General features: G+C 40.9%; 1 long non-coding RNA gene across 1 annotated transcript; it reads right to left on the minus strand.

The window, feature by feature from the left end:
• Positions 1-8,388: 8,388 nt before the first annotated feature.
• LOC106738849 (uncharacterized) lies at positions 8,389-29,758 on the minus strand. Its single transcript, XR_001372018.3, has 3 exons — positions 28,156-29,758; positions 9,424-9,530; positions 8,389-8,464 (listed from the first exon to the last, which is right to left on the minus strand). It is a non-coding gene; the product is annotated as an uncharacterized LOC106738849 (long non-coding RNA).
• Between the last annotated feature and the right edge of the window lie 42,331 nt (positions 29,759-72,089).

Consider the following 72,089-nt stretch of genomic DNA (forward strand, 5'->3'; position numbering starts at 1 on the left):
TGTCCTGCCCACTGCCTCAGATGGAACACAAGAGGAACTAGTGGCTAGGGGAAGGGGAAGCTATGGAGGCTCCCATGGACTGCAAAACCCTGATGGAGAGCTCCCTGTAGGGTGCTGAGCTGCACTCCCACTCAGACACAAGGTGATGCTGTTCTGCTTTTACTTCCCACCAATACCTATATCCAGCATCATTCTGATGATGGATCTTCAATCAAACTCATGGTGTCTTAGTTTTTTGTTTTTTTTACACACAGCTCAATTTTAACAGACTTTATGGACAAGTGTTTTTAGCCTTTTGTTATGGACTGTCCATAAAATTTACATCTCAGAGCTCCTACTTCATACCCCACAAGGGTATGTCCAAAAATTTTCAGAGATATGGGAACCCTGTGATTCACTTTAATATAATGACTAAGGGGCTCCCCAGGAAGCCTGTGGATTCTCTAAAGCATCAGAATTAACTTTCAACATACATTTCAATGACCTTGTGAGGTTTGCTCTGTATTGGAGACTCTGGAATCCCAGATAGTGGAGCTCCAGACCACAGTACAAAGGCTGTGTGCCATTAGGGATGGCAAACAGGAGATTGACTCCTACTGCCAGGCCCTTCACCCCAAGAAAGAAGAGGGAAGACCTAGATCTCCTGCCAGGACAAGAGAACCCAAGAGGCATTCCCATACTGTCCAGCCAGGGGGTTGGACAAAGGTTGTCTGTGGCCACAAGGCTCACTGCACCAGGGTCACCACCCCCCTAGATCTCTGCAACAGGTACGAACCCCTTGCAGTACCAATAGAGCCTGCAGAGCAGTGAGGAAGAAATGAGACCAGCTATCATCCCTAACACAAAATGCAGAGTGGTTGTTGTAGGAGACTCCCTCGTAAGGGGGACAGAGGGAGCAATCTGTAGCCCCAACCCCTTAACCTGGGAGGTCTGCTGCCTCCCTGGAGTCCATATCTGGGATGTGGCTGAGAGAATCCCAAAACGTATCTGTCTCTCCGACCACTACCCCATCCTCCTTATCCATGTGGGTACAAATGACATGGCTCGGAGCAATCCCAGCTGGGTCATGAATGATTACAGGGCTCTGGGAGTGGGGCTCAGGGGGTTGGGGGCACAGGTGTTTTTTTTCCCCTCAGTTCTTCCAGTTACAGGTCATGGGGTGAGGAGAAAGAGACGAACTGAGGCAGTAAACAGAAGACTGCAATGTTAGTGCCATCATGAAGGCTTCGGTTTCTATGACCACAGTTCACACTTTGGAGAGAGAGGCAGTGGTCTGTTGGGAAGAGACAGCCTCCACCTCATTCCACTGAGGAAGAAGCTCTTCTCAGCCCTGCTCAACCAGGCTTAAAACTAAACTCGCCACAGGGGGATAGGCAGATAACCACCAGAGCAAGCTCACCAAGCATCAACTGCAAAATCAGCAATTTAGGATGCTCAAGAGAATCCGCTCCTACCCCAGCCCAGGAACAGAGCTTCTCCATAAGTACAAGGAAGGCTAGGGCCTCCAACGGCATACTTACTTGCCTGTACACTAATGCTAGGAGTTTGGGGAATAAACAGGAGGAGCTGATCCTTCTGCTAAACAAAAATGACTATGATCTCATAGGGATAACAGAGACCTGGTGGGACTCCTCCTATGACTGGACTATGGGTATAAATGGCTATACCTTGTACAGGAAAGACCATGCTGAAAAAAAGGGATGGGGGTGTAACTCTCTATGTAAAGGGGAGCTACATGTCCCTATAAGCTGAGATTGGCACCTAAAGAGGATGACTGAAGATCCTTTGGGTTAGAATATGAAGGGAATATGATGAAGGGGATACAGTGGTAGGAATCTACTATGGACCTCCAAATAAGAAACAAGACCTTGACCAAGAATTCACCAGAGAACTGGCCTAGGCTGCATGCTCTCAGTGCATGGTTGTCATGGGACACTTCAACTACCCAGACATCTCATGGGAAGAGCACGTGACCAAATCCTATCAGTCTCAAAGCTTCCTTACATGCATGGATGAGCTCTACCTGTCTCAAGAACTTTATGGGCTGACAAGAGGTAAGGCACTGCTGGACCTGGTATTGGTCAAAGGGGGTGATCTAATCAGCAACCTAAGAATTGAAGGGAAACTAGGTGACAGTGACCATGAGTTGACCACTTTCACTATCCATTGCAAAGCTGACGAGTCAGCCAGCAATACAGTAATTCTCAACTTCAGGAAAACTGACTTTCATAAACTCAGAAGGCTTGTTCTTGAGGCCCTGAGAGGCCATGATTTCACAGGGAGGGGAGTTCATGATGAGTGGTTGCTCCTTAAGGAAGCTATCTTAGAAGCACAAGAGGAGTCCATCCCAACCCGTAGGAAAGGTGGTAAAAGGGCTCAACAACCCCCTTGGCTCAACAGGAACTCATGGACCTCCTACATCTAAAAAGAGAGGCTTATAAAGGATGGAAGACAGGAAATACCACTAAGGATGATTATTCTGCACTGGTCTGCACCTGCAGGGAGTGAACTAAGAAAGCCAAGGCTGCAATCGAACTCCAACAGGCTATACAAATCAAGGACAATAAAAAGTCCTTGTACAGATATGTGGGGAGTTGAAAGAAAAACAAGGGCAACATTGGACCCCTGCTAAACCAGCTGGGTCAACTGACTACTGACACCCAGTAATGATTACTTTGCATGGGTTTTTCACCAGCCCAAAGGGACCACCCTACCAAACATGATGCAGGATGACCAGGGTAAGGATGAATATGTGCCCACCATTGTTGCGGATCTTATGAGGGACATCTTGAGAGGCTGGACCCCCACAAATCAGCTAGCCCTGATAGATTGCACCCAAGAGTGCTAAAGGAACTGGCAGATATCATAGCGCAGCCACTGGCAGGGATATTCGAGAACTCATGGTGCTTGGGTGAAAAGCTGAAGATTGGAAGAGGGCCAATATGGTGCCTATCTTCAAGAAAGGGAGGAAGGAAGACCTGGGAAACTACAGGCCAATCAGTTTGACCTCAATCCTTGGGAAGATCTTGGAAAAAATTATCAAAGAAACCATTCTTGACAGATGAACAGAAGGTAACATTCACACCTGTGGATAACTAGCACGGGTTTGTTGCAGGTAGGTTTTGCCTGACCAACCTCATTTCCTTCTATGACCAGGTGACATATCACCTGGACAAAAGGGAAGAGGCTGATATCATATATTTGGACTTTAAAAAAGCCTTGGACCTGGTGTCCCATGATGTCCTCATGGAAAAATTGAGCAACTGCAGCCTCAACTACTCCACAGTCAGATGGCTGGGGAACTGGCTCTGAGGTCGGACCCAGAAAGTGGTAGTTGACGGAACTGAATGAGCATGGCATTTGGTGACTAGTTGTGTCCCCTAAGACTCCATTCTTGGACCTGTACTTTTTAATGTCTTCATAAATGATGTGGACACTGGTGTCAGAAGTGGACTGGCTAAGTTCGCTGACAGCACCAAACTTTGGGCAAGAGCATCCACACTTGAGGATAGGCTGGTCATCCAGGTCAACCTTGATAGACTTGCAAGGTGGGCAGATGAAAACCTGATAGCATTCAATACAGAGAAATGCAAAGTGCTCCACCTCGGGGAAAAAAACATCCTCATCACACTTATAGGCTCGGCAAGACTACACTCGCTAGCAGCACTGCCAAAAGAGACTTGCAGGTCATGATTGACCACAAGATGAACATGGCCCACCAATGCAATACCACAGCTGGCAAAGCAAACAAAACTCTAGCTTGCATCTACCGATGCATCTTGAGCAAGACCCAGGATGTCATCCTCCCACTGATTTCAGCCTTGGTGAAGCCACAGCTGGAATACTGCATCCAATTCTGGGCTGCACAATTCAGGAAGTATGTGGAGAAGCTCGAAAGAGTCCAGATGAGAGCCACGTGCATGATCAGAGGGCAGGAGAACAGGCCTTATGAAGAGAGGCTAAGAGCTATGGGACTCTTCATCCTAGAGAAGTGCAGGCCCAGGGGGGACCTGGTGGCAGCCTATAAGTACATAAGGGGTGTGCATCAGGATCTGGGGGAATGCCTGTTCACCAGAGCACCCCAAGGGATGACAAGATCCAACAGTCACAAACTCTTGCAAGACTGTTTCAGGCTGGACATCAGGAAAGAATTCTTTACTGTCTGAGCCCCCAAGCCCTCTCCCCCACTAAGGTGGTGCAAGCACCTACTCTGGACACTTTTAAGAAACATTTGGATGCTTATCTTGCTGGGATCCCATGAAATCTATGAAAACCTTCCTTCACTACCTGCTTACAAACCTTCCCCTGTAATTTCCACCCCCCCCCCCAAATGTAATTCATGAAAATATGCCTATTTAAAAAACATCTTATCATACTTATGTTAGCTTATTTTTTATTATTTCAAAATTATTTAATTGTATTTTATAATGTGACATCCCTGACATGGGATATAGTTTCTGCTGATGTCATAGTCATAAAATACAAGGTTGGTTTGTTAACTGGTAGTGAAAATGTAATGTTGTGCTTTGGACTAAGATCTGTATAGAACAAAATGACTGAGGGAGCTCAGCACCTAATAATTTTACATATCTGGACCTGTAAGTGCAATTGCTGCTAGGAAGTAAAGGATGTTGCTACTTTATAAAGTTTTCTGTGTAGTATCTAGATAGACAGACAGGCAGATTTTGCTAATGAAAATTAGTAACTTTCTAAAGGTTTTAATGCCAACAATTCTGTGTTATTGCTAAGCTTGATTTGAATTAACTGAAGTAGCAGCACACAATCATTTTCATTTGACACTATAGTCGTAAGAAATACAAAACAGTTTAGAAAAGCAGGCATTGTTCCCTATAGAATACTCAGGCACATTACACATGCATGCGCTTGAAAAGTGCCTGGCACTGCAACGCACAATGTTGTATAAGCGGTGAAATGCATGTCAGTGCTGAGAAAATGGCAGCAGCGTACTTTTGAATCAACACATTTCCAACTTCCAAGGTGCTTTAGTTCAATAGCATCACTGCTATTTTCTGCATCCTGATGAGTATTTTGCCGCTTATGCAACTGTACATGGCGTAGTTCAGTTCACCTCAGCTCATGTGCGGAGCAGACTTTATTAATCAAGTCTGGTCTGAAGCGGCAGATCTCTGGTGTGTCACTGGAAAAAAGTATGTGTATAAATGCCCTGATTTCAAAGCACAGGGTAATGAAAGGGAAGTTCAATAAGACAGGACAAAAGTCTTTAAGAAAATACAAAACATTATGGAAGTGTTTGGGTAGTAGTGAGTAACTGGCAGTTAGGCAGCTAGCAGTGGGCAGTGAAAGGTGAAAGGACAGACAGGCAGAGAGAAAAAGATGATTGCTTCACATTAAAAGAGCATAAAACATTTGACAGAGAGAGACAGACTTGATGAAAATTATTTAAGGTCACTTCCCACTGGGACTGAGTGACTTAAGATACTCAACAGAATTAGTAAATGAAAACTTGGTTTTAGCTACTTCTTGATAGTGAACCAGAATATCGGACAATTGGAAATGTGATTTGCTAGAAGTCTGCTTCCTTTCTGTTTAGTGGGAGGTAGTTAGCCATGTTGTCCTGTCTTAATGCAGAAGGAAGAGCAGGGTGGCATATTAGACTCTAACCTTAGAGACTTCAGAAAGACACAAGCTATGAATGGATCTGGAGAGAGCAGTGGCACTAAATAGCATAGAGTAGAATAATTATTTATAAAAATAAAATTACTTTATTCCTTTCTATGTAGTGTCCATAGTCCCTGCAAGTCCATTCTTAGTACCTGACGAAGTGACTGTCACCTATGAAACCTTATGCCTTTCTGACTGAGTGCCAGGTTGCTCCGCCTTCTTTCTGTTCGTATAGGGAAATGAGGCTGTGTCTAATAAAGAAAAATCAAAGTGGAAATTAGAAAAGTAACTTTAATATTCTGGTCTGTGACTCAGCCTCACTGAGCATGTTCTCCCACCTGCTCCTCTATAACTCCATGGTACCTGTGGGGCAGTTCAGTTTTGCCAGACCTGTACTTGTCTCCAGTAATAAACATTCATTCATTTGATATGCCAATGATTTCACCCTTCCAGCTACTCATATTAAAGGACCATGATACCTTTTAAAATGGATTTAAAAATCTGGAGGAATTGACTTCTGGTCTGGCAGTCAGGGATAAGAAAATATTGCCAGCAATGACTAGTATTGATCGACTGTTTTTCTGAGCATCTGATACTGGCTACAGTAAAAGATGGGCTACAGGCCTAAATCAACCTTTGCTTAGATGATCCAGTAGGCAGTTCCTATGTTTCCATATTTTATAACAATATAAAATGAGCACTGTATTACAGACCAAGTACTACCTCCATTTTATGTTCATTAAAATGATTGGTCTAGTAATTAGATAACATTTGCTAGACACTGGCTGTATGCAGTATTGTAATAGAATCTAGTGGTAGAGCTGCATTTTCTAAAATACATTTTTGATTTAGGTATGTAATAAATCAGTAACTTAGAAAAATCATACAGTTCAAGATGTCAAAAGTAATATGAGCCCACATACTTACCAGTAGAATCTAGCTTGTAACATCTCAATTAAAGTTACTAAAAAATTTCCCATTTATTGCCCTGGACATTACATCAGACTCTTAGAATTTAACAATTTGGTTTACGGACTAGAGGAGGAATATTAATATAATCCAATGCAGTACATGAAATTGCATATAACTTCTTGGACTTAAAGATAGTAGATATGATCCAATTACAGTTACCAGAAAACCGATCTGTTTGTTTTATGCAAACCATAGAGACTCACATATTTCATTCTGGGCATCTCCTTATTGACCAAAATGGCAGCATTTTGGGGGATTTCCCCATTGGCCAAAATGGTAACTATCATATAAACTTGGCTAGCTATGATAATAAAAACCTAGTGATTATTTTCAAGTGAATTACCTTATTGTACATACTTCTAATTGCTACAATAGATTATTTTTATTTCTACAATATTATAGTATCAGAATAGAAAATAGCTACCTGCTGTATTTAAAGAAGTAGGCACATTCATATTTGTTCTTGTCTCTGGAAATAGTACAATACTTTGGGGTGGAGCTTCAGCAAAAGAGGCCATTAGCTTAATGTTAAGTAATCCCAAATAACCACAGGAGTTCCTTGATTTTATTGGTTATCAGGATTCAGGCCACCCGCAAATTTTCTTAAGTAAATCTTGTGAAGGCGAAGTAGTTATAGAAGAAATAAAATAATTAAAAATAGTCAGTGTTTTCTTTTCCCACTAGGCAATACCATGCAACTCAAAACAGTAATGTAACTGTAGTACCTATATGTACTATGTAGTACTATGCAGTACATAGTAACTGTAAACATGTTATTCTCCAACCCCCCCCAAAAAGTGGTGATCTCCTTCTAAAAGATAATTTAATTTATTCTTAATGGTTTGAATCACTCCTGGGGGTCAAAGGCATCTTTTACATCAATTTGCAAAAGCAAATTAATGTTTTGAAAGAAATGTAAAAGTCAAGTTGCTTGGGAGTACATTAAATTATATGCTAGTTAATGGTGTTAGAGAGGCGGTTTAAAAATAAATTGCCCATAATACCTTTCAATAAAGGAACTAAATGCATTTTTGTTCCCTGCTAAAAGCAGATGCCTATTTGGCACTGTTTGGAATCCCATTTGCCATGTATATTTTGATTAATACTATGCTAGGTAATCTGCACTACGTGGTCTAGGTTCAGTAACCTCACTGTAAAATAATGAGCCTTCAAGAATAAAAAATATGTTCACTATAAAGTTGCATATTCTGAGAAGCGCTGAACATATTCAAATGAAATGAAAAAAATGAGGCTCTCACCCAGTAAATTTGCTCAAAAGTGAAACTTACATTTCTCAATTTGTATTTAGCTGTCAGTCTGTGCTCTGAATACTGGACAAGCCATCAACCTTTTGAATATGTTTTCTATAAATACCTTTTCTTCTCTGATTCAGCTGCCATTGAACTATGAGGAAGTCATAGTCTTAAGGGAACTTACAGCAACTGGGCTGCAGCCAGTAGCAGTGAGTTCACTCACTAAGCAGTGTCTTCAGAAAAAGGCCCAGCACTCATATTTTATAAAATATGTAACATGATTTACCCAAGGTTGTCAAAAGAGATGAATTTCAGCCAAATGCAGGGTAATAAATAGTAATATGTGCTGCATATAGTTGACTTATAACCCTTGGCATTTTGAAACAAAATTCTTTTGAGGAATTCATTTTATACGCCATAAACTTTCCTATTGTTTTTCCTGTTTTCACTGTCTTTGTCATGAGATTTCTTATGAAAAGTATTACTGGAAACTGTAAATGAAGCAATATTTTTAATACTTACACAGGGCTTTACTTCCATGGTGTTCTTGAAATAAGAAAGTTAGTAGTGTAGAAAAATGATCTGTTTCATTAAACCTGAAAGTAGAAAAAAGAGCAATAAGGAAATATGCATGTGATCTTCTTTTTTTTATTTAATGATTATAAAAGTTGACAGGTTGGGTTTTTTTCATAATGCACTAGTATTGTTTTGAGGCATTGAATGATTTAATTTCTTCTTTTTACCAATTTAGACCTAAAATGTTAAAATGTACCAATGTGAAAGATGCCAATGTTATTCAGGGAAACATTTTTTTAAAGCAAATATAGTCAATATTTTCCAGTGTATACTGACTTAAAATCTTCCGGTATATCTGGAATTACAAATTTTGAACAACCATAAAATTAATGTTCTTTGCTGCCTTCCTATATTCTAGAACAGGCGGTCAAACATATGGCCTACAAGCTAAATTTAGCCAGAGGAACCTATCTATCCAGCCTGCTGGGCTACTGGCAAGCTACTGTAATCTGGGGACATGGCCTGCCACAGAATGTGGGGTCCTCCAGCCCTGCTGGCCATGATCATCATTGGCCAACTTGGCTTAGCACCATAGCTACCCCTGGACTCCCACCACTGCCAGATACCTCATACTCCTGCTGACCTGTCCTGAACCGCTCACCACTCCCGGACCCACCACTCCCATCACCACCTCTGAACCTGTTGCCACTGCTGTCACAATTGCCACTGCCACAGTGGCCATGGTGGCTGCTTTTATGCTCCAAGCTGGATCTAGCCTACAAAGAGGTCTATGGTCTGGATATGGACCAGAGTCACTAGTAAGTTGGATACGCCTTCTCTAGAATTTAGGATGCCAAGGCCCTATTGGTATTCTACAGAAACAGTAATGGGTTGTCATAATGTACTAGATACTTACAGTTCCTAAGAAATGGCTACAGACATTCTAGAAAATATATTTCCTTTAAAATGGTCTTAAATTTTTAGATAACTTTCCAGGATGGTCCAACAATGCTAATATTATACTGTCTTCGATCCTCACCTACTGAAACAGAGAAAAGAACAACGCTTATCCTCTCCAAAGAGAATGTATCTGTGATACAGGCTGGCCAGTGCTTAAGGTAATAGGCTCATCTTTCTTCATATAGTCTACAAGCAGAAGAAATTAAAAGGAAAATAGTTTTGCATATTAATGACATGGAAATATACATGAACATAGACCATTCACTGGGTCACAAACTTAATAACGTTAGCATTGCAGTCACACACCCTGAGGTAGTTTGTACTATTATAGGTTACCTTTAAAAATGTTATTTCAAGACTAAAACTACAGCACACCTCAAACAGGGAAATGATACAAGGGAAGAACTGATATCTCCGTTGCTACACACAACATATTTTATCACATGTCTTTCTTACTTTAGCCTTCACAAATCGAGTTGCACAGGGGCTTGAAATTGAAAAGTCAACAGACATACTGGCTAGGGGCAGACATTACACATAAACCGGTATAAGTAATCAGAAACTGGTTTAAACCTGTAACAGAAGAGATGTTCAGTGCACATAAACCAGTTTGAGAATGTCTGAGACCAGTTTGAGATAAACCTGTAGTATCAGAATGTAGTATCAGACTTAACTGATTTGGCTCAAAACAGTTTCTGTAATATCTGTCCGAGAACCCCTTGCTGGTTTAAGATAAACCAGACACCCCCAGTGTCCTAGCATGCTCTCTGGGCTGGGCGGGGCTCTCTGCTCCATAGCAGGGCTGGCCCCTCCCCTCTGCTCCTTGGCTGCAGCTCCAGCACAGACTGTGGGCTGCTCACCCCCTCCCCCTCACCACTCCCTGCGAAGCAGGAATTCCCCCCTCTCCCCTCTGCCTTGTGGAGAGGCATCTGTGTATTAGCTAGCAGAGCACATGCTGGCTACAGTCCATGCTGAGTCAATAGGTAGAATCAACAAGTAGCTGGTAATGTCCCTCTGTTGTTCTATCAATTACCTGCTTTCCTAATCACAGCGTCCTGCCAAGGGCTGCTCTAGCACCCCCCAGCTTCTAGCCCAAGCCATTGCAGGCATGTTCCTGCATTTCTGGGATGTCTGTCTGGTTACACAACTGATTTAGCCTAGCCAGGTTAGACTAACCTGCAAAGATTGAATCAATTCAGGTTCAGGCTTTTTGAATGTCTGTCCCTAGCCACTAAGTCCAGTGGTAAAACTAGTTGGCTCAATATGGCTGATGTGCCAGCAACATATCCTGTGGTAAGTGATTTGCCTACTATACATTTTTTGCAAAAGATTCCCTTTACAAGCAGGAGAAATTACATTTTCCCATGCTCGATCTTGCCCTTTGCCTTTGTCAAAGATTAATGTTTTTCTCCTTTGCTTTTCTGAAGCACAAATCAATGTGATTGCATTTTTGCTTTCTTGTTTATTCACTAGCTTTACCAAATGTCATTATAGGTACAAGAAGTTGATTTCCTAATGAACCTATGCAATTTCTATTGAGTAGACGGTAGTAGAGTATATAACACTATATATCCATATATATGTTATGTATATATATCCATATGCATGCTATAGCATCCAAATCTCTCTGTTGCACCTGAGATTATTTCTTTCTGCATACCATCCTGCTTCAGATCACATCTTCAGGAAATTTTGTACTGGCTATCATTCCTTGCGATGGCCATCTTTCTTTGGATAGGATATTCCATTACTCTATTTACCCAAATCTGCTGTCCTTCAATTCTGCAAATTTTTTATATGATCACAGAAATAGGAAAGACTATTTTCATTTGATACATAAGAAATATGGGAAATTATTTTAAAACTATGCTGTATGGCTCTCTAACGTTGTATGTGTTTGCATTGTTATTCATTCTGACATGTTGAGTCATGCTTTTAAACAATTGTCAAAGGAATCTACCATGTAAGATAGGAGTCCCTTCTTACTTCATAAATCTAAATAACTAAAGCTTATATGTTAACTAAATATAACCACATCCTGGATTGCCTTTACTGGCATATTTAGAGAAATGATAAGCAACAAACTCCAATTCAGTCTTTCTTACTACAGAGGATCCCAGATTCCACTGACCTGAGGAGCCACTTTCATCTCCTAAGTAAAATGAGTAATGAATTGTACAAGTTACAGCAAATCAGAAGGGATCAATGACAATTAAATTTAATTTAAAAGCTCTTTGTATTCTTCTCATAACTTGCTAATAGGAGAGGTCAACGGAAGAACTGTCACCCCTTCATTACTTGATAGGATTGCATTACAATGAAGTATTCTAGGAGGATTCAGAGAATACACACATTCTGGGAGGCCCTTTTTTTGTAAAGACGTCCCAAGAGTCCATCTCATCCCCTCTCTTTTCTGACATTTATGTGACAGCTGTGAAAGATTTTGAGGCAGTTGGTGTTAATGTACTGATGTTAAAGACACTCAATTCTGTTATACTCTCAGCCTAACTCCTACAGTCTGCTTGTTGTCTTAGCATCTGGCCGTGGTAAGATATTGGGCAGAAACCAGCTGGCCTAAACTCAATCCAGGCAAGGCAGTGGTAATACCTGTGGGCAATAAAAAGCATCTTGTGGAACTAAGAATTTTCACTGCTCCCTTGACAGAGTGAGTATGTATGGCCTAATGATATGATGGTAATATTTAAATTAGAGATTTTAAACAAAGCAATTCCTCCATAGTAAGAGGGGTTTTGCATGCACAGAAGAGGGTGAAAAGACTAGACAAATTGTCTAAAGGATATATTTGTTTTTCATTTACAAAAAATCCTCTCTCATATAATGGAATATGATGTAAAAGGGAGAAAACTTAGCAAACAAAGCTATATTAGAGGTATTAAATTGCTAGACATATTTATACTTTCTTAACAAGTCTAACTATATTGATCTCACAGCACAATGTTTAACTTTCATCATTTGAAACTGGTTAAAAATCAGATTTTAAGGCCATAATTACCATTATAATGAACTAGTTGGTATCTTTCCAATAAAACAGACATTAGAGCTTTCTGGTTGAGCTACAAAATAGCTTGGTCTGGAAGGAAGGACTTCTCCAGTAATTTTATAGAAGATACCTGATGCTTAGGGATAAATTTCCTCTTCAGAAGTATACTTTTAGGACAACATGAAAAAATAATGAGCAAGAAAAGAATATCAAACTTCCCTTAAGTTTTTAGTAAGGGTTCCAGAATGCTCATCTAGTGGTTCTTCGGTTTACAGACTTGGGATTTATTGGCTATATCACTGCACTTAGATGATGAGGTGTCAAGGTGATTCAAGAGATTAGTAATGGAAAAAATTCTAGTCAGGTGGATAAATGATACTAATTCAAAACTAATCCACACAACTAGGAACTTTTTAGACAGCCTTAGCTGCAAACTCTAGGACTAGGGATGGAAAGTGAATGGTCCCATGAAAATCATTACAGGTCACTCCAAAATTGCATGGAGGTGCCTGTAGTGATAGAAAAGAAGAATTTCACTTCCTGTGCTGTATTTGCCCTAAGGGGATATGGTATCCATCACCAGGCTGAGGAACCCACATGGCTTTAATAATAATTATCATCACCATCATGATAATAACTGTATTAATCTGATGATTTTTCTGTACATTTTAAGGAAACATTTTCTGTTTGTTCAATGTACATTTCTATGGCATAATCTGGATTTTATCCAAGCACAGGAAATGGTAATTCACAGAGTTAATCAACAACATAGATAAAATACGGTAATTTTCTCCTCAAACGCTAGTATATAAAAGTTTAAATAAGCTGATATTGATCTGAAAAACTACAGCAACTGCTTTCTAAAAAATAGATTTGGAAGACCCAAACCTTTTTCACCTACTTTTATGTCTCTCTGTTTGGCAAGTATTGATTTTTGTAATGGGCCAGAATCAAATATAGCTGCTTTTTGTGCCTTTTTCTTCCTCAGCAGATCTATCAATAAACTTTGTTAGTTAACAAAGCAGACAAAAAATGAATAGGGAGGAGGTTTACACATTATGTATTTTTTTAGTTAACTGTTAGCTTTTTAAAGATTTAGAGCAAAAATTTCAGACATAAATTTTAAAGAGGCTTGACTTTCAGAAGAGCTAAGTATTTAAAGTGTCTGCTAGGGTAATTTTTGTTTTTTATGACATGCTGTAAACAGATTTTCTATGTCTTTCTAAAATGTAATGACAAGATGGACTTCTGGATCAGGTTAAATGTGTAATTCATGAATACGAAACAGAAGGTATGGCTGTAATCTGTATATTTTTTCTGTAGTTTAAATGTTAACCTTAACTTGGAAACATCAATCAAGGATAAGGGCATCCAGTCTGGAAGTTAGAGAACCAGGTTCATATTCTACAGTTTGGCTTCTCTAAATGCAGGAAGAATCAGATATGCAAAGGGAGAGAGTGAATTAGAAGGAAAAAAGCCTTTGACACTATAAAAAAGAAGGTACCTTCTAAAACCAGTTCTCTATAGAAAGATTCAGGCTCTATAACTTTTTTTCTTAAAGAAGCATGTTAGCACTATTTTTTAAAAGTAAAACTCTTATTAGTATCCCTTCTTGCCCAAATTGATCACTGATTATTTTTTGTAAAACTCCTATAAGGGAAAATGCACAAGGACAAGAAAAGAGGACTGGCAGATGTTCTTTGATTCATTCATTTGGAGGGAAGGACATTTGGAAATGGCATTGGCACAGAATGACATTTGGAATAATGGCCTGTGATTCTGTTGGCACTTTTAGTGTTAAACAAGTGATCTGCAAGGTAAAGTGGATTCACAGTCAGAGTCAGCACCAGTGCACAGGTCGCCCGTAAAAATAGAAGATTCCATTATTCTTCAGACTCCCTAGAGGGAGCAAGGTCTCTAGCATCATTACCAGGACTAAATCTGACTTTTCTACCTCCCCTAATTTCCTCCTAGTAATTATAGGTCAAGCACTCTTTTGTAAATTATAAAACCTTTGTTCTTATCAAAAATGAATAGCTGAAAAAAAATTATGAAGAGAGTCCTAGGAAAAAAATTTCAATTAGAAAACCAAGCTAATTTGGTATGACCAAAGACTGTCAGGCATACTGACAGTGCTCTATTATGCAGTCATTTGGGCTCTTTCAAATTAGTTATGTTAATGTCCTGTGAGTGAATGTAACACTTGGATGGGACAAGATTTCTGCAATTAATTTCTGCAGTCAGTGGAGAGACAAGCAAATTTATTTTCCCCCTCTCTGGGAATTGGTAGTGGAGGGTGTGAGGTAGAGAAAGTGCATTTAGGAACAGAGTACAAGCTAAACACAAGCCCTAAATAAAGCAGAAACAATGGGAGCCAATGCCTCCTCATTCATTCAATTGACAATGTTTTGCAGCTTAAACCTGTTTTATTAATTATGTTTGACATTTCCTTAATTAGTTTCATTTACACCAAATCAATCCCTACTGCTGTATGGCATCATTTATCATTTTGAAAAATTTGCATACTGAGTGCTGACTTTTTCTACTTAATTATACATTAAAAGTGTCAAGCGTGCTTGCTGCCTGGCATTATCTGCGCCAGAAAGGTTTGTGGCTGGACTGTGATGGTATTAATCATTAAGAGCCCCCAAGTGCTGCTGGGTAATATCTGGGGAGTAGAGTGGCTCTCATTTTAACGCTAGAGAGCAGAAGTGCTTTTGTAAAATGACCCAGAGCAAAAACAAAATAAATGACCTAAAACATCCGGTCTACTGTAATGCTTTGCTCTTTCAGTAGAAATATGCTTTAGAAAAATATGTTTACTGTTAACTATTAGCTTCCTGTGTGCTGCAACTGCAAAAATAATTTTGCAGGTTAGCTGATATTTTGTCTGAATGGAAAATGTGACATTTCAGTTAAGTACACATTGATGGCTGACTAATAGGCCAACCAAAGCATGTATGTGTCACCTGTTTTTGGCTTTTATCCTAAATCCTTTTATAATCCTAACAATAGCAAAATACTGCCAGTTGTAAAAGCCTCACATCATATTACCTATAACTTATGGGAAGTCTCCTAGGAAATAATCAACAATTTTTCACCCTGTAAGTGAATACTGTCACATTCTCCAGGTGGTTGGAAAAGAATGGACTCTAGGCACAGTCATCCTAATGAGAAAAGAAATGGATGAGTGCAGGACACAGAATGCTGCATCCTTTACCTGTCTTGTTCAAAAATACTTATATGCTGCGTACAAGGATTTCAATGGCAAATCAGCAGCAATGCTGACAACTCATGGGTATGTTTCCATATCCAAATCACCAGTACATTCAGCTGTGTTTGAGCAGCTTCAACTAGCTGGCAATAGTATCCCTCATTGATACCTCTCCTAAAGTACTGTTTTCCAACCTCTGTGCCTCTCATTTATCTCTATGACAGACATATAAATGATCTTGTCTGTTAAAATGGTCATTTAAGGGTCAAGCTTACACCACTGAAGTCAATCTGAGTTTAGCCACTGAGTTCAACAGAAGTTGAATCATACCCTTCATTAAGACATTAATCACATAGTCTTCAGATACTCAGGCCCTGGACAGGAACTAATAACCTTAGCTAGACTGAGAGACTATGTTCCCTTATTACCACCAGAAAGGCTTCCTCTCTTGACAACAGGTTGCCAGGGCTGTTCTGCTAACTCAAATGAGCACATGCTAATTTTTCTGATTTACGAAACAATTGCTGTTGGCCTCTTCCAAAAACATATCCATTTTTTTTTAATTTCATTAACTTTATTAGTTTAATTTCACTTCCACATTGGTCACAACAATACATAATAGTGTTACAAGTCTGGGAGTATGATGGCAAGTTCTAAATTTTTAAGCTATAAATGTTGAATAACAAAGAATCCCCATTTATGTCTATAATTTTTTGTCCAGATATGTGAAGAGAACTGAAACAGTTAAATAACATGTTTTCTATATTGTACATCAGCCATGCTTGCATGCATGTCAAAACCCAAACTTACTGTGTTTAATATTCAAGTTCATTTTCAAATGCTTGCCCATTAACATAAAATATGCCATTTTGCAAGCCTGGTCAGAAAAATCTGTAACTAAATAATTTTCAAGTTTCCTTCATATCAAATGCATTATATGCAGTGTGAAATTATTTCCACACTCCATCCTTTATAGAAGAGTAGAAGAAGTACACACAATGTACTTGATAATGTTGTAAAATGTATTACAGACCTCAAAAGATACTGTATGTATGTACATTTATAAGTAATCTTAAATAAGCAGTTAATTGTATATTTTAAGTTATACTTGATATGCTATGAAATAAAATTCTAGTATTTGAAACTTGCAGCAGAAGAGTATATTAACAATAAAGCATATAAAAATCCTTCTTATTCCATCTTACACCAACACAGTATTATGTTCTAGGCCCTCATACTCTTGTATATCTGGCTATACAATGTGTCAAAATTATTGCAGAAGCCATAAGCATAAAAGAAGCCAGGAATGTAATGCCATTCCTATTCCTAATTCATACACATTTTTTAAAGAACATTGCTTATAAAAATGTAATGGAAAAATCAAAGATGGAGACAACATGTGAAGTGTTTGCAATAAAATGGAGAATCTTCAGAAACTTGCTTATTTTGAAGTTTTATTGAAAGCTCTTAACTCACCAAAACTATGTCTGCATGTTCACTAAGCTCAGTGAACCATCTTAAGTGGACCTAAATCCATTTATGGGTAAATCTGCCCATATGTACAGTTTTAGAATGACACCAAACAAAAGTCAATAGGTTTAACTGTATCTGCTTCCAGATTCTGGGTGCACTTGAATATAAAATTCAAAATAGTTCCAGGATTTCAAATCCAAAGGTAAAAATTTAATTAGACTTTCTTTGCCCTTATTTTCTTGGTTTTGACCCAATACTCATATGAACTTTTGAAAGTGCAAACAGAGTTTTATATAAAAGACCACGGTATGCCATTCTGAAAACCTTGGGATAACATCATGGTCCCACTGAAATCAGTCTTAGTTTTGCCACTGACTTCAGTGGGTCCAGTATTTTATACACCCTCACTTTTGTGCATTCAAACTTTCAGTTAAAACATTCAATTCATGAATGTTTTGGCACTGGATACCCTTGCCTTTTCCTAAAAGTGATTGAAATCATTTTCTTCCGAATTTAGATTCAAATGAGCACATGATGGACTAAATGCACCACAGCTAGATTGTAATAAACAAAATGCTACGTTCTGGCATACAGAGATAAGCACAGGTGCATTTATGTTTGAAGTAGAAGCCAAGATCCCACAACATATATAGATTTGAAATTAACTGAGCACATACGGTGTTCTATTGAACTAAGTTAACAAGTGCATAAGGGTGTATGCACATAAATTATCCTACTGAGCTTAATTGGATTACTCACATTGGTAACTATACACTGGATGGGGTCCCAAGTTTGAACCAACATAAACTGTTTATCACCACTTGACACGTCTTCACATGCATTAATGCACCATAATCGGTGCTATTGCACAGTACACATCTTTTAGACTAATTCTACTCCACATTAGAGCACTAGCATGGCTTTTGCCATGACACACTAATGCACAGTAGAATTAGTCTGCTGCACTTTTGGTGTCTCATGTAGACACTCTCACTGAGTATCAAATCAGGCAAATTGGACATTTTTAATTAATGTAGTTTTGTGTCTGCAAGCAGAAAGAACCTGAATGAATTGAAGAAGAGGGGGAAAAAGGTTGGATTTGTTTGGTGGTTTTTTTGGTTTACTTATTTTAACTCAAATATGGCCAAAGAAAATTTTGTTAAAGTTTCCCAAAATGCCTTGAGACTAAGAACAAACTTGGAAAAGACCTGACTGAAATATAATATTTTCTGAACATTTGTAAAAGAGATCATGGTTCTAATTCTGACTCAAGTAAATCATATCTATTAAAAGAAACTCCACACATTTAATTGAGATCATTAGCTAAATCAGGTCTGTCCAACTTCTGAGCAGCTGGGCCACACACCACACCATGTGTTCTCTACCTCTCAGCCTGGTATATGAAGCTCCCTGCTGTGCTGTGCTGCACCACATGCCCCTGCTACATTGCACTGTGCCCCATCACATGCCCCTCCCTACAACATGCCCTTGCAATGTGCCACCCCTTACTGCACTGCACTGTGCTATATGGGCCTGCCCACCCCACAAAAACTAAGTCTGCAGGGCCTTCCAAACCACTAAGCTGCAGGCTCCCTCAGTTCTAAGGGCTATGCAACCCCACCCCTGAGCACAGGGGAGGCAGTAGAAACAGGAGGGGCAGCCTGGAGAGTCTGGTGGCAGGAGAAGAGCAATGAGGGGAGCAGCACCTGGACTGGGAGCCCAGGGGTCACAAATTAACCTTTCAGGACCAAGACATCACTGGCTGGACAGCCCTGATCACTGCAGGTCACTGGTTGAACAGCCCTGATCTAAATAATTCTTGTTCTACAACTGAGTCCTATGTATTTCATTTCCAGTATTGTCAAACTTTAACTATGAGGGATTCAGTAAGACAATTAATCATGTGGTATGATTTCTTTAACAGAAATTTTGAGTGCCTATACACATGCTTGGAGTTGGGGGGGGGCGGGAGGGGCTAATTAGAGCAGTTCCTGGGGAGCCACTTTAATTAAAATGCCACAGTGTCACATGCATTAAACTCCTGCATGTCTAAAAATGGCCGTGGGATGCAATAACTAAAACTCATTCAGTGAGATTTAGTTAAAGCATCCCAGTGGTCATTTTTAAACCTACAGGGGCCAATACAAGCGATGCTGCTAATTAGAAAGAAGAGAAGACTCAATTAATCAAGTCTGATCCAATGCATTCTAATTAGAATATGTCAAAGCATGTGTATAGGCAGCCTTTACTTCTAGAAATTAGATTCACAGTTTGTGTGTTCATAGAAAAGGAATTTGTTTTTACATAAATGGGCCCTGGTTTTAATCTCACACAGATATTATACCATATAAACATACATGAGGGTGTTGTTCTTCATTATCTACTTGGAATTTGTTGAATCAATGATCACTTTTTCCAACAAGCTAACTCACTAGAATAATTGCACAAAGTTAATTCAAAATGAATACAAAAACATTAAAAAAGAATGTGTTTAAGGATCTGATTATTGCCACAAATTATTAGCAATTTTCACCTACTTCTGGATACATGATTTTATAATGAAATTATTCTGAGTCACAACTCCTACAGCTACTACAGCATTAAAATATTTATGCAAACTAAGTGCAGTCAGTTGATATTTGGAGCCAAACATTTAAAGAGGCCTCAGCCAAACAGAAACCTCACTGTCTTTAGTACTTTCCTACTAGTTAGTTCTAGACAGCTGCATCCTGAGTTTGGTTAGTGTAGGCAGTAGGCCTATGCAAAGCAGCTAGCATTCACTTTGTATTCAGCCAATTCAGGGGACAGTGGTTCGATTCAGTGATTCGAATCACTGTCCCAAATAGATTCGGCCAAATCTGATTCAGAGATTTGGCTGCTGCTGAATCTCTGAATCATCCAGGCCAATCCCCTGCCTGCTCTCCCAGCCCAGCAATGGCTACGCTGCCTGCCCCAGCTCCTGGCTCTTTGAAAAAAAAAAAAGCTGCAACTCACCGGGTGCTGCTGGGCAGGGGGCAATCCCTACTGCCCCCCACTGCATGGGGTGCTCTGCATGAGCCCCTCAACCCCTCCCCAGTCCTACACCCCACCCAAGGCTGCCCTGCCAACCCCAGCTCTGGCCCTTTAAGGAAAAAAAAAACCCTGGACTTACCATTCCTGCCTGGCAGGGGGGTGATCGCCACTGCCTCTCGCTTCCCCGTGCCATGTGGCGGGCTCTGCATGAGCCTCCTAAAGCCCTGAGGCTGCTGCAGGAGCTGGTGAATCTGGGGTTTTTTTCCTTTTTTTTTTCTTAAAGGGATGAAGCAGGGGCGAGCGGGGCAGCCATGGGGGGGCTGCGATAGGGGGCAAGGGTCAGGGAGCTCATGACAGAGCCTCCCATGCAGCATGGGGCAATAAGGGCACAGCAGGGATTGCCCTCTTGCCTGGCAGCACCCAGTGAGTGGGGGCTTTTTTTTTAAAACATTGGGAGTTGGGGTGGGCGGGGCAGCCATGGGGGAGCTGGGGGAGCAAGCAGGGGATGGGGGCTGATGGGGTCCTCACATGGTCCCTTCCCCTCTCCTCCAACCACCTCCCCCCCACTTACCAGCATGGAGTCTGGCTCCAGCTCCCTGTTACAGCTGGTGTGGACTGCCCAAATCATCGAAGCTCTCCAAATCTTTTCCAAAGATTCAGAGAGCTTTGAATCAATTTGGACCTCTTTATTGGTCCCCTGATTCAATTCGGATTTGGAGATTCGACCACCAAATCGGGCCAAATCTCCAAATCGAATCCGCACATGAAGCTTTGCACTGCCCTAGTAGGCAGCTCCCTATTAAGTATATGTGCTGTTTGGAATCTGTTCAACTCTCCCCATTGTATAGTGAGCTTATGTGCCTCACTCAATAGGTATGTCCGTACAAAACAACACACAAGTCGGGATCATGCAGAGGTGCACACGCTAGTTATGAATGAGCTAGCTCAGACTGCAGAAATGGTATTTGAATAGTGGTCCCCCAAGCTAATTTACTAAAAGGCTTTTAGCTGTCCGACTCCTAATAGAATACACAGTCCCAAGTTAGAAATCTAAGCTCTCCATAAACTGTATGGAGAGAGTTAAGTGCCTAAGTTCCACAGGAGTTATCATGCAAAGAATGAAGCAATCTAAATTGGTCAACAGGAAATGCTCTTAGGGTCTTGTGCTTCCCTTGTGATTCACAACCTTGGGCCTTTCCTGGAATCAGACATTGAAAACATAGTAATAGAGCAGCAGCAGATGGTGGAACCTCTAACTTATTAAATAGTCCACTTGTTTAAAGAACTTACTCAGGATGTGAGCAGACTTGGTTTCATTTCCCTCCAACTCCTCAGAGGTTCTGAACCTGCATCTTCCACACAACTGCTTTGACCATCTGGCTGCAAAGTGCTTAGTGAAAGGTTTATTTCAGTCCCTCCTGTTGAAGCTGTTTGAGTTTGCCTGGACTCCTTAAATAGTTATGTGAGTGGGGAGGTTGAGGAGAAGAGTGAAAGAAAATGTAACTCTGGACTAATTAAATATTCACAAAGGAAGGCAGGACAGGGGATGCAAGTGACCCTACAGCTTAGTGGTTCAGACATTCACCTGGGAACAGAGACACTTAAATTTCTATCCCTGTTCCAAAGAATAGTCCATATTAAATGCTTAAATATTCATGTAATTAAATGAATATTTGAAGCAGGGACTGAAACCTAGATCTACCCTTTTCCAAGTGAATGCTATAACTACTAGGCTGCAGAGCTACCTTATTAAGCAAAATGAATACAGGTTTTGTTTACTGCCCAATCTGGCAGGTGTTCTCATATGTGGTCAGAATCGAATTTAGGCAGCTAATTTGGCAGGTGCACTTTACTAAAGAAAACATTGGTGTCTAGGGATAATAGGAGTTTCAAGGCAGGGGGTAGTCGGTAGCTGAGAAGAGATTTTGAAATTCTGACTACTGGACTGAGGCCATCTACAGGGCACAGTAGATATATTCTGGTGTCCTACAGCCAAGGCTAGCATCCTAATCTTTGAAAAAGGCCTCAGATAACCTAGGTGACAAGGATCCAATGCTATCATAAAAAGGTGTTTCAAGGCTAAGAATTTTTTTTTTTTTGTAATTTTTTTACCTTCATTCGCAATTACATACATTTGAGATCTCCCCTTTATCCAACGTAGCTTTTCCATACAGCTGCCTCTGATTTCCAGCAGTGTTGTGAATTATACAGGGTGCAGTTAAATCACAGTTGCTTTTCTGTGAAGAAAACTGTGCACTGACATTGTAGCACTTCATTTAATACCATTTTACACTGTAATTTCAAATTGTTCTCCATTCACTAGCAACTTTAATTTCTTGACATAATACAAGAATTTGGGAAATCCTTTTGAGGGTCTGCCATGACATTATTTTTCAGTAATCTCAGATTGTTTCTAGCTCATAGAGAAGGCTGAAAAGGATGTTTTAATCCTTCTATCTTTTCCAATCAGCCCTACATGCCATGCTTCACAGGTAAAATGTTTTTCTCCCGTGCATTTAGGGAAAGTATAGAACAAGTAGAACCAAGGTACAAGCAAAGATTAATAGATACAAGATGTGGTGACATTAGCTTCATAACATGATCCTTCTCCCCTCAGAAGCATCCCCATTTCTATCCATTTTTCCTTAGTATATCTGTTCTCCAAGTATTATAGGTGAGTATGGGAATAAGGTACCAATTAAAGGTATTATTTCTTCTACAGAGCAAAGTATCCTCCAGAGATCTGTAGTCATGAGATTTAAAATAATGTCTCTATACTGCAAGGTACAGAGTTATAATAAAATAAGTTCATATTTAAAAAGAGATCACATTAACCAGTGAGAGATGTGACACATTTTAAAATTTATTTAAAAATAAAATGTACCACGGACAAAGCATAAAAATTATATTAAATAAATAAATATAACAAAAAAGGACTGAATCACCAAGATTGAGAATAGGCTTTGTCACAGAGTCAAGGAGAATTCTGAATTCCTAGGTATGCAAAAAAAAAAAAAAAAAAGCAGGCAGTAGTACTTTCTAAAAGTATTTAATGAACTTTATATCTCAAGAGGCAGGACTGACCTAAGGCTGGCTACTATCATTTCCACTGCTTTGGAAGGAAGATCCTTTATTTGACCTTCAAGTGACAATCCTGACAAAAAAAATAGCAACATTAAATGTATAAAAACAAGTAATCCGCCAAAGTTATATTTTCCTGACTAACTTGTTGGTAAAAAAAATTAAGCTAACAAAAAGAAAATAAATAGTCTTTGAATAAGATCTACTCCACCATTGATAGGGAAAATTGAAAAAAATATTTAAATAGAGCTTAGAAAATAAGACTTCATAAAAACAAAGGGCCAAATCCTGTTTACTTTGCAAAAGTGAGGTCTGTCATTGAAAATGGGACTACTTATGGGTGACATTTGTTCCTGTGTAGAGAAAAGATGTAAGATCTCTGCACCACATATTTTACTCTTTGTTCAACAAAATATGAGTGAATGAGTCTCTGCACAACAGCGAAATCCACCTGGTATGAGTGATAGACTGGAATGCAGCTATAGACCCCCAGTCTAGTAAAACTTTTACTTATCAGCTTCCGTGCTTTGTTTGATCAGTACAAAGGAAGAAAACTATGTGTAAGGAGAAAAAATATGTATAAAGGAATAGCAGGAAAAAGTTTGGAAAAACTTCAGAGGAATATCTCTCTCTTCTTCACCTTTAAAGGAGGAATTAATACAGAATACATAAAACTGCACCTAACGGATAATTTGTGGACCTAACAATAATAATTTGGCCTGTTCCTAGAGATGCACCAATTCAATTGTCCATATCATATCGGCACTGATAAAAGGCAAATTGACATTATCAGTAATCGGCTTTTTGTGGCTGATGTCGCTGATAACATCACCAATAATGTTGCAGATAAATGCCTGGCAGCTTGGAGAGCAGTACTGGCTGGTAAGTTTGTTGGGGAGGAAGTAGTGGGGGGGAGGGAAAGGGCCTGGGGGGCTGATTGACGACCCCATGGTGAGGGAGGAGGGAGGCTTGGGTTGGGACATGCGCTGCCCAGTCGGGCAGGAGAGACAGGATGGAGCCACAAGTGGCTTTTCAGGGGGTGGGGGAGGGTGTCAGCTCCTGTTGCTATGTGCACCCCCGGAAGGAAGTGGGGGAACATGACCTCAGGATCAGTGTGCACAGTCAGGGCATGCTGCCACTGTGGGCTGGGGCTGGCACTGGGCTCTTCCCGGCAGAGGGGCTTGGCCAGGGCTGTGATCGGGCTGGGTGGCGACAGTTATGGGGATCCCCCCTGCCAGCACCACTGCTGCCCAGCCTGAGTGCAGCCCCAGCCCAACTCCCCCACCAGGAAGAGGTCAGCACCAACCCCAGCCCACAGTGTCAGTCTGCCTTTGCCCCGTGCACAGATCCAGGGGGCACGTTCCACCCCAGCAGATGCACGCAATAGCAGGAGCTGACCCCTTCCCCCCAATCTCTGATGAGCTGCTCATGGCTCCAACCTGCCCCCTGCCCTGCCCTCCTGGCTAGGCAGTGCCTACCCCAACCTCAGCCCCCCTCTTCCCTTATCATGAGGACCTCAATCTGCCCCCCCAGGACTTTTCTCTCCCCCTGTCCTTTCCCCTACAACAAACCTACCAGCCGGACTCTGCTCTCCAAGCTGCTGGGCTGCATATTGGCAATCAGATAAGTATCGGCCGATATGGCTTGTTAATAATTGGCTATTGGCATCAGGCCAGAAAGTCTTTATTGGTTCACCCCTACCTGTCACAGGTACTCATTACTTGCTATGGTTCTTGGAAAGCATCAACTCTGATAAATGAACAGTGTCTCTCAAAGATGAATAAATAGATTTACATTCTTATCTAGACATTGACAAAAATATCCTTCTATTGTACTTCAATATGAAATTGTTTCTAGTATTGTAAAAATCCAATATTTGTTGACTCAACAGTATTTTACCTCTTAACAGCTGGCTTCTCATGTGGATCTTGGATACTTTACACAAATAAATTATATAACAAATTATGCTCTGAAAAATTATAATTTATGAGAGAACATGAAAAATAGAATTTTATTTTAAGAAGTTAAAATTTCATAAATAAATAATTTTATAAATTCTTGACAATATTTGTTTCTCCCCATGTAAACTTTCTTTCTCTCTCTTGTTCCATGAAATAATCATGACCCCTTACAAACAAATAACTCTCAGGTTGTGAAATTTGCATATTTGAATGAAAATGTGAATGGCTTGCTCTTCTAGCTTTCCTCTTTAAAAATCTAAATCTTTTAACTCAGTTATTAACTTTGTATTTTCTTTTTTCATTAAATCAATTATAATTTTCATATAGGAAAAAACTGTTATGAACATATTCTGTGGGCCGGGAGCGGTCCGAGGCCCTCGGGGGCACGTGGCGGGCTGTGGCCAGCAGCCCTGGCACGCGGGTCAGGGAATGCAGGCCAGCGGACTAGAATTAGGCATGGACACTTAGCGGTTGATTAAAGATTATTTTACTTACACCGTAGATGGTCGCGGTGCAGGCAGGAAAGCTTGCTTGAGTTGCAGTTACAGACAGAAAAGAAGAGAAGAGAAGTGGACAAGAGTTCCTTCCACGTGAACCTTTAGCCCAATCCGGTTGAAGGCTCTAAACACGCGAGCCCATCGTGTCAACCGAAGAAAACAACTCGGAGAAAGAGCTCTGGATACACTCACACGAAGTTTGCTAGGCTCCGTGGAACTTGCGCGCAGGGAAGGGGTTCATCGAGGGATCGTTCGGCGATGGGGAGAGGCCAGAGGTTGATCAGACCCCTATAGCCTTCTTAAGGTACACGCTGGGTCCATTAGGCTCCGCAGCGCTTAGAGTTCTTCACGAGACGTGAAGTCCTCCTCCTCCAGATGGTTGTGGAGTCCTCCCTTGCAGGGTTCTCCTCGGAGTTCTCCAACTTAGGCGGAAACCGCTCAAGCCTCTTATACGGCTAGCAAGCCAATCGCTAGCCGCCATGTAGGAATAATTTAGAAGCAGCCAATAGTGGGACACAAATTTGCATGCGGGTGGCGGGAACTCCTTTGCACCGTGCATTTCTCTTTGCAACTGAGAAATGTACCCTGCAAAGAAAGCTCCTAGTGGTGGGAAATAATTTAGCAGTGCCGAAGCACGCACAAACAAAATCACACCCTTGGGTTGTGACGCATATAATTAAGCAGACAGATAGAGCAATATTGATGATATTGATACTGAGATGTATCTGTATTAGTCTAAAGTTAGGCAGAAGGCTGGGCAGCGTGGCACCTTTAGCCTATAAGGCTAAGCACAGGCATTCAAGAAGCCTAACTTTCAAGCTTTACTCTAAGCACCCAAGGTTAAGTCAAAAGGAAGCAGAAAAACATGTTACTCCTTGTTGGGGGAAGGCTTGAAGCCTGCCTGCACAACCCAAGCCCAGCAGGTATTGCGGGGCTCTCACATGTCTCCCAACAAAACCCGTGGGCTCCCTGGGCTGCTGAAGACTCCCAAACAGAGCCAAATGTTTGAGCCAACCATTGTTTGGCTGCCAGGTGTGGGACACTGTGCCCCCAAACCCTGCCATTTTGAAGCCTGAGTTCTTTGTCTGTGTGCATGTGTGCATGTGTGTGTGCATGTGTGTGTATTCAGGATGTCTGGGTTCTGTGCATGTGTCTGTGTGTGCACGTGTTCAGGATGCCTCAGCTCTGTGTGTTTGAGTGCGTGCATGTGTGTGTGCAGCTCACATGCATGCATGTACACACGCAGACACACACACACACATCCCAAGTGTCTGGGGCATGACTGGGCCACCAACTTTCATGCAGCTGATGAGAATGATGCCCACATCTTGCACAACTCTGTTCTCTCAGGTGATGGAAAGCAGGCACTAGGCTCCCACGGTCCCCAATTTCATCAGTTAAATCACCCCCAACCCCAATCTTCATCAGGGGACCAGCATAACCCCTTCTGCCCTGGCTCATGAAGCTCTATGTGGGACAGTGAGACCACTGGAAGGAGCACTTCAGCTATGGACCACACCTGGTACAGCAAACACATGTGGTGTAGGGATGGGGGAAGAGGACAAGCCACCAATGTGTGTTGCTCTGGCCCTGCACCACAGCATCCCTCCCCACCTGCATGAACCAGGAGCCCTCCCTGGATGAGTAAGGTTGGAGGTCTTTCAATGAATCTGTCCTAGGAGTGGACCATGCATCTCCAGCCCCTCTGGACCTATGTTCTGGACATTGCTGCCCACGCCGACCCCCTTCCCTTCTTCTTCCCCAACTCCCCCAGGAGTGCACACTGGGGTGCAGCACAAGGAAGAAATGTGCCTCATTTTAATCAAATGTTGAAGCTGCCAAACTTTAAGTGTGTTAATTAAACAAAAATTGGGCAAGGTTGCCCACTCCAGAACTTGGAAACTTCTTCTCGGTTAACATTGAGAGAGTGAGGAAAGACCCTGGCTGCACTGGGTACTTATGACGTTGATGGAGGGGAAGGAGCCAGGAAGCCATGGAGGCTCAACTTAAACACAAAACCTTGGGGTAGCAGAGGGAATGCCGCAGGCAAAACTGCCACCCCTTGGTTTAGTTAAATGTTGCAGCAGCCATATTTTGTGTGCGCATATTAAAACTGTGGAATGTTGCCCATTCCAGAACTTAGACCGGAGTCCAGGGAGCTGCCATTCCTTACAGAGGATGCACTGCTCCCCAGCAGCAGGACCCAGGTCTACAGTGGCCTGTCTTGATGGGTTTGTGGAATGCTCCCCCCCATGCCGCATTCTCTTTGGGGCCCAGTGCCTATGCTGGCAACTGGCAGCTGCAGGAGGTAGCAAGTTGGCCCTGGAAGGGGGGCTGAATCAATGACAGCCCTAGCATTGGGTCCCAGGCAGCCTGGTCTCCTTCTCCCCCATTGTTGTTTTCCAGAGTAGGCCCCACCAGACACCTTCCTGGCTTCTTGTATCAGGAGTCAGTGGCTCCCATGCACCATACCTCATGTTTGAGCAATTCCCCCAACATGTCCCAATCAATATGCAGTATGTGGCCACCATCCAGGATTCCACCCCCCTCCCCACCCCCGCATTGGACTCACAGGCATGTCACACCAAGGAGAAATCTCTGGAGCGGGGCTCTCCATCCTGGGGGGAGGGAGGCAGCAGTCTGCCATGCCATGCCTCTTCAAGAGGGCAACAGTCTCTCCAAAGGTGGTTGCACTGACAGCACTCAGATGTCATCATAGATGGATCCCAAGCAGTCTTTCACCCTGTCCATAAACTCTTTATCCTAGTGCTGTGACTCTCAGCTCCATAGCAGCATCAGTGGCCTTCTTCAGAGAATAATTGGTCATCTGTAGGCTTCATTCTGCAACCATCACAATGCATTCCTGGGCCTAGGTTACTCATTTAAGTGCTGCAGTACCACAGATACAACCAGTCATCAACCTATCCATTCAAACCTGCCACATCGAGGGTCCAATTTGGTTCTCATGCCACTGGTGCCATCTACACACATCTCTGGCCCTCTGCAGGTATCTGGGTGACAATCCTAGATCCAGCATCTTGGACTCCATGATGGTGCCTCCTGTACCCAAATGTGAAACCTGCAGACAAGGGAGACACAGAAGGACCTCTGGTGAGTCCCCTGTCCAGACCATTTCCCTCACTCAGGGCCAGAAGCTATGCAGCTGATGATGACCCAGCACTGACCATGGAACAGAACACCCACACTCCACCTTCCAGGAGGGAAAACCCAGATGCCTGGATTCCATCTCCCTTTTATTGGAGCTGGGAAGGCTGAGAAACCTAAGCATCAGGGCCCAGAGGCATGAGCCTTCTCCATTTCTCTGGGAGGCAACGGAAGGAGTGGAGGGGCTTGTTAGGGAGAATTCCCACATTCCACTGTGCCATTCCTGCAGTGAGGCTCATAGCTGCTCTACCAAATGGTGTCTGGAGGATTGCCAGGAAAAAATGCATTTTCACCTGTTTGTGGACACTTCAAAACAACAATGTACAAAATGAACATGTACATTTTGAACAACAATGTTCGCCCCTGGTGCGAACATGGTGTTCAGCAAACAGCTTGGCATTTAATCAAAAGCTGAAATCTTTATAAATGCCCAGACAGGGTAGATGGAATCTGCACACTGAGTGATAATACCAGACAGAGACTCATAGCTGGTTGGAGGGAACAAGTTTGGTGGTGGAGGAGGACTGGAAATGGGGACTTTACTGACTCTTGTTAGTGACAGCCTGGTGACAGGGCTAACCCAGTGCTTGGGCAAATGAGTCAAGTTCTGGCCTAGGCTAGACTGCTGCACCACAAAGAGCAGTGAGTGGGGTGCCACAAAGCCCCATTGGTTGCAAGCAGAATGTAACCTAATGTGAATTGTGATGGAATCTGGTACGCATGTTCATTACAGCACCCTAACTTACAGCACTGAAATCTAATACTGCCTCCATCTAGGGTTATATTAGAAAAGGCTCCACCATTTTTATAGCACTTTATATGCTCTGGCTGTCTGTTCAGTTATGTCTGTAGAGTGCTTTCTATGCACCTACCATACAATAAGTGTAACTTCTGTACCTGGCCTGAAGCTTATGCCTCTCTGAATGAGTTAGTCTATATATAAGGTGCTACCCTGCCAAACCTTCTGATACTGAATATACATTGATGTTGATGTTGTACATATTAGGGGTGTGAGAAACAGGCCGTACTCAATTTGGATTCAGATTCAGCCTGAATTGGGGACAGTGATTCAATTTGTTGATTTGGATCACTGTCCCCGATTCAGTTCGGCCGAATCCAAATCTGAAGATTTGATGCCAATTTGGAGAATCAGAGATTCGGCCATAGAGACAGATCTAAATGTTTTTTCTACATACCTCGAGGTACCAGATGTGACTCATGAATGCTGCGATGCTGGAGCAGATGGAGCATCCCACAAGAGTATGGGCGGGCCCTCTGCATGCTTGGTGGCAAACCCAGAAGTGGAAGTACTTCCGGTCCACTTCCAGGTCTACTGGGGAGCATGCAGGGCCCGCCCCCCCCGGCCCTCCCAGATTGGTAGTCAGCCACAGGGGGGCCCTGGGTGCCCCCCCAGACCTAGGAGGCACCAGTCACTGAGCCAGGAGGGCATGGGGGGGGCAGAGCACTCCCCGACATATTCAGAAGTGGACTGGAAGTGATTCTGATCCACTCCTGGGTCTGCTGCCAAGCATGCTGAGGAACCCCCGATGTTCCTGTGGGGTGCTCCATCTGCCCCAGCATCTCAGCATTTGTGAGACACCTGGTACCTTGAGGTATGAAGAAAAAATATTTAAAGCTGTGTCTATGTCTGAATTACCAAATCTTTCTGAATCTCTCCGAATTGATTCGGAGGGTTCCAATTTGATTCAGAGAGATTAAAGGGTCTCCTGATTTGATTTGGATTCAGAGATTCAGCCACCAAATTGGACTGAATCTCTGCTGAACCAAATCAGGGCCAGAAGTGTCTCACAGACCTAATATATATATGCCATTCCAGGAAGACTGCTGAATGCCAGAAGCCTAGACATTATAGAAAAGTGGATAATGCTTGTTGAGCTCATAGATTACTACTATTCATCCATATGAGTACAAATGATACTGTCATGTGTGACCATGAGCAGTACAAAGTCCAGGGAGTGAAGGTGAATGAGTTGGGACAGACACATACTGGAGATAAGTGCATGGCTCCACAGAAATCTCTCCAGAATGGCTTTGAGTTTCTTGGCCATGGAATGATAGTGCTGGAGTGATAGAAACACATAAGAGGCAAGGACCAGTCCAGTAAGAGATATGCCAATAAAAATCCTTGCCCCTTGACCACAGAATGATATTCCAAGATGGAGATCAGAGATAAAGTTTGTCTAATAAAGAAAGGAAAAGCATCTTTGTGTATAGACTTGGTAAGTAATGTGTAGTTTTGAATTAGGTTTAATCAGACATGATAAGCCCACAGTTTTAGGTTTACTGTAAAGCATCAAACCAGGAAGATCAAGATGAAGCTTTTAGTGAAGGTAAGATATCATGAAAGGCAGACCCAAGGGGGGAAAAAAAGAGGAAAACAGAACAGTTGGCAGTTTCTAAAATAAACAATATAAGGGTACAAAATCTAAAGCACAAGATAGATAACAAATGCAGCAGGAGACCAACTTGGCTAAATCATGATCTTAACCTGAAATTCAAGAAGGAATTGTATAGAAATGTACAAAGTATAAAAGACTACACAAGCAGATAGGTACAAAATCAGAAAAGCCAAGTTAAAAATAAGATACAACTTGTAACTGGCATTAAGAGTATCAAGAAAACATTCTGTAAATCATGGGCGAATGGTGCTGCCTTAGGGGAGCATGTGCCCCCCCTGCGACCAGTCCTGCCAACCGGGGGGGGGGGGTCACCCTGTGGGTGATCCTGCTGACCGGGGAAGGGGGGGCGGGGGGGGAGGTCCCCTCTGGGCAACCCCACAACAGTTGATCACTGCAGCCATTTCCAGGAGTGGCTGCAGCCACTTCTTGGAGCAAGTGCCAGCTGGTCACTGCAGCCGCTCCCAGAAGTGGCCGCAGCCACTCCCAGAAGCAGCTGCAGCAATCGCAGTGATCAGCTGGCACTTGCAGGAAGGGCACTAGCACTCCCACCTGCCCTCTTTGCCCATCACCTAAGCAGCAAGCATGGCCAACCAGGCGGTGCACCAGCGCTCTCAAGGGGTGCACATGCACCCCTGTGCAACCCCTCTGCATCACCACTGCTATAAGTACATCAGTTATCAGAGGAAGACAGCAAAATACCTGGTCCACTTCTCAATGGGAGGAAAAAGCTAATAACAGATGATGCTTAGAAACCAAAGGGTTTAAGGTCTTTTTTTGCTTCAGCCTTCACTAGGAAGTCTAAATGTTGCCAGATGGTGAAATTAGCATTCTGGAGCTAAACTGAAGCTGAAATAGCAGAAACACGAACTAGAGGATACTTATATAAATTAGATATTTTCAAATGGGCTTTTCCTGATCAAATTCAATACTTACAATACAATATTTAAGGAACTGGCTGAAAAAAATGTTTAGAGCTATTAGGAATTATGGTTGAAACCTCATAGAGAATGGATAACATTTAAAAAGACTGGACAAATATAAATATAATGCCTATATTTAAAAAAGGGAAAAGGAACACTTTGTGAATTGTAGAGCAGCCTAACATCAAGTTCCAAAAGGACACTAGAACAAATAACAAACAATCTTTTGCAAGTACCTAAAAAGTAACAGTATACAAGTAATAACCGACATAGACTTGTCAAGAAGAAATGAAGTCAAGCCAGCAGATTTCTTTCTAGCGAAGTATAATGGACCTGTGGATAGAGGAGGTGAAGTAGATGGGATATATCTTGACTTTATTAAGGCTTTTGACACACTCTCATTTTACATTCTCATAAACAAGTTAGAGAAATGTGATAAAGATTAAATTATTTCAAGTGGGTCCACAAATGGTTAGAAATAATTTGTTCACTATCAAAATGGAGCTGCACAGATGTCTGTCCCAGATTTGGTATTATACAATATTTTCATTTATGACTTGGATTATTTAATTATTACATGTGTAGAAAATACCCATCTGCAAACACTTTGGAAAATACGATTAGTATTCAATGTGATGTTTTAAAATTGGACAAATGATCTCAAATCAATAAGATGCAATTCAATAAGGCCACATGAATTACAGTATAAAAACAAAATGTGAAACAACTAGCTAGGCAGCAGTTCTCCAGAAAAAAGATCTGGAACTTATATGTCAACTTATGGATGACAAACTGAACATGGGACAGCAATATCATACTACTGCAACAACAACAAAAGAAAGAAAGAAGTCATCATACAGGGATATATAAATATGTCTTGTATTCACGACACAGGAAGTAATCCTTCCACTCTGCCAAACACTAGAAAGGCCTCAGCTGGAGAACAGTGTATTATTTTTACAAAACAGAGTTGTGGACTAATCAAAGAGCATTCGGAACACAGCAACAAAAATGATCAGAGGTCTAGAAAATATGGTATATGAGGAAAGCTTGAAAAACTGGATTTATTGAAGGGAGACATGATAACAGTCTTCAAATATGTATGTAAGCTCCCTCTACACGTTATATCTATTGCACAATTGGCTGGTTAATTGTGCAATTAATTTAGACTGGCTACATGCGCAAATTAACTATGGTCTCTTAAAAAGGTCCAACCAGCTATAAAGTTATTGCTCAAAAATGTGTAATAACTTTATAGCTGATTTTTATCCAGCTTTAATTTGCACGTCTAGCCTGTGCCCCCACAAATAGAAGATCACAACTGCTGTGATCTCCCAGCCGTGGGACCACAAGTCCTATCAGCTGCTGGGACTCTCAGCCCCAACTGTGTATGGCGTGCAGCCAGGGCTGAGTCCTGTCAGCTGTGGGCCTCTCAGATGCGGAAGCTTGATATTTGCCAGTGCAGGGAGAACCCAGGATGCCACTTGTCCCCAGTGAACTTGTCCATCCTGAACTGAAGTTCATGCTGCCACATTTTCCCTATTATTGTTACCCATGTAACTAGAATAGATTAGAGTATAATATACTGTATGTAGATTGACAGAGAGATTTATATATCATTACCAACAATCTAAATATCACAGATATTTATTGATTTTTTAGCCTATTGTACTATTCCCACAGAGATAGTGTTGGAAAAGGGAAAAGGCAGCTAAACTATAGGTTTTGTAATGAGCCATTACATCTCACGCAACTCATTTAGGTTCTAATTGCCTTAGCCCATCTAATATAAGTCCATATCCACAAAAAAGTTTCCTAAATCTCACAATCATTTCACCCAAACACAAGCTCAGTTTTAAACATACAGAGTTTCATTTTATGGCATTATTTAGTTTCACGTGACATCAACACTAAATATAATTCAGTGCTTTCAACTTGAACATTAAGGTACTTCTGAAGCTTGGACTCTAAAGGAAGCTCAGGGACTGCAAACCTGTACAAATCAAAACCAAAAAAAATGATGTTTTCAGGAATCCCTGCAAACCAAAACTGCTGGTGTTTCACACAGCTCTAGAATCAATACAATTCAACTTCAGGCAGTCTTTCCAAATTTCCACTCCAGATAGTTGAGCTTAGCTGTCATATTTTAAAAGAACTGTATTTTGCAGGTGGTACAGAATGTGATCATTGTTAGAACCTTCTCTAATATACATGTGCATTCATATGCATTTTTCCCCAAGGTGATTCATACAGCTGGCTGTAGAATACATTTACTAGACTCCTATACATAGGGCTGTCTTTCTGTCATAATCTTTCTTTTCATAGGACAATTTGTGGGACTCCATGATATGCAGCTAGCAGTTCCTGTACTCAAATGAAGTGATACTGAATTTCTATTATGCATGCGTCTTGGATACCTAGCAGCTCTCCATAAAGATTTTATTCATACAGCAGATTTGTTGTTACTTAGATAGTTTCAGACAATTTTAGATTTGAATGGACATGGCAGGAGCTGACAGTATAAAAAGAAATACCAAGAGCAAGAAACATGTAGAACCAAATGATGTATGATGCAACCTAGAGAGCAAAAAACCAAATGGGATGAGACTGTTATAAATAGTCATCTTTCAAGGAATTCAACTTTTTATTTTATTTTTAATATTCTGTATGAATTACATAGGAAATACATATGTATATTCCTTATGTATATATTTTAAATCAAGCTTTTCAAATTTTTTTTCTTGTCCCATACTCTTTGTGCGATAAATTTAAAAAATACATGTCTGAACTGTAAATGTGAAACATAATTTGGCATACAATTTATATAGAGCCATAGCTTTCCTTTTTCAAGTGTGCATGCAACTGAATGCATATTTTTGCAAATAAAACTCAGACAAATGGGGGGGGGGGGGGAATTTGTGATTTTTTGCTTGTTTCCTTGCTTTAATTTAGCCGTTAACCCTTTATTCCTCCAAATGTAATTGCTATTTTTTTTCACCTCAGTGAGGAATTATTCTAACAGGGATACAAAGATAAAATCCTGCACATTCATGCAAATGGTGAAGAAGGAGAATATTGAAGGAGTATTCTCGCTTTGTGAAAGGAGAGGGGAGAACAACACTAAGTGCTGAAAATTCCCTGTAGCAGATAAAACAGGGATGGGCAAAAACAGACTGTGGGCCATAGCTACTCTGCCAGTTGATCCTATGTGACTCACCAGCCACTGCCAGGAGCCTGAGAGGAAGGGCCGTGCACTCGTTTGCTCCCCACTGCCTCCCTCATGCACTCTCCCCATTACACCCAGCTTCCTGGCCAGGACTGAGCAGCACTAACAAGATGCCAGGAGGATGGAGGGGTGGGGAAGGAAAGGAGTCTGCATGCTGTGCAGCCCAGCCCAGCCCCAGCTAAGGTAGAGTGGAGTGGCACAGGATGCAGCCCTCCCTCCTCAGGCTCCCAGCAGGCTGGATAGGATCAATTGGCATCTCCCTGGCCCTCAACAGCTCACCAAAAATCATTAAGTGACCCTCCAGCCCAAATCATTGCCCACCCCTGAGACAGAGGAAGAAAATAAGCCTTTCTTTCCATGCTACTAACTAGCAGGGAAATGCCATTATCAGGATTTTTCCACAGGGTCAACACTCCATCATTCTGGATACATGGGGAAAAGGACTAGGAGTGAAGGATATGGTTATTCCACAGCTTATGTGATCATTCCACAACATCCCACAATTATTCCAAAGCTTTATTAATTCACCTAGGAATTTTCTGGCAATAACTAATGCAGTGAGCTTCTGATTTCTTTCTAAGTTGCTTGCAGCTTCTGATTTGTTCCTGAGTTGCTTCTACCTGACAGACGGCTATACCTTACCCCCTCCTTCACAATAAAGTTAGGGGGCTTGAAAAAGGAGCTTATTTCTTTGCTGACCCAGACCTCATGTTCCTAATTCTCTTTTTTTTCTTTAGGTTATGCCTTCCCCTAAGTCCACTTTCAAAACAGTTTTGTCAAGGAGACAGATCTACCATGAACATACTTGCACTGGACACTTGCTATAAGCAGGAACAGGCAATTTCCTTAGCTCTATCCTCCTCCTACTCCCAGTGACAGGATTTTTCCCAGAGGGTCAATAAGCCATTCTCAAGTTAGAAAGTATGTTGTCCCCACTTCTCTTCTAAGACTTCTTTGTATGGTAGCTGGAAAGAGTAAGGGTCATGATGGACCCTGCCCTGCCTGGTATATCACCTAGCACATCACATTAACCAGCTCAAAGTTGCATGCACCAAATTCCAAAATATACCGATGAGGATCCACCCAAGTCATCCCCAGCAGCCTCTCTTAAGAACACCAAACCAGGTCTCAAGAGGAGTCACAGAGCAATGCCCTGAAATGGCTTCACCAGCATGCCAGTATTTCCAGATTTGGAATATGCGTATTGGGCCATGTTTACAGGGCATGCTGCTGCCATAGAGTGGACATGTCCTTATAGTCTCCATATACTCTCTCTGCCCCAACACAGCTTACCTCGCAATGTGCAACAAAAGCTACTGGGGAATACATTCCCTCTCAAACGTTTAAGGAACATTACTTACACACATATATTAAAAATGGGTTTAAGACAAATTATAATACAGAGGAATTGATAGATCTTGATTAATTTTATAAATAGGCTTCTACAGTGAGGTTGCATGCAGTGGGACTTGATGACCTATGAGAACCCTCAGGTGAGTAGCTCACATATATATGATGGAATAAAATATAATTATACTGTTTTGTTGTTTTTCTATAGTCTTATCTCTCAGATTCACATGCATTTGTTTGAAAAATGGACAGCAGTTCCTTGGGTGCAGATTTCTCAAAGATAAAACTGGCTTCACTACCAGTTCCCCACTTGTTTACAATCTACCTACCAAATGAACAACATTTTCCTTAGATACTTCATTTTCTGGAACTTTTACTGACCTGGTAGAAGGAAACCTCCCACACCAAGGAAATCCAGGGTATAAATTGACATCAAGTTTCAAGTAATCAATACCATTTACCAGTTGTTTCATACTAACTCCTATAGAGAATGCAACCTTGTAAGTCCAAGCCTCCAAGCCTTTGCCTTCCTAGTTGTGCATCTGAGGGGAAAAAAATATGGTAATCTTAAAATCCTATTGATGCTCTAGGGTATTTCATCAACCGCAAAAATTAGGAGTGAGATGCATAGGATGTTTTTGTCTATTTAGAGGAACCCTGCTTATCTGAATAGGCTTCGTGTGGTGACTCTTTTGAAGCTGCGGACTTCAAAGCAGATCATTGACTTCCAGTGGGATAATCACTTAATGCAAGAGTGGGTAGACAGAATTCTTACCACGCAGTAAAGATAGACGTATCCCTTTTTAAAAAGGGAACAAACAAAGCTTTTGCTTCCATGTCCCTACAGTTCCATAGTGGTAGTAACACATTGGTACTGGTTCTCAGTTCACAAGGTTCTAGGAAGTAAAGCACAGTGGAGTGGACTAACACACCTGGACAATAGTATTTATAGAAGCTTGTGTGGCTTCCATTCATTTATAAGGGGGGAAATTCCATGCAAAAAAATCCCCAGAAATTTTTAATCATAAAGAATACCATGAACTGCAGAATAAATAGGATCAGATTGATGTACCAATACACCACTCTAGACAATTAAAAATGTTCTTTAGAGAGTTGATATATGTATACTTTCATGTAGCCATGGCCTGTGAAGAAAAAGTACTGGTGATGATGCAGCACCTTATCTGTTTTATTCCAGATATGTCATTTTCAAATGCTCTCCAGCAATTTTAAACTTGAAAAACATCTGGGGAAAAAGTATTTATTACAGTTTAGATAATATAATTTTATATTTTTTCATGTATAACTGATTAAGATTTTAGAAGTTTCTTGCTCTTCAATTCATTTAAGAAACACTTTTGGTTTCACCCTTTTAGAAGAAGAATGCAAGAGTTAAGTGCAGGGGGTGGATTTAGGATGCTTAACTGTACGTAAATGGATTTATTCACATTACAGGGAATCAGATTGTTGCAGAATCCATTAATACTTGCCATCTCTGTATCTGTTGTACTTAGGAAATAATTGTTAGATTTTCAGTAGTATTAAAAATCAAGGTGCAATGATGAAATGCAAGTACAGAACAGCTCTGTCTATGCTTTGAAACAGAAACATTTGTTTTTACAGCTTGTTAAAAAAAAAGTAAAATTCCAGACATCTGATTTCCCTCCACTGTGGGCTTTTATTTATTGAAAAGCACTGAAGTTAACCATGCATCTCATGTTACACATCTGATTGTTCAAACCACAGTATACGCTTGACACATCTTGATTGAGATGCAGCTAGAATTCAAACCGGCTTAAAAGGAAGGAAGAGAAAAAGAAACAATGGGACCTTGTTTCTCAAGAGGCCTTCAACCCAGCTTTTGCACACCTACATGTGCGTTAAGGACAACATTTTCATGTAAAACCTCTGTTGTACAAATGGAGGTTTTACATGAAAATGTTGTCCTTAACAATGGACTTTGCATATGAAAATTCAGTTGCCTACATTCTCAGGCACTGGCATTGTTTAACTGCATCTGCAGGAGATGGTGTGCAATATACAGGGTCTTCATAAAGTCCTTGTGCACTTTTAAACTTTAATAACTTACGTTGTAGGTATGATAGAAACAATCTGTAAATGGCATTTAAAGGCAATTTTTTTTAAGTTTTAGGAAAATCAGAGTACACAATGCTAGACTTCATCATAACAACCATCCATCATGATACAGTGCTCAATCTGATCTTCCAACTCCTTGAAAACATTTCCCAGTAGCTCTTGAGTTACTGCACTAATTGCATTGGTGATTCTAGCCCTAAGTTCCACCAAAAAACTTGGTTTTGACAAGTATACTACACTTTTAACATGTCCCCATAAAAAAAGTCCAACAGTGACAGGTCAGGTGAACGAGGTGGCAAAGCAATTGGTCTAGCTCTGCCTATCCACTTCTCTGGGAAAACATCATTTAGGAACTGTTGTACATTCAGAGCGTAGTGGCATGGAGCTCCATCTTATTTAAGAATATATTCATTATTACTTATGAAGTCTAGCATTGTATACTCTAGTTATCCTAAAACTTTGATAAATTTGCTTTTAAATGCTGTTTACAGATTGTTTCTATCATACCTACAATCTAAGTTATTAAAGTTTAAAAGTTCACAAGGACTTCATGAAGACCCTGTATTTATATACACACACACACACACATACATACACACACAGAGGTACATACACATGAGGCTAGGAGTTTAAAATTAAATTTAACTTCAAACTGCTATAATCCACCAGAAGTACCATTTCTTATAGTTTTCACCTGTCAAACATCCTCATGCTGAGAATGCTTACTATATATGAACACTTAAAAAACTCAGGGGCAACTACTAGATACTCAGCACTTTTGAGAATAGGGCAATTCAGATGTCCAAAAATGGATTTTAGAGCCTAATTTTAAAAACTCACTTTTTAAAATCTGGACCTCAAAAATTTGGAAAGGAAGAACACTTGAAGAACTCCTTTATGGTTCCCCAGTTAGCAAAAGAAAAACCATGGAGTAGGTGTTGTTAAAAGCTTGCTCCCTCTCACATTGGTGGGCTTTGAATTTTGCAGTTGGAGGGCACAAACATCCTACGACAGCCATATTTAAATCATAGATAAGTGGACACTTTGAAGCAGAGGGCATAGTCCCTTTGAGGCCAATGCCTTCTTTTACACATGTTCTTGCATTTCATAAGGGTTTCAAGCAAAAAGAATCAGACCTTTCACATATGCTGACATTCTTTTGGTGAACAGTACTTGCAGTATGATTTATGAGCCTAGAGCTAATTTATTGTCCTTCATTGCTGTGAGATCTATATGCAGAAACAGAATAGAATATATCTTTTAAAAATTGTAATAGCTACAACTACAAAATTTTATTTTATTGTACTTACTGGAGTAGGTTTTTGTGGAGAGTTGTTTTGTCTTGTCTTGTCTTATTTTGTTCTGTTTTGGTTTTTTTGCCAAATCTCTAGTCATCTGGCTTTATGATGTGTATAAACTAACATTGTGTTTTACTTCCTATATACTGTTAGAAAATAACAAAAGACATGCACTTCAAAAAATTGTAAGTAGAAATAGTTACACAGCAAAAAATAGTGGAGAATCCATACAGTAGTATCTTTCATTGCTAATGAGTTAAAAGGATACCACAGTGTATTTATAAATCACTATACAGTATCACACAGTTTATTTAAATTCATTGTGCCTCATTATAACTGAGCTATGCACCTTTAGGTCTGAGTTGATTAGGAATGCTACAGCTCAGAATAGCTTTTAATTCAGCAAAACATGGTTTGACCTTTACCATAATCCTGTGTGAAACACACTATAGTTTAGACATTAATAATGATGTTACTTCTTTTTCAGACTGGTAAGATGCTACTAAAAAAAATTGTATTATTAGTTAACAGGGCCAGGCCAATTTATCAAAACCAAATTATCCTTCTGTGTATAACTATAGTACTTAATTCTGAGTTCTTCATCTCTCATAACTATTACCTACTCTTTAAAAATGCTAAAAACTAAACTGTAATAGTATCATGTCAGAGTAATAAGTCACATATGCACACTTACTGAGTCCCCATGGACTTACACTGCATGCATTTAAAGATCTGTGCAACATGATGTACATTTTATAAGCTAAAGCATCTCTTGTGTTTGACCTTTGTCATCATATTTAAGTCTAACATTTCCTTAAACCACCTTCTGGTAACTCTGCCAATTCACCTAATGACTCCTTGTAGCTCTCCTACTATTGTAACCCCATTTAAACATCAAATTTGAACATAGAAACTTAAAAGAAAATCAGTATTAATTTTCTATAGTATTGGCTTACTACAGGCAGGTTTATCATTGAATCACTTTCCTATAGAGATACCCACTTTTCAAATACAACTATAGTCCTGATACTAGTTCAGAGATTTGCCTGAGTACAGACTGAAGAAATGAAATAATGTACACATTAGTAAAGAAATGAAAGATGTTTAGTCTTTGGTTTCTCCCTAAGTTAACATTTAGAAAAATGGAAGAGTCCATATCTACAAGCTAGTGCATCTTACCTGTACTATATAGATGTAGAAGGGACGCAAGCTGTATTATTGTGGTGAGACAAAATCAGTTCATACCGAGTCACTGAAAAGCTTGGAAACTTCTCTGAGTCCTGGTAAAGAAAAGCTTTCAACCCGATTCACAAAAAACAAGTCACGCTTCCCCCACTCACTAAAAAATAGAAGCAAAGAACTTTAGAGAGGTAATCATACACTTCAGTACAAAGGCATGTGCTCAAGCTTATAATTTGCATAAATAAAAAGTAGCATGTGTTACACCAAGTATCCTTTTATTCTCTTAGGGCCTTGTTACATGTTAATTTTAGGCTGCTCCCGGAGCTCTTAACACCTAGATTGTCCACATGTTAATGCCTTTAAGTGGCTTAAATCATTCATTATGCAGCTCAAAGTTATGCCACTCCAGGGCAGAATTATCTCTTGATCTACATAACCCTGCCACTCCCCACAGATGTGCCACTCAAGTTAAAGGTATGACTAGCATATGACTAGGCATGATCGGCTAGCACTAAGCCGGTCAACATTTGTGTGCCTCACAGTGTAAAGTGTAACGAGGCCCTTAGGTTTCGCTTAGATTAGGGAAAGAGGTCAAGACTAGGGTCACAGTTAACTACCATGTATTAGGTAACCCCAAGTTTTTCGTTTTCCTCTGCTTGCTTTCCAGGTATATTCTTATAGAGCTATGAAGCTAGGTAGTAATATGACTTTTGCAAGCATAGTTTATGAACGCCTTCCAAATATTTAAAAAGTAGAAAAATTTGTACATTCATTCTCTCTGCCTTCTCTCCCTTCAAGAAAAAGAAAAAAGATCTTAATGCATTAGGATTTTGTTTACATATGTTTGGGTGTGAGAAGAGGGGTATTGCATCTGCATGCACAATTACTGAGGGAAAGCCACGCCATAAATAGTAGGTTTATGTTTAGTTGTGAATGGCCTATGTAAAAACAAACTTCTCGTCTGATGAGATCTGGTGTCTATATCTATATGCCCCCGCCTCCCCCACATGGCCTGCCTCATCACCCAAAATAATCAAGGAAAGAAAGGTAGCACTGTGCCAGATCTGAAACATGTGCTGAATGGAGAGAAGAAAATTACCCATCTTTTGGCAGGCAATTTGACCTGCTAATTATCCACAAAGATTCAAGTAACAAACACCTATCACAACATTTTCTCAAGTCCTGGGGCTTTTAAAAGAAAATATAAAGGCATCTTTTCCTAGAAAATATTGTCTTTCATCTTCACACTCTTTAGAAAACTAGGTCTTTTCAAGTTTTCTGGCTAGCATGTTGCTTTGTGATATATCATGTGTTACATCTAAATGCATCTGTCGTGGAGCTTTGAATTGACACATGCTCCTAGTTATACCTATTTGCTTAAGTATTATTTACTTCTAAAGAACTTGGTAAATACAATGTCACACATTATACACATACTTCTTATACACACATAATTTTATATCGCTGTCATATTAAGCGTATTAGAGGGGAAACTCAAATGAGCGCGTGATAGAATAATACATTAGCAGTGCTCTTACATTTATCCAATCAGTATTAGTGTACTGTAAATATATACCAATCCAGCATTTTGCAAGTTGCAATATTTGTGCATTTTGCAAATACAAATTATTTCCAAATACTTGTTTACATTATCTTTGAAGCTGTACATGTAATCAAATAATATTCAATAAATATTAAAACCAATTCTTTCACTTCTTCTATAGTAACAATTGGTATTGTATAACCAGCTCTAAAACAGAACTACTGAAAGCAGTATAATAGGCAGGGGCAGTGGTAAAAGAAGGTGACTAACCTCCCCCTTCCAATTAGCAGGAATGCCAAGTGACCCACATTTCATAGGACAATCCCTTATTTATCCTCATTGTCTTGCATCTTACTTTGCCCTGTGGTGTGAGAAAACACATTGCCAGGTCTCCAGGGGAAGCACACTGGTTGGCACGCCACTCTGCCTGAAACCAGGCAGAAGAAAAAGTGTGTGGATCAAAGAAGTACTTCCCTCCTCAAATCAGGCATAGCAGGGAATAAAGTACAAATGGAGTAAGTGGAGTGGAAGCCAATGTGCCCACCTGTGGGGGAGAGATAAAAAACACAATTATAGTTTTGGTTCTTATCCTACAAACATAGCATCCTAGTGTTAAAGGCCTGATCCTAAATCTGGTTTACGTACTTAAAACCAGAGAAATGAAGAAAAACATTTTAAAAGAACAAATGCAAAAAGAATAAGCCAGTTAAAAGCATACATTTCCAATATACTTGGAACTGAAATGCAATAGAAACATGACATGAAAAAGAACAGACTCAATACATTAACTGTATTTTGTATGAAACCAAATACAGTTTCTTAAATACCAGAGCTTTCAAACAAATTCTTATTAAAGGACTAGATCAGCTGAAAGAAATCAATTTTAGTGCACCAAGGTCAGCCTTTTAACAGATTTCCATTATACTTACCACATTAAGAGAGAAAAATTAGAGGGATATTCAACAGAATGAAGGAAATTCATAAATGCATTCAAGTTCCCTTTTATCTGTGTCTCAGGAAATGTGAAATGTTAAATCATTTACCAACATTCAAAAGTTCTATTTTTTTTAAATACATTTAATAAATAGAAAACATCATAGATTGCCAGTTGAGGAAAGAAACCTCAGGTTTACAAAAAGAATGTGGAAATGAAGTCAGTGGTACTGCCTTTCTCATGCACTGAACTGGAGGTAACTCCAGTAGTAGGGTGAGTAGAAGTTTTCCTGATTGTTAAGTCTTTGGCATTTTTACAGAAACCTGCACCTAAAGCATCAACACTCTTTATGATATGCCAAACCACCAACTTGCAGTACACTCTAACAGTGGATGTTCAGAGAATAAATTGTTTGAAAATAATAAGTCCTCAGAATCATCCAAATCCCATAGAAATCATAGATAGTTACAGCTAAAAGGCTATTAAAATATATTTAGCTTTGTGCAGTTGGAAGCAAGTATTTGTTTGTCAATTAATATTTAACAAAATATATGTATATTTGCCACACCACAAAACCTAGGCTATTAATTAGAGGTGGACTTTCCTGGCCTGTACAATGGCTCTGATAATAGTCTATGATTTGAATATGATGGATTCCAGAGGATCATGCCATTTGCCTGTAGAAACCAACATGCCATGCCTCTCCAACTGTGGAATCATGACTTCCATCAGCTATAGGATTAGTGGAAATCATAATTGCCCAAATTAAAGCACATGTTGCTTTAAAATGCTGCCTTTTTGAGGTCACATAATTTAGAGCTAAGAAAGAGTCCTGGTATTTTAGACCTATCCCCAGACACCAAGTGGTGAGCTATACAATGTATCTGCATGTATTAGCTAGAAGTCCACTATAACAGGTTTCCTAGCATCCTGTGTACAGTGATAGGATTTCCTGATCCATGAGGGAGATTCTTGATAAAGAAACTTGTGGAGAATGGTTGAAAGATTGATTAGTGCATGGAGAAATGTGCTCTGCAGACTTTCATCAAGACTGGTTACCCTCTGTCTAGCCCCAGTGTTGCTGATTCATGGCCTGTTCCCTGAGTATTGGCTCCCTATTTTCTCTATATTATTCCGACTGACCTTTCTCCCAGCCTGCATCCTCTGTCTTGTTCCTATCTGCTCCCTCTGCCTTGACCCTCAGCTTCTGGACTCATGGCTTGTGCCCTTTTCTCTTGGCTTCTGGCCTATGGTTGTTGTAGCAATCTTCCCCCAAGTCCCATGTCTGTGCTGCACTGGACAGTATGACAGCAGGAGACCAATGAACTATCAGCTGAAAAGCAAATGGAACATTTCTTAACCTTTATCCGTTCCCATGGGGTAATTTCCTACCCCAGATGCATATTTTGTGCAATATCTTAAAGTTAATTAATTCTAAAAAAAATTATTTTTAGGACACTGTCACTGGCACCTCAGTGTACAATATCCCCAAAGAACAACCAGCTTACACAAATGGTTTGCTCTCTGTGGATGAAAAACTTCCCAGGGGAACATGTTACCCCAGGCATGAATGTATTTTTCCATATGGGGTAACAACTTACCCCAAACCCATGTTAACACATTGTTAACTTGTTACCCCAATGCAATTTCTGTATAAATGACAGACCTAGACCTGTTTGTGCACTTTGGGTGGATGCATCTTAAAGGTCACCATTCATTCACACCTCATTCATGTCTACTTCAGGTATCCATGGTAACTAATGGAGGGTCATCCTCCACTCTGTTTTTGCAGAAGATGTGGTAATCCCTTTTGCTAACCACTTTGTTTTCAGGCTGCAAGGTCATCAAAATACCCTGCCCTTTGCCAAACCTCCCCCCCAAAACCCATCATACCCAAATCCACCTCTGCTCTCTTTTCTCATGGCAAAACTGTGCCTCACCTGCCCCTTTCATAACATACAAGCTAGTTTGCCCTGCCTTTCTTGGAAGTGAGGACAAAGAGCAAAGGAACAGCAGAGAAGAAATAGAACAACTTCATACTGCAATACAGAGTACACTGTGAAGTCTCCTTCAACAGTAAGGGCTTGACACCCTATGCCCCTTTAACCTGCTCTCAATAAGCCCCTGCATATGTGGTTTCCAAACATCATCCACCTAACATTTGGCTTGCCTGCAAAGGGTGGATGCAGGTCTCTGGCTTCTGTGCCCAGGAGGAAATGGTGCTACCTGCACTGCCATAGGGCAGGGCAGAATTGCTTCTGTGACAGCATAGGTGGACAGGCTTGTCTTGATTATTATTTTTATGCATTCAGCAGTAATCAATTTTTTTTTCCTGCAGTCCAGGATGAGAAGGCAGCGCATATTCAGTGCTGAAGCCTGTCTTGCACAGGTAACTGGGGATGATAGCAACACATCCACTGATGAAATCTTATCCCAAGGCAGTGAGGATGCTGACTTTGTTCCAGACATGGGAGATTGTTCAGAGCAAGAAGACCATATGTCTATGGAAGCTTCATCCAGCTCAGGTGAGGCATCACAAGCAGAAGTGATGCCAACATTTCCAGTGGGAAAGGAAAGAGGACCAGCCTGGGGCTGCAGTGGAAAACTGAGAAGAGCTACAGCAGGATGTGGAGCAGAACCACTGCCACCACCCTGAGAAAACATTGCAGATGATGACACCTTTAGAGGAAGGAATGGCAGAGTGTGGGGAAAAAGTCCACAGCTAATACATCATTGGAGAACAGCCAAGGATATAGTCCATGAAAGTGCTGGGCCAACAAGAGAAAGTAATAAAGACATAGTGGTGGAAACGTTCCACCTGTTTCTCTCACAAGATATCCAGACTGTTATCATAAGAGAAACAGAGAGGCAGAAAGAAGATTCAGGGAGTGGAATGATAGTCATCCTGAAAATAGAAAGGAGTGGAACAAGCTGCACAAAACAGTTGAAAGCCTACATTGGCTTCCTACTGCTGACTGGTCTATACCATGGTGCTCAAGAGGCACTGGAGGATTATGGTAAGGGCACAGGAGGAGTTGTGGGGGCAACGCACCGGCCATCCTTGCTTCCATGCCACCACGAGTTTAAAACGATTCTGTCAAATCACCTACCTGAGATTTGACAACAAACTGATATGTGAGGAAAGGAGAGCTGTGGACAAACTTGCTGCCTTCAGAGATATTTGGACACAATTTGTGGAGCAGCTCAGGAAATGGTATATATATTCTAGGAACACACGTGACAGTAGATGAGCAGCTCATTGCATTCAGGGGTCACTGTCCCTTCAGACAGTATATGCCCAGCAAGCTTACCAAATATGGCTTGAAAATTTGGTGGTGCTGTGATGCAGCAACATCATTCCCCCCTGTCTGGAGATGTGTACCTGGGCAAGCAACCAGAAGCTCCACACCAAGGTAATCTTGGTACCCAGGTCATTGAAAAACTGGAATAAATTACTATGCTTAAATGCATGTGTAGACAGTGACATAGAGATTAGTGTACTCTGACTCAAATTGAACTGGAGTTTATTCAGGGTGCGTCTATACATTCATTAATGTGCTTTTGCTAATGCACATTAAATTTAGTACCTCCATTGTGTGGTACTAGAAAAAGTTGCATTAGCCTATTTTAATGCACATTAGCGAAAGCGCACCTTTTTTGTGATGTTTTAATGATCATTAAAATAGGCAAATGCACATTAAAGCACATGTGTAGACACACCCTCAATCACATTAATTGCACATGTGAATGTGCCCAGACATATTCAGCTTTTTTAAGCCATTAAAGGTGCTTTCAGAAGGACTAGGCACACTGCAGATTGAAGACACTAGACTTGTATTCTTAGAAAAATCCAGCTTGAACAAACAAAGAACTCAAAACACATACCAAAACCAATATAACTAATATGAAACGCAAAAGTTGTAACATGAACCCAAAACTGGAGAAAAAAGATGAAATCCAGCAGATGAAATAGATATCTGAGTTCCTTCCTTCTTTAGTATTTAAAAATTGAAAAATATAAATGTCTGTACAGGAGGGTTTGCTAGTCTGTTTCATAAAAATGGTAGAAAACTTTATTGGTAAGCAGCACAGCTACATTGAGAATTCTATTTTTTTTTTATTTTTTTTTAGATAAGTCCTGCCTTCTTGTTCTCTCAGTTCAGCATCAATCAAGCATGTTTTTAGCACATTCAGATTGGTTTGGTCGCAACTTCTTAATAGGTGAGAAAAAAGCAAATAAGTTGGTAAAAGTGCATTCATATCAAAGGGCAGGTACACAAAAGTGGTAGGCCTAACTAGTTAATACACTAGGGACTCAATTACCATATCCTGTACTTTATTTACAGCATTGCAAGCTTTCCATTTTGGACAATATGTGCCTTTTTATGTTTAGGGAATAAATATCCCACAAATTGAATCATAAGTTATATGAAACCCTGCACACATATATATCTTAGTAAGGCATATTATATTCTGGTCTCCATGATTTGTCACCAAAAAAAGGGGAGTGAGACTATTATTTATTATTTTATCTTCGATATTTATCCTAAGATTTTAAACTAGAATATAGTAGGGCTCCTACTTCAGGGGGGAAAAAACCTAGCATATAGGTCAACATTTTATCATTTAGAATTTTGTCTCATATTCAATCTTAGATCTCCATTAAAATGTTGTGAAGCATCAATTAAAAGATTGATGTACACTACAAGGAAGGAGTAAGATACAGAATACTTAAATTTATACAAGTCCAATAGTGTACAAAAACTAATATACAGAAATTCATACTTTTGTTTTAGTTTTTCTGGCAGTACTACCTATTAGGTATTCTACTTATAAAAACATTAACATTTGAAGAACAATATTTGAGAACAACAAGTGATCAAGTAAGCTCCAGGTTTTCCCTAAAATTAATAATTTAATAGATTATGATGTAATAGTCTTGATAAAGATTTTTTTTTTAATATTCTAACATTAAATTCTAAGAAAAAAATATTTTCTTTTACAGACATCCCATCCAACAAAAACTTCAGTAACTGCTTCCTTCAGTAAATACTTCCTTCAATTCTTCTCAAGCCATTTGGGGAAATCTATTTATAATTTCTTCAGTTTTGATGTTATAAATGTATTAAAACATTGCTATAACATATCTCCTATTTAGTAAAATCTACATTTTTTTTTTTGAGGGGACCAGGGCAAATGATGAACTAGCTAGATTCGCTCCAAATGTTATTTGAAAAAAATATATCTGCCATCAGACAAATGGCATTTGTGAAAAGTGAATAAGTCCCCAAGAGATTTATAAATTTGTAAAATAAACAATTGTCTACCTGAGAATTCATGCTATCTGTAATCATTTTTCATTATTTTTTATTTTTCTTGTTAAAATATGAAGTGATTTAACTCAGGGGCAAAAATAATATAAATTGTTGACCAAGGAGTAATGAATAGTGATCATTCAAATTCAGTGGTTTACAGATGAGAAAGTGTAGACATGGTACTACTAGTAGGACTGGCTGGAATATTTTCATCAAAACTTTTTTTGTAATAAAAGCACAATTCAAACTGAACTTTTACTTAAATTATTTTATTTCAATCAAAATGGCTATAGAAAAAGATGGTGTTCATTTTTTTTATTTTGGGGATTTTGAAATATCATTTTGAAGATTAATGTTTGCATGTACACACTATTTTTATTATTTTCCATAATAGTATGCTATTGTTATTATTGCTATTATTATTATTATTATTATTATTATGTGGCACAGATGCCAGAGCATGGCATACAAAGTCATTTTGCTTGGCGCACATACCTCAGGACAGATGGAAGGAAAGGGGCTAGGGCTGCACTGCCACAATAAGGATAGGGTCCCTCGTGGCTCCACTGCCATCTGCCCCTGGCATGCCAACGTCTTACAAGTTGAGGCTGTGGGTGTTTTTGGCATTCTGCCCAAAAACATTGCCAACCCCTGTGTTAAGTTTTATTGCAAATTAGAGTGAAAATAAATTTTGAAATGCCAGAATTTCCCATGAAATGGAAATTCCAAGTTTCAACTAGTTCTACTTACAAAAAAAAGTAGAACAACCTAAACAAAATGCATTGCAGATATGTTGAGCATGGTTTGCAAAAAAATACACAATTAATGTATTCACATTCACCCTTTCTTTTATATTGCACATATGTGCATAATCATACACGGAATACTATAATTATACTAGTTGAAGATTGTGCCACATTCACTTCCCTGTGCAAAACTGATCCAATGGCTGAAAGGTAGGAGATGGGGGGCACGGTGGGAGTAGTTAGGCTAGAATCAAATGAGTTGTGAGATTAAGGTTTCAAAAAAGTTTCACTGAGAAAGAGTACACCATGGAGAGGGTCCAGAGGAGGGCCACCAGCATGATCAGGGGGCAGCAGGGCAGGCCTTACGAGGAGAGGCTAAGGGACCTGAACCTGTTCAGCCTCCACAAGAGAAGGCTGAGGGGGGATCTAGTGGCCTGTTACAAACTAGTCATGAGGGACCAGCAGGCATTGGGAGAGTCCCTGTTACCCCGAGTACTCCCAGGAGTGACAAGAAATAACTGTCACAAACTGGCAGAGGGTAGATTTAGACTAGATATCAGGAGGTGCTACTTCACTGTCAGGGCAGCTAGGATCTGGAACTAACTTCCAAAGAAGTGGTGCTGGCTCCTACCCTGAGGGTCTTTAAGAGGAGGTTAGATGAATACCTTGCTGGGGTCGTTTGACCCCAGTGCTCTTTCTTGCCATGGCAGGGGGTCAGACTTGATGATCTGCTCAGGTCCCTTCCGACCCTACCAGCTATGAAACTATGAAACTACTTGAAGCTGCTGAGTTTGAACATACCTTTCCTGTTACAATCAATAAGCTCTACTCAATTTCTGACCTTTGTTAGGCCTGCTAGCTGCCTGCACACCTCTCTGTGGAAAGGCTGTTGTAGTTAAAGCTTCAACCTCCTATCTGTTGGACTCTCTGAAGTCTAAGGCCATGTTCCAAAATCACCCACGAATCTATAGACTCTTTGAATGAATCAGGCCTCCACTGAGTTAGACCATTTCTTTATAACAGCAGGAAAGTATCTTCCATTTTGACATACCAGATATTAAACTGATCAAAGTTTGTTACTTTCTAAGTTACTCTGTATTTCTGTAAAAAAAAATTACTGATTATTATTATTTTATACTCATCTGTATAGGAACAATTTTAGATATTTGAAGTTTCACCAACAATTAAATGAATTGAATAATGTGATTTGATTTTATTTGATTAGTAATAACTTCTACTGGCAAGGATATCTCCTTTCCCCTTTACCTGCCATGTATGCACAATGGGCACCCAAGCAATACTATGAGGTGTGAACCTGTTGGGTGTTCAAGTTCCTTAAAAACTGTTCATTCAAAAGAAGGGTGTGCCTTCTTCCTATTCAACACTTTTTGTGACTTATTGTGACATGCAAGTGTCTTATAAAAAGGGTCACCTTGGGCATTTATACATGTGCTCCAGGAGCGTGTGGCAGAGGGGAGGTTTTAATTACAGCAGCTCCAAAAGCCACTCTAATTAAAGCTCTCGGACTGTCTTGTGTGTCAGCATCCTTGTGCTTAAAAACAGCAAGAAGACACTGGAGGCTGCTGAAGCATGGTAATTACCATGCGCCAGCAGACTCAATAATCACTGCTTACGTATAGGCACCCCTCATGTTAACAGTTTTTAGTTTTAAGCAAGGTGGAATAGGGTAACACTTAGATGCTTGAGCTCCATTTGATACATAATAAGGAGAACAGGATCTGTCCTTACATTTTTAGAATAAGTTAAAGTGCTATTTTCTTCAAACCTTTAAGATTATGCTAATGTATTTGTACTACAGTAGCCTATGATAAATATAACTATTACTCTCTGCTAAATTCTAAGTTCAAAACAAAGAATAAAAGACACTGTAGAAAAACAGTAACAAATTGGAAATAGAACCAGAAACTCTCTCTCTCTCTTGGGCTGTTGATGATCACTTTTCTATTGTGTGTGTCAGGTTTAAATTTCCCTGTGGCAGCAATTTAAATCTTTTTTCTTTCCTGAGGCTGCTTAAAAATTTAATTTAGCTCAGGCACTATGCCTATGCTTTATAATAGGAATATAGAAAACTCTGCTACTTTGGGGGCTGACCCTTTTAAAAGATTATAGAAATTTAAACATAATTAATCAGCTTTATTCATAGAGTTACATGGGCTTTCCACAATTTACTCATGTAAATTTATTTGCCAGAGTTACAGTAGGCGACATCAGAGACAGAGGCAGATAGTCAAGTTACACATTCATGTCATGCATGTAGAATGACATAGGCATTTGCATGCATGTAAAGAGATGTGTATACACAGAGACAGAGAGAAAGAGAGAGAAATGGAACTCATCTACACTTCTTCTGAAATCTCACTGAGTCACTTTATCTCACTTTAGGCCCTTCACATTCAAATTCTCATGTTGGTTCTACCCTTTTGATAGCCAAAGATTGAAGGAGAACTCTAACAATTCAGACATGTCACTTCTGAGCAGTGCAACATGCTTCCCCCTGTCCTTTTTCTGACAGCCTGTATAGGAAATGATGCTGAGTCAGGTATCACCATAATAGGTGACCCTAATGCATGACATTTTAGAACAATGTTTTAAGAGAACATTACTACATCAGAAAATGAGGATCTCTTTATAATATTGATGGGACTATTGTTATTCATTGGGTGATCATTAAGGTTCATATCAAATTAAAAAAGAATTCTCCATAACAAATCCTTAATTATGTACTCTGGTATTTCCTTAATCAGGGATGTGTTTGAGGGGACTCTTGGGAGCTCTTGGTAGTCCCTTGTTAAACTTCTATCATTAAGTTGAAGAGAAGATTGGGGGTGATTTCCTTATAGGTAGTGGTGCTTCCTACTCTAAACATTGTTATTGCATCTCCATCAGAACTTAGGCCCCAGACTCATAATATTGCTGAAGACCAAACATGAGCAGATATTTAGGTGTTATTTTTAAGGGAGAAGATACCATTGGAATCACTTTTAGTGCATCCTATGGATCTTTAGCTCCACAGACCAAAAACTAGATCCACAAAGGGACTTGGGAATTCCAGACCTTAGTGCTGCTGTGTCTGATTTTTGGGCACCTGGCCTCTAGATTAGGCCCTGAGTAAAGTGCCTAATATCCTTATACCATGGAGTGATATAGATGCTTCAGAATGGGATTTTCTATAATTAGCATGCTAAGACTAGAGGGGGAGATATGCCTAAGCTTGCCAATAGGAAATGTCAAAAGGAGAAGTCTGTGTTAAATCCCACCTCTCTCAAAGAATAAGGTCCTTCCCTGAAGGCTGAGCTAGGTGCTTATGTCACTTAGAGAGCCACAGCACTGAGTGCCAGGGTTGCCAACTTAAAACAAATTATTTTACTGACAATCTGCAAACCTTTTACTGACAACCAAATTTCTTTACCAACAAGTTTTTACTTGTATATGTTTGACATGTATAAATAAATTTAACCCTTCCACCAGAACCTGGACAAGAGCTGGGTTCAAACCATAATGAGCATGTTTGGTTGTCAGTAAAGAGCTCGCAGATTAGCAGTCAAAAAAATGTTCTTAGGTTGGCAACCCTACCTAGCTATAATAATGGTTTTACACCATCCTGCCCCTACCCTGGGGGCCCTCTACTCACTCATGCCTCACATTTTTCCCCCAAAATCAACTGGGGAAAATTGGGATGCAAATTATATATGCGGAAAATGGCTGCCCTTGGATCTAGAAATTTGGGAAGCAGGCAGCATTAATGCCACGGCTCTAGGAGCCACTAAATTTCCAGACCTGTGGAAATCTCCCTTCCCCAACAGGAAAGGGACAGTGTGTGGGGTTGGTGCATAGCTGGACCTGGCACACTGGGTTTGACCCAGTAAACCACCCCAGACTTGGCATGTGGCTCCAGAGCTATCGCACAGTCCTGGACCCAGCGCATGGCCTCAAAGCTACTTCACAGGGTCAAACCCAGCACACAAGGTAGAGCTAACATGCCAAATTTTGCCTTCTTCTTGGCCCCAGCCCCAGCATGCCAGATTGGGCCTCACTACATGGACCCAGCACACAGCTCCTAGCCTCATAGACTCCAGATCTCTGGTACTTACCCATCCTCCAAAGTAACTGTTTTTTTCTCCTTTCTTGGCCTTCCAAAAATAGGATGCATATTATATTTGGTTGCATTTTATGCCAGAAAATACAGTAGTTAAAAGCTGTACTACCCACCATACTTAAGAAGAGATAATAAAACCTTATGATCAAAAGTCAAGTGTCTAAAAGAATTAGAGAAGCTGGTGAATATCTAATGACATTTTTCACGAACATCCAGTCTACTAAAAAACTGAATTTGCTTCAGCTTTTATCATGTTTCTTTACTACTAGATCCCTATGGATATTTTAGCAGATGCCTTTACTAGTGAGAAAATTCCAGAAACTGGTAAATTGAAAGAATGGAGGAACTAGGGCATGAAGGGAAACATGAGTATTCACATCAAGCATTCAATTTAATTTGTGTTCCACTCAAGCATTAATAGGTCAAAAGCAAAATCATGTGACCAGTATGTCAAATCAAAACTAATAAAACAGCTTTAGAATTTATAATCTTCTATATTAGATACTCCAAGTGAATTGACCAGAATTGTTTACAAAAGGTATTCAGTAAATCATTTCAAACTGAAAATAAATTTAAGGCAATCACAAGATGCTTGCTTATGGTATAGGGTTAAAACTAAATTTGCTTAATGATTTCTATGAATTAATCTCTTGACTCCAACAAGGTGCATATATTTCTAATGATTGGTCATCATTAGAGAGAGATCAAGATTTTTAAAAATGCATGTAGTTGTCATATCAAACTCAGGTCTTTGGCTAGATTTAATGGAACCAAGGAAAATATGGACTCCAAAGCTGGTTCACCACTAACTTGGTATTAACCTCCACAAGGAAAGATTAGAGAATGTGATAGTGCTTTAGCTGATATCTGAGTGTTGGCTGACTTGAATTTCTGAGTTTGTAGAGTCATTTGTTGTCCGGCCATTAGGAAAGTGAGGTTTCTGTCAGGACTTGGGGCTTCTCTATTTGTCTTGCTAGGACATATTGGGCAAGTTATGTTTAACCTCACTGTATCTCACTTTATTAACTGTAAAATGAGTATAATGCTTTTATTCACCATAAAAAGATTAAAACAGGGGAGTTTTGAAGTTTAAATCATTCAAATTTGCAAGAGAGAAAGGATGGGGCTAAAAAGGAAAGCAATACTATTTTTCCTATTTAAGCAAGTTTTGTCAGTTCTACCTTCAACTATGTTTTGTGAGGTTACAGTAGAACAACATTTCTCAACTTTTTCAGACTCAGGGAACCACTCAGAAAATGCCAGATCTTAGCTTTCACTAATTTTGGCTATGGAAAAAAAAGCAACTCTTCCGTTGCACAAAACTCAGAAAGACCACAATGAGTCAGAATGATTTTTACACTACAGCTTTCTATTTGAAATCTCTCGGTTTATCTTGTGAATGGTATGCAGGTGTTAGTACACCTGACTTTTCTAATATTGTGAGGCACCCTACAACATCCTTAATAGGATCTCATGATAGCCATGGGTGCTGTGACACACCACTTGAGAATCACTGCTGTAAAGGAAGCAATTTAATTTACCACATGGTAGAAATATTCCAGAAATTTCACTGCAAGCCCATGAGTGAATGAGGATCATAGTAAAATTAGAAATTACTGTGCAAAGATGACAAGGGGATAATTAAGAACACAAGATTTCATAGGAAAAGGATACATCTCTGTTAGTTATAGGAGGCTTTTGTCTCTTATTAAGACTATGTTTAGGTGTGTAACATAATACTCCATTGTCTTGTTTGAAAGTTTCATAGATTTCATAGACATTAGGGCTGGAAGGGACCTCGGAAGATCATCAAGTCCAGCCCCCTGCCTCAGGGGCAGGAACTCAGCAGAGATCATAGGATCCCAGCAAGATAAACATCTAAACATCTCTTGAAGGCGTTCAAAGTAGGTGCTTGAACCGCCTCCGGCGGCAGTCTATTCCAAACCTTGGGGGCTTGGACAGTAAAGAATTTCTTCCTTATGTCCAGCCTGAAACGGTCTTGGAGGAGTTTCTGACCATTCGACCTTGTCATCCCTTGAGATGCTCTGGTGAACAGACGTTCCCACAGATCCTGGTGAGCACCTCTGATAAACTTATAGGTGTCCACCAGATCACATCTGCACCTGTGCTTTCCCAGGCTGAATAGTCCCATGACTCAGCCTGTCATCATAAGGTCTGTTTTCCTGACCTTTGATCACATGTGTGGCTCTCCTCTGCACTCTCACAAGCTTTGCCACATCCTTTTTGAATTGTGGAGCCCAAAACTGGATGCAGTACTCCAGTTGCGGTCTTACCAAGGCCAAGTACAATGGGAGAATGAAAACCTGGGTGGGATTTGCTTGAGAAACATCTGTAGATGGAAGCCGGCATTTTGCTTGCTTTACTAGCTGCAGTATCACATTGAAGGTTCATGTTCATCTTGTGGTCAATCATGACCCCCAAGTCCCTTTGGCCCATAGTGCAAGCCAGCACAGCACTGCCAAGCCTATAAGGATACTGCAGGTTTTTCTTCCCAAGGTGAAAAACCTTGCATTTTTTAATGTTAAACACCATCGGGTTCTCATCTGCCCATTTCCTGAGCCTGTCAAGGTCATCCTGGATCACCCTCCTGTCCTCAGGCATGGACGCTTTATCCCAGAGTTTGGTGTCATCAGCTAACTTGGCCAGTCCATTTCTGATACCAATGTCCACATCATTAATGAAGATGTTGAATAGTGTAGGCCCAAGGACAGAGCCTTGAGGGACCCCACTGGTCACAGTGCACCACAACGATTGACTTCCATCAACCACCACCCTCTGGCTCCTGCTGCGGAGCCAATTCCCCAGCCAGCAGATCATGGTGCGGCCAAGGCCACAGTTAGCCAGTTTTGCTAAGAGGTGATCATGGGATACCAGATTGAAGGCTTTTTTTAAAGTCAAGATATATGACATCAATCTCTTCTGCCTTGTCCAGGTTATAGGTCACTTGGTCATAAAAGGAAATAAGATTGGTCAAGCAAGACCTACCCACAACAAACCCATGCTGTCTATCCCTCAGGATGTTGCCATCAGCCGGTCTGTTAAGAATGGTCTCTTTGATAATCTTTTCTAAGCCCTTCCTTGGCATAGAAGTCAGGCTGATGGGCCTGTAGTTTGCTAGATTTACTTTCCTCCCTTTCTTGAAGATAAACACCACATTGGCCTTCTTCCAATCTTCAGGCACTTCACCAGAGCACCTGGAGTTCTCAAAGATCTGTGCCAGGGGCTGAGCTATGATGCTAGCCAGCTCCTTGAGTACCCTGGGGTGTAAACTGTCAGGGCTGGCTGACTTGAAGGTATCCCGACTTTCAAGGTGTTCCTTCACAAGGTCAGCATTGATGGAGGGTAAGGAATCTCCCTCACCCAGGCCTCCCTGTCCCATAGTGGGCAGGGGCGTCCTATGGGACTGGTGAAAAACTGACGCAAAGTACCCATTTAGGAAGTTGGCTTTTTCCTGGGCGTCAGTTGTCCATTGTCTCATCTGGTTTAGCAGGGGTCCAATGTTGCCCTTGCTTTTCATCTGGCTCCCCACATTCTTAAAAAAAGACTTTTTATTGTCCTTAATACTCGAAGCTAGTTGGAGTTCTGTCACAGCCTTGGCTTTCCTGGTTTGCTCCCTGCAGGTCCGGACCAGTGCTGAATATTCCTCCTTGGAGGTTGATCCAGTCCTCCATCCTTTGTAGATCTGTCTTTTTAGATGCAGGGGGTCCACTAGATCCCTGGAGAACGAAGGGGGCTGCTGTGCCCTTTTGCTGCCTTTCATCCAAGATGGAATAGACTTTTCTTGTGCATCCAGGATTGCTCCTTTGAGGAGCAACCACTCATCCTGAGCTCCCCTCCCCTTTGGTCTGTGGCCCTTTAGGGCCTCACTGACAAGCCTCCTGAGCTTTTCAAAGTCAGCTTTCCTGAAGTCGAGAACTTCTGTATTACTGACTGACTTGCCAGCTTTATGGCAGATAGTGAAGGTGATCAGCTCATAGTCACTGTCACCCAGCTTCCCTTCAATCATTAGGTCACTGATTAGGTCATCCCCCATTGCCAGAACCAGGTTGAGCAGCGCTTTACTTCTCATAGGCCCGTATACTTCTTGCATCAGACAGAGCTCATCCATGCACAAGAAAAAGTTAATTGGAGACTTTCTTGATGACAAGCGGTATAGGACATGTCATACACAGAAAACAGCTAGGAAAGTGTTTGTTTTTTTCCTGGGTACCTTAGGACAAGTGTTCAGACACAGCACAGGGAAGCAATCTGGTGCAGAAACATAACTGAATGTGTAAGGAAGAGAGCACAGAGATTCTGTAGTATGCTCCCCACAGCCCTAAGGACCATAAACTTCTCTCTCTGTGGGACCTTTGGGTCCCTATAGAAGGCAAAAGGTGAAAGGATAATGAGGACTTATGGTATTTGCACCATCATTCCTCTTTATCTACAGAAACCAACAGGGAATAGCAGCATAAATGAATTTTAATCTGGTTCAAGTTAGCTTGTTTGGGTCACCTCCTTCCTGCTAAAAGAATTCTTTCCAGGGTTCAGGACAGGGACAACTCCAAGTATACAGGTATGAGCATGGAAGCACAATACTTCCACACGTATGGTCCTTTCTTGTTTCAAAATCTGTACTGATTCCAAGATATTCATGAGGTTATTAGTCTGATACCCACCATTTCATAGGTCAAATACAGTGCCTACCAGAAAGATCTTTAGTAAACTCTGTGTGTCCTTTCTCTCCCTTAAGTTGGAATCTTCTACTGGGCCCAAAACCTTCTGTGAATCCTTATAAAAATATATGCTAAGCCTCAAGCACGTGTAATCTATATGTCAGAAACTCTCAGGGTCAGGGATCATCTCTTCCACTGTGTTCATATGGTAACTAGCACAGTAGGGATTCAATCTTAGGATCTTTATGCACTACCACTAGAAAAAACTCACTAAATAATAATTAGAAAGATTAATGCATGTTCTTTTTTCAGCTGGTTTCACTTGGGATACTTTTATCATCAAAAATTGCTACCATCAGTAATGATTCAAGACAGGTATCTAACTTTTCTTCCTGTGCTTCTAAAGTTTTGTGGAAATTGAAAAGTGAACTGCAACCCAGTTAAACTTCAGTGAAAAGTTTTATAAAAATAAAATACTAAAATAGCACACCTTTTGACATACTGAGCGTATCTACACAAGACACTTTACTGCAGAGCTAATTATCTCCACAGTAAAGCATCACCAGCTACCCATGCAGTGCTATTAGGCTGCAGGAAACAAATTAAATCTGCTGTAGCAGAGTAACACAAGTACTATCCTACAGTGGCCTAGTTATGTGTGGTGAAACACACATGTACACAGTGACAGGGCTGGCTGAGGCACAAGAGTGCTTCAGTTAAGGGGCTGCCTGCTGGCTAGCCCTGCAATGGAGCACCCTCGTGCCTCAGCCAGCCCCTCTGCAGCACACTGAACCAGGCTGGAGCAGCCCCAAGCTGGCAGGCTGACCCCCTAAACTCTGTGCCAGCTGGGGCTGCTCCAATGCAGCTCAATGCAATGTGCTTCAGTGCTGGGCACTCATGAAAATGTGACACCCAGGAGCAATAAAGTCTGGAGTGATATGCACCAGTTTATTGCTTTACGTTCATTGCATGTGTAGACGCACCCATTGAAAATTATTCTAGGACCACTGAAAAAACAGCTCAGGGCCTTGTCACATGGGATGCTCAGTGTATGTTAAATCTGTACAGTATTAAAGTTAGAATGTGTTCTGTAGAGTCAAATAATTGTCAGTCCCAATCCTTGCACCACACCAAAGTCTCAACCAGTGTGGTGCTAGGGTTGGGAGTGACAATCAACTGATTATTAGTCCCAGCTCCAGCATCACATTGGACCCAATTCAAGACTCCATTATGGTGCTGGAGCTGCGACTAACGATCAGTAAGTAGTGCTTGTATTATCTCTGTGGAGTAGTTGGATGATAGCTGATCATGTGCTACTGCAGGTATCCCTGCGAAAAGTTGTAACTTTGCTAGGACAGAAATGCACTTAGCATGTGTTTTACTGCTTGAAGGCCCAAATGCCCACATTTTAAGAGCAGTTAACACATCTTAAGTAAAGTGACATGTGACATGACCCTCTCTGTCAATTTTCAAAATAGGAAATGCAATTACATTCAGTTAGTCATTCAGTAATTTACCTACCATAAAAAATATATACAACCTTATGTTCCTCTGCTTTAGTTCATTAAAGGCCCCTATAAGCTGAGACCAACACAAGGAAATTATAGGTGTTGAAGGATATATATTTGATCAAGCCTCAATTAACACCAAACCTATGATTTGGGTTGTCAGTTGTAAGAGCCTGGTCATTTTGTTGCTGTTATTTCATATTATTCTGTACATTATATTATGTACATGTCTATCCTCGGAGACCAAGGTTTTTACTGGTTGGGAATTCTGTCAGGTGACACAAACCAGGTGTTTTATGAGCTTTGTAAACAATGAGGTACAAGTATACTGCTCACTGTATTTACTGCAATGTATATATTATTGCTAGACAGTGATTTGGTACAGAGCCTAAATCATTGTATAAATTTCAGGAGGTTTCATTAAAATCTGGATATTTACCATGTTTGATGTATGAATTTGCAATGATTGTCACAAAATTCTTTCTAAATATAAAATATACTGTAGTAAGATGGTGATGTGATAAACACCTGTGCTTAATTGTGCCTACTGCATTTTAGCCTGTAGCAAAATCTGTGCACCATGGCTTGCTACTCAGACAAATCTCTAAAACAGTATTAGTCTTGTATTAAACATAAAAGCCAAAATATTGTTTTATTCAGTTCTCCAGACAATAAGATGAAAGCATGCAATATGTACAGGAAATACAGTATTTGGTCTGAAAGGTAGCTTTTATTTTAATAATTTGTTGAACTGACAAAAAATGCACATTTTTTGTTCCAATTTACCATATATAGGCGGATTATGACTTATCCCCTCCATTTGGAATTATCACATACTAAGTACTTAAAAGAAAAAATAATGTTATATCAAAAAGAATTCCAAGCTTGAAAAAGTATTGCATAATTTTTATGAAGCAAGTTAATAATTCATAGAATCATAGAAAAGTAGGTCTGGAAGGGACCTCAGGACAACATCTAGTCCATGGGTCAGCAACCCCTGGTATGTGTGCCACAGCATGCACACAAAGGCATTTTGCTTGGCACGTGAGCCTCAGGTGGATGGCAAGGCAAGGGCCAGGGCAGCACTGCCACAAGATTTATTCCCTTCACAGCTCCTCCACCATCTGCCCCAAGCCATGTGTGCACCTGCTTCTAGCAAGGAGCTGGCCCAGGGCTCTGCAGACGTCAGTGCAGCTGCTTGCAGCCTCTCCTCCACCTGCTGTGAGCAGCCCAGACACCATGGTAGGTGGCAGGGACCTGTTGCTAGTTGTGGCATGTGGCCAGGAGGCTGCAAGCCACTGCACCAAGGTCTGCAGAGCCCCAGTCTGGCTCATTCCTTATGGTGGGTGCATATGGACCTCAGCATGGGCAGTGGGGAAGGGGCTGGGACTGCAGTACCACAACAAGGACCCCTCACAGCTCCCTCACCATCCACCCCTGATACACCAAAATTTTATAAATTGAGGTTGGGGTGTTTTTGGCACTCTGCCCAAAAACTCTGCCAAACTCTAATCTAGCCCAACCCATAAAAGTGCTTGTCTAACCTATTCCTAAAACTATACAAACAATCCTGTTGTACAATTACATGGCATATTGCCCCAAACCACTAAGGACACCCTAACTTGTGACATGTAAAGCAGGGGGACAATGGCTGTCAAAGTCAGCTGCTGAAAAGGCTATTAAAATATACCTGTGAGAAGCAAAAATAGGGTCATACCCCACTCTCCTACACACACACACACACACACACACACACACACGCAAGAACCATTAGAATCCATATCAATCTGACCATGGGGTAAAATTCCTTCCTGATCCCAAATGAGGTGATTGGTATGACCCTGAGTAGAGGGGCAAGACCCTCCAATCAGGAACCTTTGGGTTTTAGTCCCAACAGAATTATTAAAAGCAGCAAAACCCAGTCAAAATCCCTAGCCTTGGCTGCAGCCAGGTTCAGTGCTTCTGAGAAAGGCAAAAAAATCCCCAAAAAACAGACAAGAGGGAGAAAAATCTTTCCTGATCCCATGTGGCAACAGCTAAACCTGGAAGTATGGGATAAATCAAACACATTCCACTTTGGTTTGTAATCTGGGGACAGCAAACAATCCCACACATCATACCCTCTAACTACAGAACAAGAATTTCCTGAACTTCAAAATATTACTTCCATATTATTCAAAATAATACTTATTATGAAATTTATCTGGGCCCATTTATGGTATTCATATGAGCAGTCTCTGAGCACTTCTTATAAAATGATGACTTAATCCTAAAAAGAACTAGGAGAGAGAGAACATAGCATATCTCAATGTTTTTAAAGTATTTTCCTACAGTTTCACCAATTTCAATTTTAACTCTTTGCCTTTATTTAGAAATGTGAAAAGGTTGCCTGGTTTTCAGTAGGATATCTTTTTTTGGATCATCAGTGCTTTGAAAAATCACTTGTTTTGGAGTCTGAGAGTACGATCCTGTGTAGACTCATGCACTTAATTAACATCAGGCATTGTCACAGTGTATAAAGCTCAGTGCATCCATAAGTCTTTTAACTGGAAGGCCTGAATAAAGGTAAGGGAACTTACTATTATAAGCATCTGACTTAGAAAGTCTAGGCCATGTATAAATCATGTAAAGTAGCAATGAGAAAATGCTGATTAATAATAAAACAATATAAGATTCATAAATTAAGATAATATAGATGTGGTAAGTGCTTGGGGCCTTCTCCTTGCTGAAAATCCATTTGAGAGATTGGGGCCTGATTCTTATTTGAACTGAGGTCAGTATCAAGAGACTGTAAGAGTGGGAGTCGTGGAACCAGAGTAAACTTCACCTAGATAGAGCAATGCAAACTAGTGTTATTGTATTTGTGAAGCATGAGTATGGACTACAAAATTGTTTCTTGTTCTCTGAGTCTGATTCAGAAGGGATCTCTGAAGTCAATGGGTGATTCCCATTGATTGTATTGGCTATAAGAAAACATGACTAAAATGATTAGTTAAATATTGCTGCTTACACAGGCTACACAAGAACCATTAACAGCACAAAACAATTTAAGATATCTGAACTACTTCAAATGTATAAATTTCTCTGCACTTTCAGTGAGCAAACACTGTACTGTCTCATGCACTACATCTTCAGTGCAGCTACAGAGCCCTTTGATAAAACATTACATAACTAAATCTGAAAGATATGGAAGTCTAATGACACAGTAATTCAGTCAAGGCATGTAGCTTACTGCATGTGGAATAGAGCTCCCTTGGAGGAAACAGCACTGGTTCTCTAAAGTACCTGGCCAACCCAGTCTCCGTATCAATTGTTATTATTAGGGTCCAAGAGTCCCTTAAAATCTTTCCCCAGTATTTCTACAGAATTCAAAAATCCAAGTGAGTTGTTTCTTTCAATGTCTGAATCACACCTTCTCTTTCTTCCATCTTTATACTGACTTCTTTACTAGTGATAGTCTCCCACTAGTGATATTTTCCTATGGTGTTATTCAGTTAGACTTTGTGTAGCAGTTTGGGAATTGTCCCCTGTTCTAATTCAGAACTAACTGGGAACAGCTTGATGAATAAATCCAAAAGATACATCACCTCTTCTGATTTAGCATAATAAAAACTGTCAGATATTGCATAGAAGTTATAATTTTCTCTCATTCACTATATCAGAGAAGGACAAAACCAGAAACATGGATCCAAGCACCTCAGATTTGTATAAGTTTATAGGATCATATATGAATGCCTACATCCAGATCCACCTCAATAACCATCATTTCACCATAAGCAATATGGATTCATCATGGGACGTCTGGGACCTTCCCCTGTCTTTTCATAGATTTCATAGATTTTTAGGGTTGGAAGGGGCCTCAGCAGATCATCCAGTCCAACCCCCTGCCCTGGAAAGAGTGCTGAGGTCAGATGACCCCAGCCAGGTGTTTGTCAAATCTCTTAAAGACCTCCAAGGTAGGGGAGAGCACCACCTCCCTTGGAAGCCCATTCCAGATTCTGGTAACCCTTGCTGTAATTATGCTGTTCCTAATGTCTAGTCTAAATCTGCTTTCTGTCAGTTTATGGCCATTGTTTCTAGTTACTCCAAGGGGTGCCTTGGTAACAGAATATCTCTAATACCTTGCTGCCCCCTGCCTCCCCGCCCTCCCAATTAATTTGTAAATGGCCACCAGATCCCCTCTCAGCCTTCTCTTATGGAGGCTGAAGAGATCCAGGTCCCTCAATCTCTCCTTATAGTACCTTTCCTGAAGGCCTCTAACCATACAAGTGACCCTCCTCTGGACCATCTCAAGGTTATCCACATCCCTCTTGAAGTGCAGTGCCCAAAACTAGATGCAGTACTCCAGCTGCAGCCTCACCAGTGCCACAGAGGGGAAGTATCACCTGGTTACACCTATTCGTGATGCACCTGTTAATGCATGATAGAGTGTGGTCACCTCTATTGATCACTTGATCACATTGTTGACTCATGTTCATCTTTGAGTCAACTATGACTCCGAAATCCCTTTTTGCTGCTGTGCTGCTTAGAAAGTCATTTCCCAATCTGTATGTGTGCTGGTGATTCCTTCTTCCCAGGTGCAGTACTCTGCACTTATCCTTGTCAAACTGCATCCTGTTTTCTTCCTTCCACTTTTCCAGCCTGTCCAAATCCACCTGAATCCATTCCCTGCCCTCCAGTGTGTCTACTTTGCCCCATAGTTTGGGGCCATCGATGAATTTTGACAGTGTGCTCACCACGCCCTTGTCCAAATCACTGATGAAGATATTGAACAGCACTGGCCTGAGGATCGAGCCTTGGGAAACCGCACTGCCCACATCTTTCCAGGTCGAGATCAACCCATCCACCACCACTCTCTGGGTGCATCCCATTAGCCAATTCACCACCCACCTGACCATGTAATTGTCTAAGTCACAGCCACCTTGACTCCTGTGTCTAACAGTTTATGACCTGGTTGTACACAGAAACCAGGTTTGTCAGGCAGGATCTACCTGCTATAAACATAGGCTGGTTGCCCGTCAGCATTATTTTTCCTGCTGGGCTCCCACAAATGTGATCCTTGATAATTTTTTTCAAAGGTTTTCCCAAGTATAGAAGTGATATTAACCAGCCTATAATTACCCAGATCCTCCTTCCTCCCCTTTTTGAAAATAGGGACCACATTGGCCCTTTTCCAGCCCTCCGGGACCTGTCCTGAGTGCCATGAGTGCTCAGTCTTGCCACCGGTTCTGCTGTGACACTGGCCAATTCCCTCAGCATCCTGAGATGAAGTTCATCTGGGTCTGCTGACTTGAACACTCAAGCCCCTACAAGTGCCCCTTCACTAGGTCAGCGCTAACCATTGGTTGCCCGGTGTTGCTCTTGTGCTTTTCTATAGGCCGATTTGGAGGTATGTCTTTGCCTGTGTTCAGGAATACGGATGCAAAAAACTCATTGAAGAGCTCAGCTTTGTCCCTTCTATCTGTTACTAATTGCTCTAGCCTGTCCTGTAGGGGTCCTATGTTACTGTGCACCTTCTTTTTACTTCCTATATCACTGAAAAGGGACTTTTTGTTGTCCTTAATTCTTGTCGCCGGCCTGAGTTCCATTGCTGCCTTGGCCCTTCTAACTGACTCCCTGCAAGTGCGAGCCAAGTAGGTATATTCTTCCTTGGTGGCTACCCCTTGCTTCCACAGTCTGTATGCCTCTTTTTTAATCCCTAGGCTTTCCTGGATTTCCCTGCTCAGCCTAGGGGGTTTCTTGGCCCCTTTGTCCCCTTTTATCTGCAATGGGATTGTTTCCTTCTGTGCCCAAAGGATCGCTCCCTTGAGGAACTACCACTCTTTCTGGACTCCCATATCACCAAGGCTTTTGTCCTTGAGTGCCTCACTTACTAACCTCCTGAGCTCATTGAAGTCTAGCACTTCTGCCCTACCGGTTATCTTTACCACCTTAAAATGGATAGTGAATTCCAACAATTCCAATAATTGGTGGTCACTATCTCCTTGATTACCCTATATCTGCAGATCTCCCAACAGGTCATCTCCTGTAGCAAACACTGAATCCAATAAGGAAGCTATGGATTTTCACAACTATGTATCCCTCTACTGATTTCTCAAAAGTTTCTATAGAAAGTTAAAAACCCTGTGGGTACTATACTCCTTCTTATCCACCCAAGTCCTACTTTCAGTAATTTCAAGATGCTTTATTTCAGGATGTTTTTTCCCAGCTAATGAAGAGGCCCCAGACATAACTTCCTTTTGTTATATTTTGTCATCACAAGAACATACATTCAGCTTTAGGTGAGTTAGCATTCACTGGGGAAAACACTTTCATACATTATTGTTCTCTTTCACCCATCATTTGCCTCAATGATTCTGAAATTATGCCTCTCATCAAACAGGAGGGGACTCACTGATTTTAAATGTTATCTTACCTACCACTGCCAAGGGAAAGCAGTGCAAATACTATTGCATGGAAACAGGCAAAAGGATTCATTAATTTCTCAGGAGCATATTTGAAGCAATCTAGAGAAAGAACAAATTAATTCTGGATTAGACATACTTCACAAACGTATGTACAGGACACCCTTTAAAATAAAACAAAAGCTGTTCAGCTTTGCATCTTATTTTAAAGGGTGTCCTGTACATACGTTTATGAAGTATGTCTAATCTTCAGTGTACAAACCATTTACTATGGCAGCTTAATTATGAAAGTTTTCATTCAACCTAATTTTAAGAAACTTCTCCTGTCCAGTTGTTACAGGAAAATCCTAAATATTGTTAGATGCTTATGCTAGGCATGAAAGGCAGCTAAACGGTGGAGACAACAACAACAACAACAAAAAAACGCAAAAAAACAGGATTTAAAACTTTGCAGCAACCGTGTTGCATTTAAAATCTCTGCACAGTGTCAAAAGAACTGTACTTCATAAACATCTGAATGACCTTCATAGGCTACCCAGTAAATCTCAAGCAGCAGAACTGAAATGAAGCTGATGACTGTCACTGTCATACTTCTGGTTGTACATGTTCTACTATGACCTTCAAAGGATGGTTCCACTAAAGGAGCAACAATGAAACATGTCTGAGAACAAACCAGTTGACATGCTGTAGTTTTCATGAACAAACTCTAACCTTTTAGGTGAGAGTAAAGAATAGAAAGCTGAATACAATATTTGATGAACTTTGCCTCTTCCAGAATAGGGACATTTTTAGATTCATTTCTATAAACTCTGGTTAAAAGGTTGACATTGGCTGCCAGCCAAAGGCAAATTTGTGACTTGCTTCAAATAGACTGAGTATGGTCAGGGAAACCCAACACATCTTCAGATAATCCAGGCATGGAGAAATCTGACTTAAGTGCTTGGGCTATGCAGAATGTTTCCTGTGCAGTCTTCCTTTCATATATGCAAAACTCCAATAATAATATGGCCCCACCCTTTTCTTGTTTTCATTAGGAAAGCAAGGAATGGAAACTTGGAGCACTGTTTACACCTAGATACGATCTATACTTAAATGGTTAGGAGTGTGAAAAAATACACCATTCATAGACATAGCTAGGTTGTCCAACACTCTAGTATTAATACAGTTTTACTAGCAAAAATGTCCTTTCAGAATATTGTCTACTTACTTACAAGGAATTAGCATCATCTATATTATAAAAACTGGCCTTTTGCCTGCATAGGTTGGTCTATACAATATACTTTTTTCCAATATAGCTATATCAGCTACGAGTATGTAAAAAATAATCCCTCCTAGACAGCACAGTTGTGGAGATGTAGTTATGCATACACATGGGCTGATCTACGATTTTGAAAAGGCGGGTGTAGGTGGTCCTATATAACACGGCACCTATTTTTCTCCAGGTGAAAAGAAATTAGGAGCTTTACTAATATGATAGAGGTCTAGAGCTGTATTATTCAGTTTAACATTGAAGCAAAACCAAATATAACTTCATTGGAATGAGTTAAACACTGTCTGCAGGACTGTGAAATAAGCACTACATTACCAGGAGCAGCTACAGACAGCAGAATTGCATATGGAAGGCTAGCTTGATTTACTGGAATATCAAGACCATTAAAAAAAAGGAAAGTGTGTTGTAAGCACATGTGGAATTAAGAATTTAGAAAGAATTGGGTAGATTTTAATAATCCATTAATTCAATTGATGCTCTTACTGCTGCCTGAATAGCAATTCTGGTACCACTGCCAGACAGGTCATTTTAAACTTTGGGGCAAGCAGGAATCAAAGGGGAAGTGTAAGTACACCATAGCCAAGATATGTGTGTGTACAGATGTGTGAGGGGCAATGGGAAGTAATACCTGACCTGAGAATACTATTATATCTAAAACATGATCCAGTTCTTTGAGGAATTTGGCAGTGTCCAGACTTGGGTGAGTGTGGATATTTCCAAAATTGGAAATTTAATTTTTTATAAGATTAGGTGGTAGTTGACTGGCTGTTCATAGGATCTCAGTGGCACCTAAACACTTGAGTTAAGTCCATAAAGGGGCATGTAGGTGTCTTTGCGAGTATAGTGTTTATAACCTTTCATGACTGGAACAACAGAATTGTTGTTTTAAACTGATAATGGTAGGTCTGAGTATGCCTATAGGAGATTTTCTATGTACAACTGGATATGTGTAAAAAAAACCATTCTCTCATAGGCAAGGGACAGAAGTTGCACATAAACCAGTTTAAGTGATGAGAAATGGTTTAAACTTGTAACAGAACACAAGTTCAGTGAACATAAACCAGTTTAAAAATAGCTGAAACTGGTTTAAGATAAGCCTGGTTGAAGCTTAGTATCAGACTTAACTGATTTGGGTCAAACCAGTTTGTAAAACTTCTGTCCCAGGCCCCTTCCTGGTTCAAGTTAAATCACAGTTTCCCAGCATCCCAGCATGCATCCCATCACTGGGCTGGGCTGTGCTGTCTGCTCCAGCAGAGAAGGGTTGAGAGGAAGGGGACGGCAGCCCTTCACCCTAGCAAACCCCGACTGGGGTCTGGGACCAGGATGGGGTGGGTGAAACTTCCCTTCCCCCAAGTACAGAGCTATCCTGCCCTGCTAAAATCTTACTGCTGGCTGCAACTGTGGACTACAAATCCCAGAGGCACATGGAAGCAGGAAGAGGAACTGATGAGTAACTCTGCAAAGTCCTGCTACTGTGATTGTGGACTGCAAATCCCAGAAACCATGGAGGCAGCAGGAAGAAGAAGCAAACACACAACCCATGCTGGCTACATGTCAGACAGCCATGTTCTAGTGCCCCCCAGCTTCTGGCCTGAGCCACTGCAGGTATGTGACTGCATTTCCTGAATCAAAAGTGAATGTCTGTCCAGGTGTTTCTCAATTTAATCTCTGGTGTTTAGACTAACCTGCAAACACTGAAACAGTGTAACCATATTAGAGTGCAAGAAATGAATACATTCCACTGTAGGTTATAAATACAAGTACTATCCTGCTGCAGAGTCTTTTGTGCACAGCAACACATGTGTAAATGCTGATCTGGCTAGCTGTGGCAAAGGGTGCTTCAGTGCTGAGGCTGTCTGCCAGCTAGCCTCTCACTGGAGCACCCTTTTGCCCCAGCCAGACCCTATGCAGCATATTGAGCTGAGTCAGAGCTGCCCCAGCCTGGCAGGCTGACCCCTGGACAACCTGCCAGCCAGGGCTGCTCTGACTTGGCTCAACGTATACACAGTGCCCAGGAGCAATAAACTCCAACAGAATATATACCAGAGTTTATTGTTTCACATTAATATGCACATATAGATGTGCCCAGTAATTACTATTTTCATAATATAATATCTCTCTTCAATTTTAAACTGTCTAAAATGATAACTAGATGTAAATAAATTTGATCTAGTGAAAGGTGCTACATAATAGCTTTGGGAAAATACTTATCCATCGAAAAGTTCAAATACAGCAGTATTTGAACATATTGCCCTACAAAAAAAGGGAGCCTCTTGTGCCAGGTGACTGCCCTACTGTCATAGCCATTATATTCTTTGCCATGTTGGACAACACAAGAACTGGCTAGTGATATTTGCTTATTTGTTGTGAATATAATTCCAGCAGGAATAGATGGAGGCACCAACTTATTTCACAGAGATCACTTCTAAGAATGTGTGTACACATTCAAATGATCTAGAACACAGGTAATCAACCCCTAGGCTGGATGTAATGGTAAACCCAGCCCACAGGGCTCACCCACAGGTCACAAAACTTGGCAGCAGGGAAGTGGTGGAAGCTCCACATGTCCAGCTCCAGCCTTATCCAGGCCACTGCAGTGAAGTGGGATCAGGGCAAGGCCTACCCACTGCACAGTCAAGCTGCTCCCCCCTTTCACCCACACATCTGGATTAGGGCCACTCTGCCCACTCCCCCTCCCCCCATACGTCCAGTGTGGAGCTGACCTACTCTCCCCATGGATGCATCTGGATCTGAGTCACTCCATTCCCTCCCCATGCACCTAGATAGATCAGGCTTGCCCTCCCCTGCCCCACACCATGTAGCTGGACTGATATCAGGCCACTTCTCCATGTATCCAGATCAAGATCACCTGACCCCCTCTGCCCCATGCATCTGGATTGGGAGTACTTTGCTCCATTCTGCCCCACCTCTACCTTGGCCAAATGGATCACAGTTAAGCTGTGCAACTCCCCACAACCAGATGAGGCCCATTGGCCAGATCTGGCCTGTGTAGGAACCTTGCACTGTCCATCTGGCCCATGGGGACCAAAAGGTTGGGCACCACTGATCTATAAGAATGCTCCCAGTTTGTTCTCCTGGTAGAAAAACTTACCTAGAGACACCTGAACAGACATTCAAGTACTGAGCCTTTGAAGAGCAGAGAGGTTGTAGTGACAACACTGTGCAGCCAGGGGACACCTGTGCATATATCTCAGCATGCTCTGCAGGCTCTCTTACTCAGCCTGGTGACAGATGGCAGCAGTGCACAGGGCAGCCTTGATTGGCTGTCACAGACTTCTCAGAGTTAGCCTGTTTCTCTCTGTACACAATGTGGTATTGTTAAAGGGGCATGTTCCATTCATTGCCTCTCTGTACATCTGTACACTCATGGTTTCTCCTGGGAAAGCAACAACTCTCCAAAGAGAAACTGAATCTCTGTATGTTGGTTAAGTTAGTGAGAAGTTTATGCTTTGTTTACTGATTTAAGCTAATTTGCAAACTTTGAATGAGGTCAAAGCCTTTGCAACTGTTTCTTTCCTCACAAACATCAGATTTACAAGTGTAGTTCTACTGAATTCATTAGAATTATTCCTCTTTAACACCCACATAAAAAAGGAATACTGCAGGAACTGAAATACCTGTCCCATGGGCAATAAAACATTCTTAGCCCTTTTCTTCACTACCCAAACTATGTCACATTAAAGCAACCTTACTTAAAAACTTATAATTTCTTTCAAAAACTTATTGTTATAGGGACTGATATTCATTCAGTGTTGTGATTGATTAGCAGGTGATGTAATCCATTGTGTAATTAACCAGTAGGTTTCATTAAACCTTGAACTGTTCTGTGTACTTCGGGTGACAATGCCTCTCGAGCCTTGCTGTGGCTTCTTGGGGCAGATGTTATGATCGCCAAGTGACTTTGGGGTAGTTCCCAGGGGGCCTTTCCTGCCACGTATTTGATGGTTAGTTTGGATGAATCGGGAGGACGATGTTTGGTCCTACTCCCCTGGTGCCTTCCCTTGGTCACTTCCTCCGTTCCCTTCTATGGGGGGCTCCGCCTCCCCTACACCCTGCCTACCGCCAACTATGATGTTACCCTTTGTGTCATCAAGGGTGATGTCCAGGAGTTTCTTTAATGCTTGAGTTTGCAGGGTTGGATGGCCACAGTCGATTGGTGCTATTCCTTCCCCGAGCATCCCCTGCAGCCTCTTCCTTCCAAGTGTCATACATCTTTGGCACCGTCTTATTCTCTGGTGTGCCGTCCCTTCCTTGGGCCGGATCCTTGTTGTTGGTCAGCTGTGCTCGCCTCAAAGTGTCGCTGGGTCCCTG

This window comes from Alligator mississippiensis, chromosome 3, assembly GCF_030867095.1.
Source record: "Alligator mississippiensis isolate rAllMis1 chromosome 3, rAllMis1, whole genome shotgun sequence".
Classification (NCBI taxonomy): Eukaryota; Metazoa; Chordata; order Crocodylia; family Alligatoridae; genus Alligator; species Alligator mississippiensis.